Source organism: Lygodium microphyllum, chromosome 25 (genome assembly GCF_053477565.2).
Source record: "Lygodium microphyllum isolate KBCC chromosome 25, Lygodium_microphyllum_v1.1.10, whole genome shotgun sequence".
Lineage (NCBI taxonomy): Eukaryota > Viridiplantae > Streptophyta > Polypodiopsida > Schizaeales > Lygodiaceae > Lygodium > Lygodium microphyllum.
This window is the reverse complement of record NC_141159.1, coordinates 81,321,376-81,393,464: the sequence shown is the minus strand read 5'-3', so window position 1 is coordinate 81,393,464 and position 72,089 is coordinate 81,321,376. Positions and strand designations below refer to the sequence as shown.

The window sequence follows — 72,089 nt, the reverse complement described above, 5'->3', positions numbered from 1 at the left end:
GATCTAATGGAGTAAATGTTATCATATTACCAAGTGGCAAGATAGATCTTTTACTTGGGATATTAAGGTCTACTGCTACCATTGTCATAGGTGTTATGGCCCCTCAAAACACCATAACAACCCAAGACACACTAATCAACCTGAATTGACCCGAATACTTCGAGAAAATTGCTGAATAGAATTATTGCCATCATAAGCATATAATATTCACGAAAAGCACTCAGATATAAGACACATATCATATTCAACAACAAAAAACTACTATCCATAGAAATATCACAAAGTGTATTATCATCGTAACCATTCCTGATTGAATAACTTGAAAGAAAATAGAATTATTACTCAGGAAACAAACCTAGACTAATATGATCAAACATTAGCCAGCCTATGAGGATGTTGTCCCTGAATCATCTATTATCCTTGATCACACAACATCTGTTTAAATACATATGCCAAATGTTTTGAATCTACACCTAACTTTCAGGTGAAACATCATATGACATATAAAGTTACTTTACACATGTTGATTCAAAAAGCCTACATACATAAAAGTACTAAGATATGAAAGAGTACTAAATAGACGATGGAATTCGAGCCCTAACACTTGGCACAACTTGGAGAATGATTGGGATAGTCAGGACCCAAAATCACAAGCATGGAGCTAATGATCAAAAAGCATGGATACTAAGTATGATGAAGAAAACACATTTATGCCTTGCCAGAGGCCTTGCACCCCTTAAGAAGCCACACTGAGCAGTAGTGAGTAGAACCCATCTAGGATACTCAAAGCACTCTAGTACAGTTGCATAATTGGCTCTAAGAGTTAGTGGATAAGTAACAACAAAAAGTACAACAAAGCTAACATTTAAAAGGAGTTATGATCATAAAGGATGATATCTCTACGAGAAGATAGCTGGCACACAGAACCCTTAGCAACATGATCTTCAATAGATTCATGATCCATAACACTAAAGTCCTCATGAACCTTATGAAGAACCTCTTGAAGCAGAATATCCCTGTCATCAAACCAAAAATACCTTTGCTGAAGTAAAGAAGCCACAAATTCATCACTTTGTCTTTTTGCCTCCAAAGCCTACTCCAACTTGACATTCAAATCCATTCACTTAGTCTCCCTGTCACTTTTAAATTTAAGGCATCTCTCTCATGCACCACATCATCATATCTTGTTGAAACAAAAACATCCCAAAGCATATGATATGACGTGGAAACCATACCATCAAGCTTCTTTGCAACCATCTGCCATGAATTTTTCACATCATCCACTAAAGCATTCCTAATATCTTCAAACTCAAATTTAAAGACATAGAACCATCAATCGCAACTTCCACATTCTGCAAGATCTTCTTTTCAACCTCCTAAAGTGGTTGAAATCTTTCTAACAAAAATTGATAATTAACTTGAAATCCAACATACTTTCCCATAAAAGCTTGCATTTCATCCAAACATTTGGTCCTAAGCTCATTAGTTCACTTCTCAAATAAGGTAGTAGAAATTTTATTCCTATCCAACAATTGTTGCAACTTTGCAATTTTTGCCCCAAGCTGAGATTCCATGGTTTCATACTCAACCTGTTTTTCTTGCAATTTTTGAGTCAAAATCTCAGATGTCTTTTGCTTAGCAGTCAACTAAACGTGCAACCCACCAATCCGAATTGCATTCTGAATAGTTTGCTTGTCATACTCTTGAAAATAAGCCATTAGTTTTTTGCATAACCCCCATTGCACCAGAAAGATTGCCAATACTAACATCATGCATCCGAGAATGAAGCAAAACAGATGGTGCATGTGTTGCAAATTCAACCACATGCTAATCACGAAGTGTATCAGTAGGATGATTTTGAGAATCATGAGAAACAATGTGATGCTTTTCCTCAGACATAGGCATACTCATAAGCCATATTTTCCCAATCTTTGACTTTTTCTTTGCATGAATATTACATGCCAATTCAAAAGCATCAACATTACCGTGTTTACCCACATTGAGTGTATCCTCAATACCTGCATCCTTACTATCCCCTTTGACAAATTCCAAAGCAATATGTTTGGCATATCCTTCATGAATATCTATGACATCTTTAAAATGAGATGTATCAAACAAACCATGAATATCTGTGACATCTTTAACATCATGAGATGTATCAGCTTTGACCTCTATTTCGATGGCATTCTCTGACAAAGAATTGATATCCAACTTAAGCAAATATTTAGCAGTTAGTTCGGGATACAAAACCCGAGCATATTCATACAAACTGGCCAAAAACAGCCCATCCTAGATTTTTGAAAAACCTTCCTAGATTTTTGAAAACCTTCTTAGATTTTTAGATCTTAATCTCATCCCCATTAACCTATCATCGTACATGAGGCCAACCCAATTTGACATACCCAAATGCTCGGCATAATAAATAATTCCATAACTCTCCCTAGCAATGCTATCAATCTTGATTAAAAATCATAAATTGCTCCATAAACCATTGTAGCTACAATATCCAGACCCCATCAATTCGCTTCAGCACATATATATTCCTTGGTTGAGTAGGGTCTCCAAAAGCATGCTGCATTTGATCTTTAGTGCACTTATATGGTGCCGGGTTATTATTCACGGGAAGAAAAAATCTGGCTCACAATTGCAGTGGTCAACTCAACCTGACAAGAAATCTTACCATTTGATTGCCTTAACACATCAATTTGTACAGAAGCATGGACATTTGAAGTGCATCGATCCCATGGTAATTGGGAAGCCTTATAAACCCTATTTTTTCCAACCATAAGTGATGTACTTATGCATCAACAGTAAGATACAAGTTTTAATCCACAAAAGGTGTACCGATAGCACTTGGACTTGAGAGGTAGGCAACATTCATCAGTATAGTCTCATCCTCCCCTTGATGCATTGAACTTGTCATCATTTGATACCTCATACATCTCATCCTCATCTTCTTTTGACTGCAACAAGGAGAGTTTGCAGGTAGGTCGAGGAGAAGTAGAGAATGGAGAAAGGGGTGAAGTTTAAAAAAAATGAATGTCCTTCTCCATGCACACAACCATAGTCGCCCTAGCGTGAAGAGAAAATAAAAGCCCAAAGGAGATGCAACAAAAGCCCAATGAACGGGTGGCAAAGAGTGAGAGAATAGTGAAAGACCTAGCAAGTCACCTAGCCCTTACAGAAGGAGATAGAGTGTTTGCGAAGAGTAGGGCAGCAGAGGCCGCGCAGACAATGCTAGAAGCCCAACAATGTGCCTTCCTCAACACTATAATGGATGTCACACAGTCAAAGGAGGAGGAGGTTTTTGAATCACTAAAGAAAAATCTAGATATCACCCGCAAAGCTATAAGGCATGGGATGTGTGGTCAATCGCAAGAAGAAGAGACCACCAGCCTAAGCCGACAAGATCAAAGAGATTATTTGCTAAGGGCAAGCTAACAATCAAAGAGGTGGACCTACTAAGCTTCAAGGAAGTAGAACCACAAGAGCCCAAGAGGGAAGCTGAAAGGTAGAGGCTACTTCCAGAAGTCAGTTTGAAATGGGACAACCAAAAGAGGTTGAACTAGTACTGCAACCTCCCTCTCCACAACCACACATGCAACAAGAGGTGGACACCACTACCAAGAGGAAAGTAGAACTCAAGAGAAAAATGGTGAGGATGTTGGAGCATGCAAGGAGAATATTAAAAGCCCAACAAACAATAGCCCCTAAAGCACCCATTCCACCATAAATGGATTGCTTTCCAGTGGATTGGAATGCGGAGCTCATAGTGTAAGAGCAAAAAGAAAATGGCCGAACTTCACCTTCGAATTCCTTTCCTCCTTATGCAGAGTGCTATCGACCAAAGTGGTGGAGGTAATAAGCATGGGAGGAAGGCTCAATAGTAGGTGGAACCAGGAAAGGGAGAAGAACCCAACAAGCTGGGGAACGAAAATACCCAAATATTGGGAAGACAACGTCATGGAGGTGCCCTAGATAGTTCAAGGCTGTAATCCCAACTGAAGTGAAGAAGGAGAATCTAGGAGTAGCAACATGGATGCCTAGATGTCGTTTTGCAACACACTACCCTTCAAGAGAAATGATCCCACACATATGCCATATCCAAGAAGGGTAGGAGTGGACTTTAACCCTGACATCCATGGCAGATATGATTTTCCAAAGATATATAATGTAAATGCCACCAAGCCAGAGGATGCCCTAAGGTTCTCCGAAGCCGATCTAAGGGACTTAATTACCCATTTTCTCAATGAGTTCACTTTTTTCCCAAATCCTTCCTTTATTACTACTTGTAATTATCTAAGATTACTTAGGGTACTACTTAGACAGGAGCCTACGCCACAAGAGTACCACCTCCTGCCACTCTTTTTTTATCTCAATGCTGGCATAGATAGCTATGCAATGGCTAGAGGCTAATGATGTGTGCTACCCTCCTACCATCTTTTTGCATTACCCTCTTAGAGGATATGAGCAACAACTGTTTCACTAGTTGCAACCATCCCTTCATATCCACCACTCTTGTTAACACTCGAATAGGCCTAAAAGGATACATCCAAAGTAGACAATATCTCAGCAAATCCATTAAGCCTCCAACCTCTCCCTCTCATGACTCTGATGACAAATACTAGATTTTTGTCTTCTTCTTTTTTTTTAAGAGAAGAAGAAGAAGAGAAAACAAAGAAGAAAAAAGACAGAAAAAATAAGGAAAGAGAAAGAATAAAGGATCACTCGAAGAAAATCGCAAGGGAAGCAATCGAATGATCTCATTACATATAGGCCACAGTCACTGTACCTAGAGGTCCTCAAGTTAGGTGCGTCCAGTGGCTTCAGTTGGCTGGCTCCGTCTCTAACCCCCTAGCCCATTTGGCTTCCCCACATCATGCTTAGGGCACATCAAGGGGAGGACATACCTAGGGAGGTCACATTTTCCTATAGTTAGACATGTCTCCCTGAGCCACACTCACCGCACCCTCTTGGGCAAGAGCTGCGTCCTCAAGTGTGGGACAACACCCATGCTTACATGTGGTTGACCCAACTCCCAATTCCACTAGCACGAGCGCAATGCACCCAGGCCCAATTCCACTAACACAAGCACAATGCACCACATGGTAAGGTAGACACACCCCCAGACAATGCACCTTTTCTTTACAGATAACTCTAAACAATGCAAGCCATCAACTTCTGAGGCCCCAACATCATCAACTCACATGTGTCAAATCACCGAATCTTCATCAGCTCAAACCCGCAAGTGCCATGGAACTGACACTCGTCTAGGAGGGGAGTAATGTTACAAGACATGTCACGGACACAGACCATGCAACCAAAAAGAAGCTGAGAAAAACCAAGGAATTCCAAGTCAAAAAGTGAATAAAGAAGCTCATTCTGCCCAAGCAGGAAAAGTGGAGGAGAAGGCAAGCTCAAAAGAAATAGAGGAGAGCACTGAATATTCTAGCAAGGTACTATCAAGGATAAAGGAGGCTCCCTCAAGGATCAAGAAGGCTCTTTCGAGGATAAAGGAGGCTCTCTCAAGGATGAAGGAGAGCCTATGAGGGCTCTTGCAGGAAAAGCGTGGGGTGCAATGTAATTCATTTTATAAGAGTGCAAGACTCCCTCCTATGCAAGTTGTAGAGTCTAAACAAACATAGGTGAAGGGATAAGGTAACTAGAAGGGAATAGGGAAAGAGAACCTTGGCAAGATGCCCAGTCATGTAAAAAAAAGGGGATGGGTGCCCAAAGGGTTTAGGGATTATATATAAGCCAGAAAAGTGAATGAGGAGCTCATTCTTTGGTGTGTGGCAAAAGTGGTCTCTTCTTCTTCTTTTCTTCTCTCCTTCTTGCTTGCTTGTGTGCTCTTGAGAGAGGGAGTGTGAGGAAGTGAGGGAGTGAGTGTGTGAGGGTGAGAGATCTTGGAGAAGAAGCTCTCCATCATCTCCTCTCTTCTTCTTCTTCTTCTTCTTCTTCTTCTTCTTCTTCTTCTTCTTCTATTGTCTCGTGCGCGGCTATGGAGAATGGAGCTCGAAGGAGGAGGCTTGAGGTTGCTTAAGCTCGCATCTTGAATCGTGGAGCTACCGACTTGCTTGAGGGAGGGGGCAACTCATTTGGGCATCAAGGCAAGCTCATTACACCCCCATAGGATTAAAGGTTCATCAGTTAGGTAAGAGATAGCCATTGGTGCTCGCTTGCAACGCTTGAAGCAATAAGCGGCCCATGGGTCTTGGCGGTTGAGCGTGAGCTCCCATCACATCACCTTGTACTGGGATAGCCCTGATTCAAACATTTGCGAGTCGGTCATAGTTGGGATTGGAATCAATTGACTCTTCATGTTTTGGCCATAATAAAGTTTGATTTTCTCTAAACAAGATTCCTCCTCCACAACATTCTGACGGATCGTAGCAGAGATAGTCAACATGATGAAAGGATTGGACAATGATGAAGACGCTGAGTTCCTAACTGCTAATTTTGACCTACAATCCTTGTGCTTAGTTGATGTCTTACATATCAATTAGTAGTATCTAAGTTTGTTATCTTAAGATTACCTTCCATCCATGCAAGAAAAAGCTAAAGATATATTGGTTCCAAAGCAGCCAATTGTTGAGGATCAAGAGCAAGGAGAAGAGTAGGGAGAGGCTATGGCCATTGTATTGGATGTGGCAAAAGTGTTGTGAGTAAGAAAGGGAATTCAATGCTTTGTTTCGAAATGTTACTAGTGTGATAGAGGACGAGCTATCCACGATCTATCTAGGAACAAATGAGACCAAACCGGTGATAATCGATGTTTACCTGGATCCTGAATTCCATGCACATCTTATTAAATTGCTAACAAAATTCAAAGATTAATTTGCATTGGATTTCTCTAACACCCTTGATTTTATGAGTATTTCATCCCTTTCAAGCCTAATACAATGCATGTTCAAATGCGAAGATGTAGAATGAATTCACATATGGTAAAGCTAGTAAGAAGGAGTTGAATAGACCACTTAAAATAGGATTAATAGCTCTAGTAGATCAAGTGGAATGGCTTTCTCTGATTGTCATAGTCCCAAAGAAGAATAAGAAACTTGGGATTTGCATGGACTGCCAGAAGTTGAATGAGCCAACAATCCCAAATCATTTTCCTTTGTCATACTTGGATAGTATCTTGAATGAAGTGGCTAGTCATGAAATATACTAATTTCTAGATGGATTCAATGGGTACAACTAGGTCTGGTTAGCTCCAAAGGATCAAGTAAAGACAGCATTCATCTTTACTTGGGTAGTTTTTGTATGTATTGTCATGTGGTTTGGCTTAAAGAATGCTTTGGACTCCTTTCAACATGACATGCAAGAAATATTTGTTGGTCCATACATAACAGAACTCATGTGCATCTCTTTGGATGACTTCAACATCTTGGGCACTATGTTCATGCATCTCTGTCACTTGTAGCTCTGTTTATCAAGGTGTAATGAAGTTAATTTGAGCTTAAATCCAATGAAGAGTGTGTTCGTTGTCAAGGGCTGTATACTGCTGGGCCATGTGATTTCACAATATGGAATCACAATAGATCTGTGGAAGGTGATGTTGTGCATGCAGAAATTCCTACCTCGCCTTTGGCTGTTTTTAGATTCCTCTTTCAGATTTGTTGGCATGGTTGGCATCTTCAACTTTTGGCCCATGTGGCCATTCCACTAAGCAAATTAGCTCATGTTTAGAAATGTGCTTTCAAGTGGGATGAAGCGGCACACTTAGCATTCTATTGTCTCCGGTTGATGCTATCCAAGGCTCCCATACTCATTCCTCCAAACTAGCAAGAGCTTCATATCTTTATTGATGCCTATGATGGTGTGATTGGCAGTGTTCTAATGCAAGAGGATGCAAAGGGATGGTTCTAGGCTAGTTATTATAGCAGCCCTCATTTTGTCTATAGTGGAGAAGAATTACTCAATGATGACCGAAAGGGAATGCCTTAGCGTGATTTACTCTGTGAAGTTTGGGCATTACTTGTTGAGTTATGCTTTCATTTTTCATTTGGATCATTCAGCTTTAGTATATCTAGTGAAGTAGCATAGTGAAGTAGCAAAATGTCACATGCCATCTTGCTTAATGGATCCTTTTGCGGTAGAGTTCAAGTTTTAGGTTGTACATCGGCCCGTGGTTCAGCATGGAATATTTTCTTTCTCGACTAGATTTCAAAGAACTTCCAGACAGTATGGATGATGATTTTCCCAAATGCTCAACTATTTGCAACATCAATTGCTAGAGATTATGATATCATCCCACAAAACACTCCTGAGATGTGGTATGAGGAAATGCTAACCTTCCTTGCTACCGAAGCAATGTTCCAAATCATCTCTCTATGGACCAATAGAAGCATTTGGTACTCCAAAGAACATTGTCTGGAGTTCTTCAAAGAGTGGTGCTTCCTATGGAATAGGAAGCAATAATGGATGAGGACCATCAGGGTGTCTCAGGTGGTCATTTCTCAATTGACATCACCATATGGAAGATTCATGAAGCCAAGTTATGGTGGCCTACTATGCATGGTGATGTGCAAAAGTGGATCTACAAGTGTGATCCTTGGTTGGGTAGCCTCTAGCTCGAGATAGGCTACCACTTCATTTGATTCTTCCATTGGAACCATTCCAAAAATGGGGCACGAACTTTGTTGGGTCAATCAAGCAGGGGTGTCCTACACTCAAAATATGTATATCCTGACAACTACAAATTATTGCACTAAATGGGTGAAAACATGGGCATTGAAGGACAATTTACAAAATCTCTAGCCTCTTGGTTGTTCAAAGACATTCTAACCTAATATGACTATCCCAATAGAGCTAGTAAGTGGCCAAGTTAGTCACTTTGTCAATAAGGTAATCAAGTGCCTAATAGCCTTCTTTCAATCATCCACAAGAAATCTTCTCCTTATTACACTTAGGCTAATGGTTTGGCTGAGTCCACCAATAAAACTCTGTGTAAAATTCTCATTAGTAGTGGAACACCATCGCAAAGTTTGGGATACTAAGCTTCTGGCTACTTTATGGGCTTACCGAACTTCTTTCAAAGTGGCCACTAGCCTCTCTCCCTACAAGTTGGCTTTTGGGCTAAAAATTGTGACTCCACTAGAATTCTTAGTTTGCAATATGTGGATAGCGGTCTTGAATCATCTCCTTCTGGAGGATTCCTTATCCTTTTGGTTGAAAGTGCTAGCCCCAACTAGATCAAGATCAGATTTGGAGTACCTACCTTTTGTCCAAACTCCATTTGCATAGCAAAAGTACCAAATGAATCAACTTTCCAAGAAGCTCCTATTTAAGCAAGGCCAAGCAATTCTAGTGTTCAATACCCAAATGGGAAAGTTTTCGAGTAAGCCAAAATTTCGATGGAGTGGTCCGTTCCAGGTGTTCTGCAATTTCAGATCTAATACATTTTACATATTGAATCTTTAGGGCAATCTTCTCCCACCACAATCAATGGTTTCTGGTTACTGCATTATCATGTGGACAGGCTAATATGACCATTTTCCATATCATACAAGTCAAAGGAGCCCTCCTAAGATCCTCCTCATTATTTTTCCTAAAGTGCAGCCACATGTCTAGTCTCTACTTGCATTTAAAAGTAAAGATGACTATATATTTAGTAAGTAAGAGAGAAAAAAAGTATGTCACACCCAACAAACTTTACTTATTTGACATTTAAAAGGTCTGACAGGTCTATGGATGACTTGACTCTGAGTCGAGACTTCTAACTCCCAACTTCCTATGGTCATTACTATTCACATCTAGGTGGCTGAGAATTTAGCAAGTTTGGCTTACATGGCACCTCTTAAATGCACTCATTCATTATTCTATGCGGGTGACCACTTTGGTAGGCCCAATAGGGGCACGATGTTTCAAGATGAGGGTGAAAAATTAAAATTATGAACCATCATGGTTTTCCCAATTGATGGGGCGACCAAACATTGGTGGAATTTTTCCATGCCTTGGTCGTTACAACTGTGCCATACAACAGCAACTTTCTTTCTTTATAATGCTCATTTTCACTCAACTTTGCTGTTATCATCTCTCTTTATCATCTCCTCACCCACATCGTCGTCCTGCTACCATCGATTCCTTCTTTCTCTGCAACAATGGCGACGAACCAGGTGTTGTTTGAACGAGCGGAGCCTGTTCTCCTTGAACGGTTGGAAGCTATGAAAGACAAGGTGAAGGCTTTGGCATTGGAGCCTTACATTTTGTTGCCATGGGCAACAAGTCCTGTTCACACCGAGGCCAAGGCCATCGCCACCCAACTGCACCAGGGGTCTATGGTGCAACTCGGTCACATGCCGTGCGAGTTCACAGCTCATTGAAGAACGCCTACTACCTGCTATCGGCGAGCGTGAGGCCACGTCCCACCTGTCCATTAATCAGATGTGGACCATCTTCGAGCCTAAGGCGAAATGTGAGTATCGCCTCATTAATATACAGGGAGAGCACAAAGCAAAGCATGATGTGCTCAAGATTTTCATGGCGGCCCTGTACCTAGAAGCCAAGTCTTTCAACATGCCTAATCGGGTCGCCTCCATGTTTTTCCTTGTCTAACGTCATCTTCAGAGCTACAGGACGCTCCAACGTCATCTAGTAGATGATTTAGGGGATTGGGTGTTGTGCAGCAGGAGTGGGGGCTCCAACGTCATCTCTGAAGCTATAGGAGGCTCCAACATCGTCTAGGGTCGATGGTTCAGGGGATGCAGCAAATCCCGCTACTGCTCCAAAGCAGCCACAGCCCCAAGTAACTTCTACTACGATTATTGTTGATGCTGAGGAGACAACCCCAATCCCTGGTACTGCTGACAAGGTTGAGGAGGAGCAGAATACTAGGAAGCATCACAGGATTTGGATCAGCCCCGCCCCACAACTGCTCCCGCTGGGTCTGTCTTGAAGACCAGAAAATTGGATTTCAACACCGCAAGGGCATCAAATGCTCCAGGGAGGAGTCCACCTTCCAGACGTGCTGTCGGCACTGCATCCAGAACGATCGCTACTGTGGCTCAACGCTAGTTTGCCCAACTCCCTCCACATGTCCGTATGTCACTCTCCCGGAGTAAATTAACCCCGAGTATGCCCAATGTTGTCTAGCACTCCAGGTCTGGAGCGGTCGACGAAGTGCAGCAGGAGCTGGATACCTTGCGTCGGGAAGTACGGGCTATGCACCAAGACAACACTGCTCTGCACGAGCGAGTTTGCCGACAAATTGCAGAACTCCAGCCAAAGACTGAGGCTTTTAGCGTGGTAGGCGGCGCAGTTGGATTTTGGTGACTCTACTCGTAATCGGCTGCATTGTCCTACGACAGACGCCATTGCGTTGCGTTCCCAACTGGCTGCCGTTGAACATAAGGAGAATGCTACGTCTGTTTCTCTGGTTACTTTGGAGTTGCTTGAGTGTACGGCGTTTTCTGGATTGCAGGATGCCCAATTGCCTCTCATTCCCGCACATCCTGCCAAAGACTCGAAACAAGCTTGCGACCCATATGCAGAATGCTCTTATCCCTCTTCCTTCTTCCGATTCTTCTACATTGGTCTCAACTTCCTAAGTTCGTAAGGGTCTGGCTTTATGCTGTGGCAAGTCATCAAGTAAAGGCTCCGGGCAAGCTCAAACGGATCAATTGGGCAGTCAATGGTAGACTACAGATGGGGCAGCCAAACTAGAGAAAAGAAGAACAAGGAGATGATGATGGACACGGGAAAGACAATGGGGAGTTAGAAAACTAAGGAGAGAATCACGTTTGTGGCTTACAACGTTATGTACTAATAGTGCTCCAACGCTCTTGTTATAAAAGGAAAGCACAAAAAGGTGAATAAATGGGAAAGACAATGGGGAGTTAGAAAACTAAGGAGAGAATCACGTTTGTGGCTTACAACGTTATGTACTAATAGTGCTCCAACGCTCTTGTTATAAAAGGAAAGCACAAAAAGGTGAATACATCGTTAAATGAATAATAAAAACCTATAACATGTCAACAAGTTATGGTTTGTGCCTTGTAGGGGTGCCCTTGATTTCAGAAGGCAATCATTCATTCAACAAGAGGGGCAAGACAACTAGAATTGTGAGAGCTTTGAGGGGTAGACTAGAGATGGGGCAGCCAAACTAGAGAAAAGGAAAACAAGGAGATGATGATAGACATGGGAAAGACAATGGGGAGGTAGAAAGCGAAGAAGATAATTAATTTTATAGCTTAGAACTTTATATACTAAAGCCATAGTGCTCCAAATTGCCTGTTGCAAGGAAAGCACAACTCAATGAATACATAGTTAAATGAATACTAAAAACCAATCTCATGTCAACAAGTTATGGTGTGTGCCTTGCTAGGTGCTAGTGAACTCTAAAGATTGCTCGCATGCAATATTGCGAGTGTAAAATCAAGGTTAGAGTTTGCTTAAATGCTATATCACAAGCGCAAAATCAATGGCAATCCTTCACACTATTCTACTTGCAATTTTCAGATGTATAAAGCAAGAATCAACTGAATTACCTCATAATTTCATATACCAACTAAGACTAGGCATCTTGGGCATGGCTTGGTTGTAGATAGCCAAGACATGTAATATTTTAACTTCTATGCCACTAGCATTGACCATCAACAAGGAATGAGTAGTGAAAGATGCAATTCAATTTCTAGCAAGATTAAGCAAATGCTTTCTTTTCTAAGTGTGCAATAATAAAATCACTTTCTAAATTCTTTTATCCAAAGGTATGTGATAGGACCCTAATACAATGAGTTAAAAGAGACTTGGCCTCAATACCAAAGAGCGGCTTGAATCCCTCCTTAATCTTGAGCATGGCTTGGTTGATGACCCTAATGCAATGAGTTAAGAGCGACTTGGCCTCAATACCAAAGAGCAGTTTGAATCCCTCCTTAATCATAGTAGCCTTGTGGTACTAAGCATTCAGGACTCTTTCCATGAATCCCTATCGATGGCTCTCATTAGTATGAAGCATAGTGCTAATGTTATAGATCCTTCTTCCACTATATATTTAGAAATATGTCATAAAGGATGTCTTACCAATAGAACAATCCAGCTAGTAACTCCCCCCCAACAGAATGTAGGTAATAAGGGAAATCGAATTGGCATGGCGAATAACTTTGGGATATAAATTTATGATGGCATTTGATGAAAGTTATGCCATACCTAATAGTTGTGTTTTTTGCTTTGTTACATGAACTCCTCTCCAAGGTTTAAGGCAATTATTCTGCAGCATATAATACCAGTAAACAGCTTTCCTTTCATGTAGTTCTTAGCATAATATTTTTCATGGCATGGAATTGTTCTTTGCATCTTTATAACAAAAAATGAAACCTCAAAATCTTCAGCCAAGCAATCACGGCAATCAATATTTATACGAGTAAATGGAATCTTAAGTACACAAGGAACATGTGATGATGATATTTCAAAGAGATGTCTACAAATGTTGTAAGAATCGTGACTCCTATTTGATATTGAATTGCTCCAACCCCCCAAAAACAAGAAAAAAAAAAGAAAGAGGACTTGAACCTTTCCTCTTTAACTCAACAAATTTGTACAGGCTGTGAAGGATGCACAATTAATCCATACACAAGTGGGATTCCCTCTGCAGGATCTCTTGCAGATGAATTACTAGTACTATCATCCTGCTATCTATGGACATCGTAAAACTAGGCACCAAATACGTCATTCTGAAAAATAATCTTTAGCCTTCAGCTCCCCAGCAAGTCGAATCAGATGGTGAATATCAACAGGTGGATAGTGCTGAAGAAGCTTCAAATTTGCGGTGAAATCACCAGCCAATAAGCGACTCCTTACACTCATAAGCATTGCACAACATACTCTTAAGAGTATCTCCTGTCAGTCAGAGACACCAGTCCGTGTGAATTAAGAATCATAGCATTTTAGAATAGTATACATACAGATGCATGCAAAGTAACAACCAATGTGAGTATCCAAATATACCCAAATACAAAAGACATAGCATTTTAGAACAGCATACATACAGATGCATGCAAAGCAACAACCAATGTGTGTCCAAATATTACCCAAATACCAAAAGTAGTCAGAAAAAACCACATTTCAGCTAACTAAATTCCCACATACATGTGCATACAAAGTGATGACCAACGTACAGATCAAAATATAAGCAAATTATAATTTTGAAAGAGATCCTAAGTCCTCATAGCTCACTTACAAGAGGCCCATCTGGGTTCGCCAGAAGAGAATCCCACAACCTTAAAGAGTCTGGGAAGCTGAACTCTTGTGTGAGCAGAAGAGTTATCCACCTAAATGAGTAAAATTGAGGATTCACCTGAAACAAGCCAGCTGCTAAGAAAGAGCACATTCAGAAAACAGGAAGGCAAACTTTACACTGATTGGAGATGTTATTACTTTAGACATGAACTCCAAATGGCGCCATAACTCCTCATCGTGCCTTTTCAACAACCCATTCAACCGTGCAATTGTAGAACGGATACCCACGGCACTGTTGTCTAGTTGTTGCACAAAATGATCACGAAAATCACCAAGTAATGCCACAAAGCAGAAAAAAGAGTCTGCCTCTGCATTGACCTGGCCACCAACAAGTACATTAATTCAGGTGCTTCAAACTTTATGACAGTCTCTTCTGAAGTAGTCACAATAATATATCCTTCAATGTCGTAAAACCACAGCAGTAGGGAATAAGTGAAAGAGATTGATTTACATATACTCACAGCGTTCAGTTCATCTGCATCCGTCCTGAAAACATAGTACAATGGAGCCAACACTTCATTCATCCCTTGTACATATCGAATGCCGGGGTTTAACTTCGAAAATATAAATAAAACTCTCTTCATTGCCTCCTGCAACATGCCAGGTTTACTGTCCATATGCGATCACATATATCAACAATTGCTGTCAAGAGGTTCTGTAAATTGGTAGTTCTGAACCCTGATTTACTGTACCTGATTTTCTAAGGATGCTGCAGAATCCCCACAGAAGAAATGCATGTCTGGATGTGTTCTCTTGACATCCCGATCTATCTGTTCACAAACCTCAGCATCCTGCTTGGAATGACACCATTACAAACATGCTTTAGAAAAACACAGGCAGAAGCTCATCCCCCCCAAAAACATGCAAATCAGCAGAGACATCCTGACAGACCAGGAAATATTGATGCCAAATGCTAGTTTTTCCGAGGCTTAGAGGGTGATCATCATGAGTAATATCTTGTCTTGGCAATGGACCCGGAGACTCCTCACTATATATATCCAACCCTTCAAGCTCTTTCCTCCTGGTAATCTCAGACTAAACCAATCTCATCATCAAAACCATATTCCTATGTGAGTTAAGAGAACAAAATATATTTCTTCAATGGACTGTGTACCGGTGTCACAAGCAGCTCCTCCTTGAAGGAAGAGTACTCGGCCCACTTTTTCTGGAGTTCTGCACTCCACAGATGTCGGGTCTTTGGCAAATATCCAAGGAGTAACTTTCATTTTTCCAGAATGAATCCTTGTCAGAAAACACAAATCTAACCTCACATAAACACAAGTTGTCATGCTCATATTCAACATTCCAAACCTTCCAAGCTGTTGCACGTATACTGCCACGGTCAGGAATTCCTTGAGAGGCAAGCCGCTGCAAGTCTCTGATAGATATAACATCTTTGGAAAGCTGGAAAATCATCAAGGTTCATCGTTGTCAGCAAAGTAAACACGTGTAACAGTTTTGCCAAATACATTAGGGTGTAGCCAATTGGGTTTAACTGAGACTCTTGAGAATATATTCAGACCACCATGTCACCACATAGATAACTAATGAGTGAGACCATTTGATCCAGCAACAGCAGGAAACATATAACTTTGGGTTAAGTCAATTTAAGAGAAAAAAATCCAATGATTCTACATTCTGAGAAATGTTCGTGTTCTTTGACCAAAGGATATTATGTTTTTAAGTCGAAAGCTTTAAAAGTATGTGTATGCAAGTGTTGAGAATAGCTTGTGAAATGATAATTTCTTAACTCTATGCATGCGTTAGGGTTTATTCTGTATGGACTGGCATTCATTGTGATCGAAACTGAGGTGTAAAGGGGGAGTGAACAGTGTGAAGAGGAGAATGAAGAATGTGAAAAGTATGACCCAAACCAAGGCTATAAACATCAACCTATGATGCTTCTGAAGATTATGCTGGAAAGTTACTTGAAGACCAACATGAGGAAGATTATGCATATCCTGGTTAGCATGAGGAAGACCATGACCATGAGTTTCTATTAGATTCAGTTTCTTGTGGTTTTGTGGATTTAAAAGTACATGCATATGATTCCATGGATGAGATCGTATCTATGGCTAGGTGGCCAAGAATTCAATACATAGACGGGATGACACTTTTCCTTTTGATCCCAGATGATAGACGATTACATTTGGAAAGGAAACCTCTGTTTAGATCAGTGCTTGCCTTGGAATTGTTCCCACATCTTCAAGGGATCATTTGAAGAATGATGTCAGTTTATAAATTCTATTTCACTGCAGTACACAAATCTAAAAATCAATTACATGGCCATCCTGCATTAAAACAGCCCCAATTCTTGTTCCACATGCATCACACTACACAACAAATGACATCCTAAGATCAAGTAACACAAGCACAAGATCCAAAGTCATTTTATCCTTTAATGCATTAGATGCTGAAATTTCCACTGCTGTCCATCTGAATGGCACATTCTTCTTCTACAAAGAATGCAATGGAGAAGCAATTTCAGCAAAGTTTCATACATACTTCTTGTAGCATGAACAAAGACCCATAAAACTGTGGATCTCATGAACATTCCGAAGGTGTGGCTATGAACGAATCACCTCAACCTTAGCAAGATCCATACGAATGCCATCAGCCGATATGCAAAAATAATTCACTTTTCTTGTCACTAATCAACAGCTGATGCTTACGCATCTCATTGAATACTTTGCCAAATGGTTGTGATGCTTCGCCTCATTCTATGAAAACACAATCATGTCATCAAAGACAGTGCCCACACATTCCCTATGCTGCCGAAATATATGATCCATCATTCTATTGAGCGTGACGGGAGCATTTGTAAGCCCAAATGGCATGATAAGAAACTCATACAAACCAAAAGATGTTTGACCTATGCCAATAGGATAAGGCATTGTACACGGAAATCAGCATCTGCAATTTGTTATATTGATAGGGATTTCAAATGCCAGGCCATTCATTGTGAATTGGAGCAACATTTGGCCAATTGGTGGTTCCATTTGTACAAGCCCTAGGTGAAAATCAAGGGGCAATTGAACCAAATTGCTTGCTAATTGTTTGTATAGCAAGGGGTTTTTGGATTAGCCACGGAGATTGTGGAATATCGGCTTGTGATATAGCCTTTTTTTTTTTGCAAGTAAAATGTGGCTGGTTATATTACTCAAAAAAATTAATTACTACGGAGTGCTCATGCTCAACAAACTAGCTGGAGCTGATGCAAAGTCATAAATACATCATATATACAAGCCTCTCAAGGTGGTCTGGGGGGGATGGGGGCAAGAAGCCATGAAGGGGAGGTGTATCGCCATCTAGGGCTGCCTGCCTGCATCACGAAAAACAAGTCCTGGCCGCCCCAAGTGTGCATGAAATGGCAATGGAGCTCCTGATGAGCCCTAGACTCGCCCTACACCTGATCCCATCAGCCACGGAGAGAGTGGATGATGGAGGTCCAGAGCTCTGCTAAGGTCGCCTATACTGAAAGTCTCTCTCCGCCGAAAGCCTCCTAACACCACGCCTTCCAGATATGCCATCCAATAAGACTCCCTATGATCTCCCATACCTCCGAGAGTGGTCTGCTGTGAGCTCCAGTACCTGGCGGATGGGTAGAGCCTCCAAACCGACCACTGTGCACTACCCTACCTCGATAATGAATATCGTGTCTTGCATCCCGGCCTCATACAGAAGGTGACGGTCCTAGCTAACTGCCTACCAGCAGAAAGCTCCCTATGAGATACATCCAAGGCTGGGTGCTATACGCCGAAGGATGCGGCATGCTCCTCTCCACACGAGTTGCGCCTCTTCACATGACCAAAGACACTGCTTTGGGGTTTCCAGAGACTGCTATGTGCAACGCTTACAACCTCCCTCCTTCTGTATCTGGGCAAGCCAACTTCCCACCGCTAGGCCTCCATGCGCCACCAGCCATAAGAAATACGACACCCTCCTCGGCCGCCAGCTATCCCATAGGCGGTGCCAGAAGATCCGTCGGAAAAGTTCCGTGATGCTGTGCTCCACCCAGTGCCTGCTACATGACAGCGCCCAATCCATATCCTCCTGCATCGGTACGTGTCTGCCAATCCTAGCAGTGTACTCCAAGAACCTGGGTGGTTTCTTGACGACTGCAGTGGCCGGCCATAGCCACTCTCCTGGATCCCACTCCAGCTCATTAAGTGGTCTGTCCTCCCAGATCCAAAGGCGTAGCTCCCTGATCTCCTTCCAGAAAACATAGGGGTTCAGTCACCATGTCTTCCCCTCAAGGCCTACCACCCGAATCCTTCTCCACGAAAGGGTGGCTATCCCCTCATCCTACTGCCCTCTGTCAAGGGCCAAACGCCCCCCCTCCTTAACGGCAAAGAAAGTTCCTTGTGGCGCGACGCCCACTCTACCTACCACTTATAGGGGAATGCCTGCTGGTAAAAACCTAGCTGCCCATACCTCCCCGGGCTCTATCAACTCTCATATCGGGAAGCAAGCCACTCCAGAGGTATTGTTGCATCTATCTCCCTTCTCAACTCCACCCCTCTCTGGCAGCTTGATACTCGCAACAGCGCCTCCTCGTTTGCCATCCTGTACACCTCCTGCCATGTCCTGATGGTACGAGCCGGGCCAACCTCCCAACCGGCCCACTGGATATGGGGGCACTCGCTGATCTGTGCTCCTTCCCGATCTTTGACCTAGGGGTTCCAGATCACCGACTAACGGTCTATCTCCTCCTGTCAGCATGGGGGACTCTAGATTAGGGCCTTACGATGGCCCTGCCACACGGGAAGTAAGCTGCATAGGAAAGGTGATCTGGGGGGAGTAATCTGGGCTGACGTGAAGATCCATCTCAGGGACAGCCTCCACTCACCGCCAAGCCTCGGTCTACAATCCTGAAGACCCTTCTGCAATAAGACCTTCCAGGTCTGCCTGCCTGGTGTGAGGCCACGGACAACTAGCTTGCCCAAGAGGGCCATACTTTGATACTCTAGGTCTATGATCCCAAGCCCTCCCTTTAACCGATGCCGTATGATGGTCGCCCACGCCACCTTGGCCTTGGAATCCCTGAAGCCATCTGACCCTGACCAAAGGAAGTTCTGCACTAGGCAGCAAAGCTGCACTACGCAGAATGAGAAGCACCAACACGAGACGATGTACCAGGCCATCGCTAGGAGGACCTGGTAAACCACCAGGGCTCAGCCGGCTAGTGAGAGGCGAGCCGTGCTCTAGTAGGTCAGTTTTCTTCGAATAGAATCAAGGACAAGAAGAAACTGCTGGGCAAGAGTGATGTCGAGTCCCACCTAGAACCCTAGGTATCTCGCAGTCTGCCCTCTGCTCATCACCCATCTAAATCCCAAGTGGATGCCCCACTCCGTGCTAGAGTCCGGGTCTGTGAGGAAACCAACTGACTTTCGCCAGTTGATTTTCGCTCCCGCTGCAGAACAAAACACGTCAAGAGTCAACCTCACTCTCTCCAGCATCAACTCATCGTCCTCTATGTAGAGTGTTGTATCATCTGCATACTCTAAGTCTAACAACTCAGCCTTCTCTCTCATGGAATTCTGAGGCCACGTAATCCACTTACACGAGACTGAGGAAGTGAGACATCGCCTCTGCAAAGAGTAGAAATAGGTATGGGGCCAAGGGGCAGCCCTGTCAAACAAATCTCTCCAGCTGAAACTCCTCCCCTTGCCTTCCACCTATGAGAACCCTGTTGGTGGCCGATCTGTAAAGGGCAGAGACCCCGCGAATCCAAACCTAGGGGAAACCCAACCTCACCATGGTGCCCTCTAGGATATCCCAGTCCACCCTGTCATAAGCTTTCTCGAAATCCAAGAGTAGTACGGCCAGTCTCTGCCCACTGTTCTGAGCCCACTCTGTCGCCTCAAAGAAGATAAATAAATTGTCTAAGATGCTCCTATCCTGGATAAAGCCTATCTGTGTGTCATGGATGATGTCTGGAAGCACGGGGCGTAGTCCCCTACCAATCATCTTTGCCAGTGCCTTATAGGCCACTGACAATAAGGTAATCGGTCTCCATTGGGAAAGCTCCAACCGGTCTCCACCTTTGGGAAGAAGACTGATAAGGCCTGCCGAAAGACTCCCTGGCATCTGTCCTGAAGTGAAAATCTCCTGGAAGGCCATCAGTAGGGGGTCCTTCACCACTTCCCAGTAGGTAGTGAAGAAGTCTTTAGAGAGGCCATCCTCTCCCGAGCATTTTTGCCCATCTTATGTATAGAAAGCCTCCTCCAATTCTTTCTCTGTGAAGGGGGCTAGGAGAGAGTGTCCCATCTCCTCTGTGACGAGGGACGGGATGTGATCCCAGACCTACTGTCTACATCTCTGTCCTCTAGCTGAGGTTGTCTCCTGCTAGAAAAGGCGCGTGTAATAGTCGGTGGCAATCTCCATCACCTGATCTAGGCTAAAACGAGTCCTCCCATACTCATCCCGAAGGCTGCGTATCTGCTCTCCTGCAGTGCAAGGCCGGTGCACCTAGAAGAACTCCCTGCACATCATGTCCCCCTTCTGTGCCCAGAAGGCTACTAAGGTGCGGAAAGATAACTCCGAGCGCTTGTCCTCTAAGCCAACAATGGCTGCTCGTGCGCACCTTCTATGTGTGGAGGGTGGGATCCCCTGGTGCCTCCTGTAATAATCTTTGCGTGGTTGCAAGGTCCCACGGGAGTGCTCTCTTTTCCTTCCATCTCTGCTGCCTGGCCTATATGGCTATCTCTTGGCAGATTCTACTCGACTCGGCTAGGACCTCTGCAACCTCCTTTGCTATCCGGTCCCTCCTGCTCCACTCTCTGGTCCAAATCTGCTCTATCTGTCTCGTCACCTGCTCCCTCCTATAGATCGAGTCAGGGATTCAATAGGATCGTGTGTCCAGGGCGGATACTGAGGGATCAACTGTCAAGAGAATCGGGCAATGATCGGACAACGTGGTGCTTGCCAACTGCTCAATCTGGCCTCCACGAGAGCCTCCCCACTCTCCCATATAAAACCTGTCCAACCGCTCTAGCAAGACTCCACCTAGCCACCTGTATGCCCAAGAGAAGTTCAAAGACCTCTCCCTCCTATGGAAAGCCATGTCTCTCCAGCCATCGCGTGCTCCTACTACCAGCAGAAAAACCTCCCATGCCTCCTACTCCTCCCCAACCATGCCTTGGTAGTTTCTGTCTTTGCCCTGCTAGTCCTCCAAAGCCTCCAGCATAGTTTCCATGCGTTTCGAAAACGAGAGTTTCAAAAACTGGAGGAAACGGAGTTTCGGAGTTTCGGCCATTTAAAATTTTGGTGAAAACGGCGTTTCGGAGAAACCAATAAATTATGATTAAATATACATATATATATATATACTAAGTATACTAGAGACTAAAGTCACTAGTAACTGAACAATCTTAACTTTTAGCACAAAAATCCAACTTCCAAGACCCATGATTTAAATTTCACAAATCACATTCCGCAGCAATTTCACATAGTTATCAATTTCGCAAGCTGCAAATCACAAGATTGAAGAAATCTTAAATCACCCAAAATAACTTACAATATTTTGAAACAAAAGTGTAACATACTAACATCATAACATCTGTCATCAAAGAATCATGATCGGAATTTAAAAGTTAAAAGTCAAGTTCATCATTCATGAGACTCATCACTCGTCACTCATGATAATACGAGTAGTCATCGATGACAGATCATAGTACTAAGTAGATACATTATACATCAAGATTCATCATTCATCATTCAAATTTCAAAAGAAGGCAATCTAGATTCTAGAATCTAGAGACATCTAACATCAACAAAAGCCAATTTAAAGACTCAAGAGTCAAGACTACAAGCTATAGCAATGATCATATGATGTATCATGTGAGTTGTGACATGTCTCAAGAGTCAAATATCAAAGTAAGATAATAGATCTATGAGATCTCAAAGAATTGATAACTTCAAAGTTCAAACGACGGCCATTGGCCAGCCATGGAAAAAAACATAAGCAACTGACAACTGTCAACAATGATTAACATCAACGATAAAATCAAGGCTCAAGGCTGAAGCATCTGTAGCAACATCATCTAAGCCAATAGAGGTGTTGTCATCCTGATCCTCCTCTGTCTCATCACTATCCACATCAGCTGATGAGCCAAAACTATCAGAAGCCCCTGAATCTGCTAGAGAATCTGCTAGAACGGCTGAAGTGCTAACTCCATCTATGGCTCTCTGACGTTGTGAAGCAATCCTGCTGCGCGTGGTACGGCTCGGAGCTATCATCTCCTGGTAGAGCATGGTATATATGTCCCGCTCCTCTGGAGTGATGTCAGAAATAAACCTCACCTTCTCTATGTCGATCTTATCAATATTTACCTGTGCTTATTTGACATAGAGATTTAAAAAAGTTATCATCTTTAGATTCTAGAATTGGTATTCAAGAGTCAAACTTCAAAGACTATAAGCTATTAGCAAAATATAAATATAATCACCTGCGCAGGCTCAGGATGAATATCATTTTTCTCAAGCAGTTGGAGGTTGCAATGGCAAAAGACCAACCTCTCTAACTGAGCAATAGTAAGTTTATTCATTTTCTTTGTATGAAAAATGACCCCAAGTACTCCAATTTCTCTCATAAGGACTTGAGCTATAATCTTGTGAGAGAACCCGTATAGCAATGCGTTTCTATAAATCATCATTCAAATAGAAACACAAACAGAGCCATAAGAATCTAAGATTCAACTTTCATGAATCAAACTATGCAGTGAATGCCAGTGATAATAAATTACAAATATGTGATTATGTATAATTATTAAAAGAAATCTTGGGGTTACAAATTACCAATGTGGACGCACAATTTTCATACTTTTCCCACCATGAAACAGGCTAAAGTTGAGTCTCTCTCAACTTCGCAGTCTCTCTACCAAAATGCAAGCTCTCATTGCGGAATGTCAAAAGATCATCCTCAATCCTTTGAAGCATTGACACATCACCTCCTATCACCTTTGTCATATACTCCATGAATCCCTTCTCTAGCTCCTTACACTCACTCTGCTCATCATCTCACCAAAGAGGATGCAAGAAATGAGCCACTGCATAAATTGGTCTATGAAACCAATTCCATATCCTCTCCCACACAGCTAGGATTTGAGCAGTCCTTAAGATATCAACATTGAAGAAATGTCAATTCAAGTCTCAAGAATAGTTATTCAAATTTCAAAATTCACACATATAATATCAATTTGTAAAATAAAGACTCAAGAGTTACTTACATATCCGAGCGCAAAAAGTTATTTTTTTTTAGAGCCTCTCCTATCTAATCCATATACTCATAAAGAAGACTCATAGTGCTACCGTCCATATCGGTAATGCATAGCGCTGTGTAGAAAGGATTGAGAGTTCTCACCATAGCCTCCACATCTTTCCACTAAGTATCATTCATGACATTGCACCGAAATGCCATGGTCTTTGTGTCAAAGTGCAGCGATGCGCAAGCGTGGGACCAAGACTGAGAGAGAGAGAACGCAGAGAGAAGAGAGAGAAAGAGACAGTGGAAGATGAAGATCTGCTGTATAAAGCGTGCTGTATACAAAGATATGCAGATATGTACACGGGTGCAGTGCGCGGGACTGCGTGTCTCCACCTCGACGATGCAACCTGCTGTTCACCTCAAAGTCCGCTGCAGTCTGCACGATCTCCAACCTGAAATCTGCAAACAGAGACATAATCTGCACGAATCTCCAGCCTGGAACCTGCGATCAGAAGTGGGAGAAGCAGTGCTGGACATCGCCTATAAATAACCAGAAAATAGGCGCCAGAAATAGGCAGGTCGGCTGCATTAAATGCAGCCGACTGGTGCAGTATAGTCGGACTGCCACGTGGCAGTCCGACTGGTCAGTCCCCCGACGGTGGCTAGACCAGAATCTGACATCGCTAACACCCCCCTCTCAGAGCCTGGGCGGGGCAGAAGCCTGAGGGATCTGGCATGTCTCCGAAGTAGAGCGTGGGGAAGTGCCTTCGTAAACAAATCTGCAAGATTGTCCTCCCGTCTTGTAGCACTCCACAGCTATGGTCTCATCCAGAAGCTTCTCTCTGATGAAGTGGTATTGGATCTCTATGTGCTTCGTCCCAGCATGGAAAATAGGATTCCGTGCCAAGGCAATGCAACTCTCATTGTCGCATTGCAGCAAAGTAGGAGGAGTCTGGGGGCAGCCAAGCTCCTCCAACGATCTCCGAAGCCACACAGCCTCACATGTGGTGGAAGACGCGGCCCAATACTCCGCCTCAGTAGACGAAAGGGCTACTGTGGGCTGCTTTTTGCTACTCCATGAGATAACACCGGCACCCAAGGTAAAACAGTAACCTGTTGTAGACCGCCCGTGGTCCACATCACCAGCCCAATCCGAGTCGCTCCAACCTGCAAGTACAAGATCTGAACCACCTGTGCCTGCTGGATAATGAATCCCTAAGTCAGATGTCCCCCTCAAATACGGAAGTATCCGCTGGGCAGCCTGCCAATGCACCGTCTGAGATTCACTCATGAACCCCGCCAAGAGACCAACAGCAAAACAAAGATCAACACGAGTGTTGAGGAGCCAAATCAATGAACCAATCAACTGACGATAGCGGGAAGCATCCGCCATGGGAGAAGCTGAATGTGAAGTGGCCTTCCAGTTCGGATCCATAGGAGTAGAAATGGTCCGACAATCCTCCATCGCAAAAGAAACCAAGAGCTCCTATACATATCTCTGCTGAGAGATGAAAATCCCCCTTTGAGACTGATAAATCTCATGGCCCAAGAAGAAATGGAGTAGACCCAAATCCGTCATCTCGAACGTCTGATGTAAAGCTGCCTTCGTCTCTTTGACCTTCTGTGTACATAAAGCTGTGGATCGGCCTTGGAACGCCAATATCCCAACTGTGACTGAAGGAACGAATCAATCTTCTCGTTCCATGCACGCGGAGCCTGCTTGAGGCCATACAAGGCCTTCTTCAACCTGTAGACTTTCCCATCTGAAGATCCAAAGCCAAGAGGCTGCTCGACATAGATCTCCTCCTTCAAATCACCATTGAGGAAGGCCGACTTCACATCTAGCTGGTAGACAGGCCATCTCCTATTTCCAGCCAAGGCAAGAACAGCTCGAATAGTCGCCATGCGAGCAGTGGGGGCAAAAGTATCATGACAATCAATCCCTGGGCGCTGTGCAAAACCTTTAGCAACAAGACGAGCCTTGTGCTTGTCCAAAGAACCATCGATAAGGTACTTGGTCTTGAAGACCCATTTGACGCCAATCACCTTCTTATTCAGGGGGCGAGGCACAAGATACCAAGTGTCATTCCTCTCAATAGCCTCCAACTCGGCTTCCATAGCTTTCTTCCATGGTGCAGACTGTAAAGCCTCCGTCACAGAGGTGGGCTCTCGATCCTACATAACACAGGTCATCAAACAATAGTTAGAGCAAACAAGCTCCGTAGGATGTGCCTGGTGCCTCCGTGACCGCCGCGGACCATCCTACGGTCCCCACTCCTCAGGGACCCCCTCGATCCCTGAATCACGGAGTGTGTCACGGGCCCAGCGAGGAGGAGACCGGACCTCTCCTCGTCTCTCTCCGTCAGCTGAAGACTCAGGGGTGACCGGTAAAACAGTAGACTCTATATCGGAAACAGAATCGGAATCAAAAGGCGCTGGCTCCAAAGGAACTGTCTCGGAAGCCCAACTCTCCCCTGGATCTCCAAGAACGGGATGCTCCTCACCAGCTGCTATGGCCGGAAACTCCACGAACCGCACATCTCGACTGGTGTATACATCCCGCTTGACGGGATCATACAAATGATAGCCTTGGGACTGAGAGCTGTAGCCAACAAACACCCGTCTTCGGGAAGCTGCTTCAAATTTATCACGATGAGCCTTGGGAATGTGAACATAGGCATCACACCCAAAAACCCTAAAATAAGAAACATCGGGCTTAGTCCCAAAGTAAGCCTCAAAAGGTGTCATCCCATCAACGGCCGAAGTGGGGGATTGGTTAAGGATGTGAACTGCAGTAGCCACAGCCTCGACCCACAGAAACTGAGGTGTCTGTCGGTGCTCCATCATGGTGCGCGCCATCTCGATCACACTTCGGTTCTTTTGTTCAAGAATGCCATTTTCTTAAGGAGTGTTGGTATTAGCAAACTCCTAGTGAATACCTTTATCTGCACAGAAATGAGCAAACTCATTAGAAACAAATTCACCACCCTTGTCGGATCGCAAGGTCTTCAATCGCCGGCCTGATCGGTTCTCCTCAAAGAGAAGCCAATCCTTGAAGTGGGAGAAAGCTTCTGACTTCAACGCCAAGAAATAGGCCCAAGTCATCCTGCTGTAGTCATCTACGATCAGCATAAAGTACGAGCTTCCTCTCAAGGACTCGTTCCTTATAGGGCCACAGAGATCCGTAGATACAAGCTCCAGCGGGGAAGTAGACCGCCGCGAAGCTTTGTTGGGAATCGCATCCCTATGCTGTTTCCCACGAATGCAGGAGACGCATGGTTGCTAGCTCACCACTATGTTCGGCAACCCTCGAACAAGCTGTCCACGTGACGCCCTCCGAAGATAATCATAGTTGAGGTGACCAAACCGAGCATGCCATAGCTCTGACTGTGTCTAAGAGATAAGAAGAAGAGTAGGGAGGGCGGTAGAAGACGTCAATTTGTAGATGTCGTTCTCCTCATATCCTGATGAGAGAACCTTCCTTCACCCACGATTAAGGACTCGCACCGAATCACTGTCAAACTCCACCAAAAGTCCAAGTGAACAAATCTTATGAACCGAAAGTAGATAATACCCTAAACCTGGCACATGCAAGACCTCTGAGGTATGGGTACCACCACGTCCATTTGGAATAAACTGCATCTCACCCTGTCTTGCAATAGACACCGAAGAGCTATCTCCGATGAGAATCTGCCCACGCGAAGGTCGCAACTGAGCAACACCAACTGATGGAGTCATGTGCCGAGAGACACCACTGTCAACGATCCACTCTCGAGCCTGGGGAGCTATCATCGCAGCATCAGAAGCATTCGGTGTAGAGTCCTCAATGACAGCTAGATGAAGAAACGCAGCTGATGAGGGTACAGCCACCGCTCCAGAATCCTTCGTGTCCTTCTTGTTGGTGTCCTTCTTGTCTTTGTCAGGGCAATCCTTCTTCCAATGGCCGGTCTTTCCACAAATATGGCATGTGGATTCTTTGTCCTTGTCCTTCTTTGACTTGTTGTCCTCCTTCTTCTTCTTTTGGTCCTTCCCCTTCTTTTGAGAGGCTTGACCTGTCAAGGCTTCCGACTTGGAAGCATGCTATCCCTTCAGTTGTTCCTCTTGGTCCAAGACCATAGGAACCAGCTCTTCCCAACGAAGAGTAGACTCTCGCCCTGAAGCAATAAGGGCGGAGTAGAAAGCACCGAATCGTGGCGGCAACTGGGACAAGAGTGTGATCACCATGTCTTCGGAGGAAATCCGCTTCCCCGCATTCTGAACCTGCATCTAAAGCTATCTAACCTTGTTGATGTGCTCCCGCCAACGAAGAAGACTTGTTCACGAACAAGGTCTGCATCTGCATCTCCAAAGAAACCCGCTTCATAAGGGTCATCCAGTTATACATCTAATCAAGCTCCAGCCATATCTCCCGAGCCACCGTCAAGTGCTCGATGTGGGCTATTACGGCTGTAGTACAAGACAGAAAAAGAAAAGAACGAATCCGAGCATTCAGTTTGTCCCAGTGAGACTGTGCCTTGGCCAACTCCGCACGAGCATCGGAAGAGAGTTTGGACTCATCTCTCACCGAGGGCCGGTCGATCTCCTCCTGTACAAGCTCCGCCAAATCGTAAGACTCAAGGATGGCCAACATCATCACGCGCCAAATGCGGTAATTGTTGCCATCGAGCTTTTGATCTGCGGGAAGAGCCGGTAAGACAAGCACCTTCCGGTCCATGATCGTCTGGAACTCCAAGTCAATCTCTGTAGACATCTTCACCTGTAATGCCTTCACAAACGCAAAAGCAGCCCCCTCTGACTGTGAAAACGCAGCCTGCTAGGGCTCTTTCTTCCGCGTCCCGAACCTTCTTCACCCGCCGGAGGCGATGAAAAAGCAAAACCTGCACTTGAAGACTGAAAACTCAGCCTTCCTTCTCTTCAAACAGCAATAAATAGCAGCAAATCCACCAACTAGACTCCTTTCCCGCGCGCCCACGCTCGCTTCAGCCTTGTTCCGATGCACAACCCTCCTGCGGAGACACAATTGCTTCCATTATCGGTCACAACCTGCACAACATATTCAGGCCCGATTTTCAAGATGACATCCCGCAAATGCTGCCATATAAATGCACCTGTCACTACAAGGCCTGGCAGAGAGACATCAATGGCCTTCACAAACATAGTGCCCTTACAGCATGAGACCATGGCATTACACACATTTCTCCTACGGGCGTCAAACATTCATCACACAAAACAATGCACCCATGCTTCTTCCATGCATCTTTCAATGGCTCTAATTGAACCTCAATGCATGCCTTTTCCTTCTTGAGCTCTTCTATGCATAGTGCCTCTGGCGATGGGCTCTCCCATTCACATCCAATGCGGCTAATGGCTTTTATGGTTCACCTCCATTGCTTTGTTTTAGCCACATGGAAGAAAATAGCACATCTAACGAACAATCTCATCAACTCTCGAGTTGTCTCAACTATGGCTTGCTTTTGCATAGCAGCATATATGCTAGCCCTCTGTAATGAACCTCTAGGAGCACCTGAAACATCAATCTGAGGCAAAGGAGTCCTCGTCGCATGTGAATCAGAGACCGAGGTTGAAGCGGATGCACTTGCAACAGGATTTGATGCAGCCCTACTTCTCTTTGACGGTCCAACCACACTTGTGCTACCCTCTTGTTGCTGAGCTGTGGCTAAGTCTTGGTCATCTCTTGGCACATTTGCACATGGAGTTGTGTCTCGTCTTGGCACATGAGCAAGATGGTCTTTGACCCTAGTGACACTCCCTGTTTTCACCATGCCACAATAAATACATTTCCACTTTTTAGATCCACCTGACCCCTCATATGAGGTTATGAGAGTAACATGGCGCCAATTAGGATCAGGAGCCATGGTATTTTCTTGGCTGCAAGCTATCCAAACATCAAGAAAATAACACATAAGGCTGAAATAATGTGCACATGGCTGGCAAGACAAAAATTTTATTATACCTTGGCTGAAAATTGCAAAAATTCAGTTCTGAAATCTACATGTGCCATGAAAACAGGCTGAATGTTCACAAACAAATGACACATAAGGCTGAAATGTGTGCACACAACTGGCAGGACAAAAAATTTCATATATCTTGGCTGAAAATTGATTATTGCAAACAATCAGGTCTGAAATCTGCATGAAACAGGCTGAATGTTCTCAAACAAATGACACGAGGCTGAAATAGTGTACACACAACTGGCAGGACAAAAAAGTTCATATATCTTGGCAAAATTTTGATTATTGCAGACATTCAGGTCTGAAATATGCATGAAACAGGCTGGACGTTCACAAACAAATGATACACAAGGCTGAAATAGTGCACACACAACTAGCAGGACAAAAAATTTCATATATCTTGGCTGAAAATTGCAAACATTCAGGTCTGAAATATACAGGAAAACAAGCTGAATGTTCACAGCTGAAGGTTACCTTTCGAGAAGAGAGCTTTCAGCGTTACTGAGTGACCACGGGCTGATGTGCAGCAGTTCAAGCATGATTGCTTCAGTTCGAGCAGGTCCAGCAATAGGAGTCCAAAACGAGCAGGGGGAGAGACGAAATATGCAGACGACTAAGAAACGCAGCCTGTTTTGGGGGTTTTACCCTGCCTGTCCCCTATCTGGTAGAAACGTTGTTTCCCAAAAACGGCCGTCCCGTTTCTGGGCACCAAAAATGCCGTTTTTGGAAACTATGCCCTCCAGGTTATTGAAGTCTCCTCCAACGATCCAGGAGCCCACCTTTGGGAGTCCATCCGTGATCTCCACCCAGAACCTGTTGCGTGCCCTAACCTCTGTAGGGGCATAGACATTGAGGACTCCAAGGCACGAGTCCCCAATATCCAATCTGATCCATAGAACCCTCCCTGCCACTATCGTCCCGTGGTCTCGTACACAGGCGGTGAGACTTGGGCCAATACAGGTGCATACACCTCCACTCCTGCCGTGGGCACCTATAGCGTGCTCCCACTAAGTGTGCGAGCTGCCCGGGAGTACCTTCCCTACCCGCTGGGCCTGGGTGGGGGTAAGCTTGTGCTCCTATAGAAGTAAGATGTCGATCCATCCGACAAGGGCAGGCTGCAGCTCCTACCGAATAATCAACTTCCTGGAACCACGTACCCCACTGTAGTGAAGACTATTCACATTCCAAGATGCAAGGTGTAAGCTCATGGGGAAACATGTGACTGACCGAACAGGGATATGTTCGGTGTGGAGGCTACTGATGAGGAGGAAAAACTATGAGGCATGCAAGTATGCTTTGCTGCCGGTCTGGATGGAGAACTCCAATCCCCCATGGTGGCCCTCGGCCATAGGGGTGATATATGCTCCAGGTGGTACTATCAATGCATCTATCAGCCATGCCGAGAGTCATGACTCTATACACTAGTAGAAACGGGCCGCCTATGCCAGGGGCCACTCAATCACATCCCTCAGAGCTGTCCACTATGGAGGGGCTTGAAAGATAATGCTCAAGTGTGGGACCTCGGCACCAGCCCACCAGTTAATGTCCATCATGCAACCAGGCCAGTGCTTTGCAAACAGTGCTAGTCCTTCTCCCATCCACTGGGAGATGTGGTCCGCCACCTAACTCTTCAACTCCTCTATCTGTGTAGTCGTCCAATCCCCTAAGTGAGAGGACTGAAGAAAAAAGGCATAGTTTGGTCCATCCGGTGGTGCTAGTAGATGGACCTTGCCCCTCCTTGACTTACGACCCACGAAGATCCCCACCTCTAGAGGTAGTAGGAACTCTCCGCACTCCGCAACTCTCAAGTAGGACCATACCTCTAGAGGTAGTGGAAACTCTCCATACTCTACAACTCTCAAGTAGAACCATGGGCCACTGCAGAAGAACTCCTGTGGCAACAGTTGTGCTTATCTCGAGAAAGTGTGACGGGCGGCAGGGGCAAATGAGCTAGTGGCTATGTGAGAGGGGGAAGACTACTGGTGCGAGGAGGATGTAGGCATGTGTGGCTCATCACCTCCTATGGGAGGAGGGGGGGTGGGTCTGGGGGGGATTACCTGAATCGGGTGCAAATCAAGGGGGGTGCTTGGTAGGGGGGCTGGTGGGGGAAAAGAGGATCGAGGGATGGTGGGATGGACGGAGGTGCGTGACGGGTATTGGGGGGGGAGGGAGGGGGGGCTATTGGCCTTGGAAAGAGCGGGCTGTGGGGCCAATGTCAGTTTGGGGGGGAGAGGGATGTGGGGTCTGTGGGATCTCAGGTGAGGTAGTCTGTGGCACGAGTGGTGGATGTGGGGGGTTGCAGTCCTGCCGGGTGGGGCGGGCAAGAGGGGGGGTTGTGGAGTGCTCTGCCGAGGGGACGTCACTCGCCCACCTGCTCCCTACTGCCGAGACTGGGTATGAGGAGCTAGTTGCGCCCCCTTGCCGTCTCTCTCTCTGTCGTCTCTAAACTCGTGTAAAGCCGTCAGCGTCCACCTGCAGGCCTGTCGGCGGAGCCGCCTTGGCTCTGAAGCATGTACAAATTGTTACCTGATGCCTAAAGTCGTGGCAACGCAAGCACTACCCTGGTTGCCCAGTCACAATGACCTGCTGCCTAAAGAAGTGACCTCTTGCCTCAATCTCCAGGAACTTTGGTATACTCTTTGTGTCTTTCACAGCCACTCCTACATTTGGGACTCTTACAGCTGTCACTGCATCTGCGAAGGAGACAGAAAAAAGTATGCTGAAAAGCCGTCCAAAGTCCTCCACTACTTGGCAATACTCTATTGCCAGCCCGGGGAAAAGTAAGGTGATTCGATGTCTGAGAAATCTGTTATGGAGCGCAAATGTCTCCACTGTGAAGCCGCTATACTAGGGAATCATGTGAATGACCCCCTTCGTGGAGACATAGGGTGCGCCCTCCACTAGCTCATGAGCTGCATCCGCAAAGGTGAGTCGAACCATGAAGATCCCTTGTCCCATGAGGACTACCTCCGCAATCTGTGCTGTGCCAATGCGCAGCATAAAGTGGAGCCAGTCCCCCAGTTGGGCCCTCGATGGGAAGTGTCCAAGGACCTGACAAAAGATCGCAGTTTCTTTCAACTCCATCTCTATGGCACGGATGGCTAAGAGCTGTTCCTCAATGAGGATGATGTGCAAGGTGTTTGACTGGGGAACACTCGCAAAATGCACCGGCGTCTAACCAGAGGTTTTCATTGTGCATCCTTGCTAAGAACCTACCTATCATGCTGCAATGCTACCAGAGGGGGGCAGTTGCTACTGGGGGAGGGAGCAACTGAGGAGGGGAGGGGGAAGAAGGGATTGCTTTTTTTCTTTTAACGGAGGTGACAGGCAAGGGGCGAGGGTACGCACCGACGAGGAATGATGGCTAGGGGGCAGGAGCACAAGCAGATGCGGATCGGAGGATAGGGGGACAGGTGGGATGATAGCCAGGGGGCGGGGCGAGGCGACTGGCGAGGCGGGGCAAGCAACAAGCAAGGCAAGGTGACGAGCAACAGGCAGAGGCCCAAGCGAGGGCCACAGGCAGGGAAGGGGGAGGGGAGGGGGCGCACCAGCGAAGGCAATGAGCAGGGCGAGCATGGGCATGAGGGAGTAGTCGGGAGGCGGGGGTAGCAGGCGACGCGACGACAAGGAGTCGAGAGTCCTTTTCCCTACAGTAGTTTTGTGATATAGCCATTGGCCATTGAAGTTAAAGAAATACCGAAAGGGGCGGCAGTTTTGAGGCCAACTGGATGTCTACTATCCAAGATTATTAAGGTTATTTACCACCCTATCCGAGGAGAAAGTCTAGTTTCATGGTTCCATTGTCGAGATACCATCAATTGCCTTGAATTGGTAGGTCTGAAGCACCTGATTGACGGTCAGAAGCTTTGCTCTAGTACAAAAACTGAATTCAGCTAAGCATTACAACAAAAACATCTTCAAATAGTGAGATGGGTTCAGGCAAAGATAATGCCTCTCGATTTGAAAATTCACAAAGTTCTAGGGAAAATGCAATGCTTGATCTTGGACAAGACACGCAACATGGACAGCAAGCTGAGAATGAGGGAATTGAACAAGAGGGGGGTCCTTCTAGATCTCCTAAAGCTAATGACCAACAAGAGAGAGAGAAATTTGATGTCCAATTTAAGGATCAGCTAAGAACAATAGCTGAAATGTTTATACAATTGGCAAATAATCCTCAATTCATGCACTTTTTGAACCCCTTAAAGAAGGATAGCAAAGGCAAGAAGAGGAAATCGTCTTCAAGAGTTTCGGGACAGCAAGATGCACCGAAGGAAGAGCCAATATAACAAGATGATGTTCCAAATGTGGTGTGGTTAATGAGCATAAGCAAATGATGCTAATGAGGCAATTGATGCATATGCAAGGCCAACTTGGAACCAATCTAATGGGTTTTGGACGACTGGGCATGCATACAATGATGGGGCAGCCATGGTACTTTGGTGGTGGTGGCATTAGTTTCCATGCTATGGTGGACCAAGGACCGCATACGGGGATCTATGGCACAACTCCTTATGGTGTAGCAACCAATGTGTGGTGTGCAAGGACCAATGTATCCGAGTATGGCCGGTCATATGCATAACCCCATGTATAGCAATGTTGGCATAATGTTGGGGCACAAAGTGGCAAGTTTGGCAACGCATATATGCAGCCCACTGTGTTTGGGATTCATGGTATTAATGTTGGTCATGCAAATGCTCTACATAGTGTTGGTCATGAGGAAAAATGAAGCTAGTAATGCATGCAATGTATAGGGAAAATATAACTTGGTATGGCTGGTAGTATGCAAATTCCCATGCACAACCACATTGCAATGGTCCAAAGTATCATGCAAACAAGAATGTTTCCTAATGCATCTAGTGCTCCTAGCATGTTAGATTCACATGAGGGACTAGTCAACTAGACGCAATGTTGCATATTAGTTAAGTTAGAATTGCACCAATATGAAAGTGTAAAGCATCACAATGCTTAAGGAAAATTAACATATAGGTAAAGTTTCCGATAGATATCTGGTGAAGTTTTAGAATTATTTACCAATGGATGCATAATGAATGGAAGAGGATGACTTGACAAACCATCCTCACTTGTTGTGGCTTTACCTAGATACCTTTAGTTAGAGCTGACTTCAGTTCTCGAGCTCAGTCAGATTCAACAGAGCAATGGTCTGGAGCATTGCCTAATGTTCAAGGGGGAGGTAGCACTTCCGCTCCTCCAATTGTGGACAGCTCTCATATGTAGTGGATCTCGGATGTATTTAGTATGCATCCAAGGTACTATGCTAACAGTGTGTCTGTCATGGGATCACTACTCAGTATACTAGTCACTGTGATATCCATGCAGACAAGTATGGTTGTTACCATGGCTTTGAGACCATACTTTTGTATCAATTTGGGCCGGCACGCGCTTTTCCCTCAGTTTTGCGATCAAATTCTATTCAATTTTAGCTCACTTTTTGATCAGTTTGAGAACCATTTATAGTCACTTTGGGATCAGTTTTTGCATCAATTGCTGATCAGTTTTTGCAATCAATTTGTGACCAGTTTGGGAGTCACATTTACAATAGTTTGTGATCGGTTTCCAGATCAGCAAATGATCAGTTTGTGATCAGATTATACTCAGTTTTCAATAGTTTACAATTCGTTCCATGGATAGCAACATGTTAGTAAATGCCATTGACAGTTCCAGCCATGGTTTATGCGCTAAGGGCTCAGCTTAACTCTCTACATGGACCAGTATTACTTTGGGAATGATGTCCTTTCCTTTAAGAATTTCGAGACAATATCATGCTAACTAGTGAGCTTTGTCTCACTACAGAACATATCTCTATTTTGGGCCAGATTTAATGTTGAATTAATATCGGAGATGGTGAGCCATATGGGCTGAAAATACTTAAAGAAAGCTTCATCTGCTATAGCATGTCTGATTCGGATCTACCAATCCAAAGTTATTATAGATTTAGTATAGCAAGGTCTGCAATGGACAGTACAAAGTCTCCATTTGGGAAGAGATCTTAATGACATCATTTTGATCCAAAATTTTATTTTTATATTTCCAAATAGTTGTCAATACTTTGTACTTGATTCTCAGTCCTCTAGTTGTACTTATTTCGTGAATCCTTGAAAATTAGGCGAATTTATTTTCAGTCCATGCAGAGCACTCTGCCTCTTTCCACCACTTGGCAATTTGTAACAAGTCTCATTCTTATTTTTTAGGACAAAAGCATCCAAGTGAGGATGGAATGTAAAGAGATGAATTAGGGGCATATCAAAAGGCAAAGAACATCTATCCAAGATATCATATTCTTACAAAATAATACAACTTTGTCATTCTTCTCTCTAGCTCTTCCTGTCCTTTCATGGTTTCCAGCCATCTCTCTCCTTTCTTTCTTTTTTTCGTAAAAGGTAATTGTATTAATTACGAAAAAAATACAAGATTACTTGATTACAAGATACATGATGACACTAAGCCATCATGTGAAGAGGTTCTCTCACTCTTTCTCTCTCTCTTTTTCTGATTACAAGAGACACGAGGGCCCTAGGCCAACGTGTGGGGAATCCCCGTAGTAATGCACTAAAAAGGTTACACCAATCATGGCAACGACCCAGAGGCAATTGCCATATGCCAAGGATGCAAATCCTCCCGAGGGAGCAAGTCGGAGTGTCGGATGAGATCTAGCTGCCAATGCAAGAGCCCTTTAAGCCTGGCAATATGTCGCGGTACATTAGAGGCCGAATCAAAGAGGAAAGCATTGCGCGTGGTCCAAATGTGCCAACATCCCCAGTATCTGAAAAAGTGAAATAAGATCTTCACATGCAACTGTGGCGGTGTGGGATACTTCGGGCGCACAAAAACCCAGTCGAAAGGAGTTAGTGAGGACCCCACCACCGCGCGCCAAATGTGCGACAAGAGTGACCAAATATTCTTGGCGAGAGGGCAAGAAAGAAAACGATGTCGGGCCGATTCCGCCGGTGTGGTACAGAAGAAACAATTGCCATTCGAGATGCGACGCTTGGCAAGGGCCGAGGCAAGAGGAAGACCACCAATCATCACCCGCCAAAGAAAGTCCTTGCATTTGAAAGGTGTCTTATTCAGCCAGCCCTCCATCAGCGTTGTCTGCCACCATGACAGCGATTTCCGCAGTCCCCAAACAGTATTAGCTTTCTCACCCAGCCATTGGTGATCTTGAATGAGAAGATGATACACCTGATTAGTAGAGGCCTTTTCCAGACTCAACCGGCCTGCAAGGTCCCAGTCCTGCCAAGGGCGATCCACAGCCAGGGCAGGAAAGGATTGCCTACCCTGAAGCTCCGACGAAAGCTTTTCCCATAAATCACGGTATCCGCGCGGGATCTTGAAGAGTCGCCTAGCAGTCATCTCTCTCCTTTCTCTCTCTCTCATCTAGACTTTCTCTCTTCTCTGCACTCTTATTCTCTCTTTCCTATAATCTTCTCTCCTCTCAAGCCCCTTCATAACATCTGCTCTTCCAAAGGCACATCTCATGGAGACAATACTAATGGAGTGGGGAATGCATTAGCTTCATTTAAACAGCCCCAAAACATGCTTAATTAATGAAGTCACCTTGTTTATTTAAAAGAAATGCGTTTCTAGAGAGTGTCTGTGTCCCATAAACACAAACCCACTTCGGAGGGCCCAAACTATCTATAAATAGATATACTTCATTTCATTCAGAAATAATCTTGTTTGTGCAAGTTTCAGGTGTTTTCAGCTTGCTGCCCACACCCCTTTTGCGGAGGACATTGCAATCTCAGCTGTCCCTTTCTGTCATCGCCTGTTTCCAACCTTCCACCCGCAATTTGCAGCTGTTTACAGCAGAGCGACTATTGCTGATCACTCTCCCGCTACCGCTTGCTCAGTTTTCTCTCTCCTCCCTGCTGTGGCTGCTGTTTTTCTCTCTCAGCCTGTTGCAGCAGATTTTCTCTCTCCTCAGCTTGTCGCAGCAGATTTTCTCTCTCCACTGCCTGCGTTTGCAGATTTTCTCTCCTTTGGCTACGTTCAGCTGATTTCTCTCCCACAACCTGCATTTGCTGTTTTTCTCTCACTACAGCCCGCATTTACTGCACACTCTCTCTCTAAACTGCCGTTTGCTTCAGGTCCAAACATACACAAGCTGCGTCTACTGTTGTTCAACATCCAAAGGCTGCCTTGCTACGATTCGGGATCCATTCGGAGTACGACACACTCTCCAGCCCATTATCCCTACCTGATCCTTGAGATACAGGAGTTCGAGGTTCAGTATTCATTCACTGCATAGTGTGTTTGCTGCATGAGCATTGTATATTCAGCAATCATATCACTTCATTTATTTTCTATGTTCATTGTCTCTGAGTTTACCTAACCCTAATTGTGTTCTTTTATCAGTCTGTGCTTTGCCGTACGGTTTTTGTTTGTGTTTCCATGTTAGGGTATTTCTTTACATGGTATCAGAGTAAGGTTCTCTAAGAGAAACCTAGGCCCTGATCTGAAAGCTCTCCGCAGAAGCAAGAACAATAATAGATTCGAACACAACAACACCAGTTTAGTCTCCAAAAACATCTACGTCGAGAAGTGAGCGAGAGTGGGTAGATCAGCTTGCTCCACAACGTTCCGACATGGTGGAAGACACTTCTGACCACAAGGAAGAAACAAAGTTATGTAAGCTATCCAATGAAGAATATCACATGATCATAGCTTATAGACAAAAGAAGCTTGAGGAGCTCGACCAAAGGATTTCCCTTCAAGAAAAGCTACTCAATGAAGGTACATATGATTTTCTCTCTTCAAATTTTGCACGTAAGTCTGATGATGTTGCAAAGCCGTTGAGACCTCCATCAGGGATGGGCCCCCATGTTGGAGAAAGAGTTCTTGAGTATATTCCATTCTTTCATCCTCTTCTGACTACTCCAGTGCGAGGTACTTTAGATTCGTATTTTGTTCCTTTGTCTTTTACCTCTTTTGTTTTGCAATATACTGGTAGAAAACATAAAGAAAAAAGAGTACAATCTGTTGACTATGGAAAAGGTTCTCTTGATGACCAATTCTTGTATGTTAAGGGGATAATAAGAAAAAAGGTAGGTACTTCTTCTTCTATCCTTCCTTCTTTTCAGTTTACTTCTCAAAATCAGAATGAATTTGGTGTCCCTATTCCTTTATTACATGGTGCATTTTCATCATCATCTTTTCATTTTCAATCATTAAATGGGAAAAATGAACAAAATGCATCTTCACCTTTCACTCCACAAATTCAAAACCCACCCATCCCACCATGTTCTTCCGCTGCTTCTCCACTTCCATTCTCATCCCCATTTCAGACAGCTCATGTTGCACCGCACATCGCACCGAGGGGTTATGGAAACATAGGCACACCTTTTAAGATCTCATCCTTGCCTCAACCGGGTGGTATTCCACGTTCTTCTCACACACTTTTGGGATCATTGCAGCCTAGGTATTCCTCCAAGCCTCTCCCGAATGTAGATCAATTGTACCACAGTTTGCCTCCATGGCCTTACGTAATGGACCTTCTGGTCATCCTATTGTGCCCCAACCGAACTTTGGACAGCTTCTTTGTCCCAATGCCTCCACCTACACTGGCACCTTATGGAAACATTCATGTTTCAGTGCCTCTCCCTCAATCGGCATTCATTGGACATTCACAACCCATTTCTACCTACCCACCTCTTCCCCCTCCTTATTAGACCCCTCCACCACCACCACCACCACCATCTTATTCCACCCATCTATCTTATCCCACTTTCCCGACACCTCATGGTTCTATCTCATCTTCAGCAAAGCATGCATTCAATGACAAGACTCGTTTCAACAAGTCAAACTTTACCACTAGGTTGAACTTGATGAGACATGTCCTTGACTCACAGAACCTATGGCATCTTGTGCAAGGGTTGGAATCCCAACACGATCCCGCACTTGTTTCATACGAGGTCGTCTGCTCATGAAAGGCCAGAAATACCTCCACTATTCTCAAGCTAATACAGGGCTTATTGCCTGAATTTCATTCTTAGCTTCAATATTTTGACTTAGCATCAAAGCGATGGACACACTCGACTGACCGCTACGCATCTTGAGATAGGACCCATCGTATCAATCTTAACCATGAGCTTCAAAATTTCAAAATCTTTGACCAGGACGACTTGAAAGTCAAGTTGGCTCAATATTGGCGTCTTCTTGCCGAATTCTCCACTAGGGGGACTCCCACGTCCTCTAACGATCAGGTCACACTGTTTCTAAACAACTCCCCAAGAAATACTTCAATTTTGTGGAAGGTATAGTTTCAAAGTCTACCATGCCCACTTGCTATGAATTTGAGTGTCAATTGTTGCATTATGCACGGTTGTTCGATCAATTTCATATAAATAATCCCTTAGAGGGGGCTCTTGTTACTCATTCTCAGAAGGGGCACCAAAGAAAGGGCAAACAAAATCAAACTTCCAATCAAAATCAATCCGAGGAATCACAAGGAAACTCCCAATCACAACTCAAACTATGGTGGCAGAATGTACCTAAAAAGAATAGGTATTGTCAACATTATCAAAAGATTCGCCATTTTGACGAAGAGTGTCGATCAAAGGCAAGAGGTACAACACCAAAACCTAAGTCTCAGACCCCAACTCCTTAGTCGGGCAACCCCCAATAGGGGAGGCAAGGTGATGGCAAGGGGCAGTTTAAAGCTCAAATTCACATTGCCACCGATCAACCATCTCAATCAACAATATTCTCAACTCCATAGGGCTTGTCTAACTCGTCTGTAGCAGCCCACATCGTCTCCATAGAGACATCAAATGCGAGTCTCATCCATATCTGTGAGTTGCCCCCTGACGAGGTTTCTGCAAAGACCCACTCCTCACAGCGGAGCACTTCAACTCCTTTTTGAATTGTGGACAGTGGAGCTACACATCACATGACTCCTATAGAGGACATCTTCTGTATCCAAGCCCTTGCAGCCGAGCGGGTTCGCGTAGAAAACAACTCTTCAGTCAAGATTCAAGCTCAAGGTTGCATCAGTTTTGCCGCTAACAAGGGTCCGAATCTGGCTTCATTAGACAATGTATATTATGTTCCTCAACTTGGGGTAAACTTGTTATATGTTCAACAGCTTTGTTGGTTGGGGTAAGTAGTTTTCTTTACAATGACCACCGTCAAGGTCCTTGACTCTCAAGCTAGTTTAGCGATTGCTCACGATGAGGCACAGCCTAATGGCCTATACCACATGACACTTTCTAACCGAGCCGACAACCGAGGGCTTCGTGTTTCATAGCTTCCACGCAGTTGCCACATCTCGGGAGCCTACAAACAATGAGCGTCTTTGGCATTTTCGCTTAAGGCATCTTGGTTATCCCTCTCTTTATGAGTTCTCATGCCGTAAGCTGGTTGAAGGCCTTCCATGCCTAAATCTAGCTCACGATGTCTGTAAAGCCTATCAACTCGAGAAGCAGCACCCTACTCCTTTCCCTCAGCAGTCCCCGCATCATGTTGAGGCACCTCTTAGATTGATTCATGTTGATCTTTGTGAGCCGACATCCACTGCCACCTTGAACGGCGCATTGTACTTCTTTTTTACAGTAGATTATCATTCTAGATACATGTGGACATACTTCCTCAAGCATAAGTCAAATAATTTCGCATATTTTTCTGCTTGGGTGCTGTTGGTTCATAACCAGACTGGAGTCGTGTTGGTTACATGAGGAGTAATAGCGGTGGTAAGTTTATCTCCCATGAGTTTTCCGAGTTTCTATAACAGCATGGCATCTCTCGCCAGCTCACCTCTATCAACTCCCCCTCTCAAAATGAAGTCGTAGAGTATAGGAACCGGACAATCATGGAAATGGCATGCTCTATGCTGTTCACAACAGAGCTCCCTGAGCACCTTTGGGTCGAGATTATTAACATTGTGGTGTGCATCCTCAACCGGTGCCCAACTATGGCTCTTCCTTGGAAGATCCCATATGAGGCATTCTTTGGCTCTCGGCCTGTTATTTCTCACTTCAGAGTCTTTGGGAGTCGTGTTTATACATAAATGCCTCATGATTAGACAGGAAAGCTCACTCCCCGAACTGATCTCCTTATTTTTGTTGGATATTCATATCGTGCAGTCCTTTGTATTGGATTCCGATCCAATTCCTCCTTCCACATCATCGGAGATCGTGCCTACTGAGCCTGGTCTACTTCCCGCTCCTGACATTCTTGCAAATTCTTCAACTCCTAGGCCCCCTCCGCAAGACCCATTACCTCGCTAGTACCAGCAAACCATGCAAGATTCAGGAATCTTACCACTAGCCTCCACTCCGGAGGGACCTAGAAGACCTGCCCGGCTTGCTCCTTAGGCATCATTTGCGCCATTGTTTACAGCTGATTACATAGCACATTCTGAGTCGGATACATGGCAGGATGCTTTTCAACACCCTCAATGGCGAGAGGCCATGGAAAAGGAGCTAGAGAGTATCAACCGAAATGAGACTTGGACATTGGTGGATTGTCCGAGCCACAAGAAAGTCATCGGGACAAAGTGGATTTTTAGGACCAAGCTAAAAGCTGATGGGACTTTAGACAAGTAGAAGGCTTGCCTTGTAGTAGAAAGGTTTCAACAGAAGCATGGCATTGATTATGAAGAGACCTTTGCTCCTAATGCGCGGTTGACATCTTTCCGGTTGCTTCTTACCCTAGCCGCTCACCACAGTTGGCCGATACATCAAATGGATGTCAAGAGTCCCTTCCTGAATGGTTATCTTGAGGAGGAAGTCTATGTGGAGCAGCCACCGGGCTTTCCTTCCGGAAACCCGCGGGATAAGGTATTCCGCTTGCAAAAAGCTCTTTATGGGTTAAAGCAAGCATCGCGGTCTTGGTTCCATAGGATGGATAAGTTCGTACAAACTCACAGATACCATTCTACCCCTTATGACCCAAACTTATATCTTTGATCTATTGCAGAGGGAATCATCTATACATAGGTTCAGATTTTACTGCCATCGCAGAAATTAAGGCAGAGCTTAGTGCTATCTTTGAGATAATAGACCTTGATTTGTTATCTTATTTCTTGGGGATGGAGGTAGTTTGATCTAGGGGTTGTATTTTTATGTCACGGCAGAAATACACACTTCAGCTTCTTGTGGAACAATACACCACGGATTAGACACGGCTAGTGGCCACACCTCTTGATCCTACTGTCCACTTGTCGAAGCATACCCTAGGTCACCCCTTCGATACACACACCTATCATTCTGTTGTAGGGAAACTTCTTTGGTTGATTCATACTAGGCTAGATTTAGCTTACTCAGTTAGTATACTCAATCAGTATTTCACAGCACCTGGAAATTCACATTGGATTGCATGTCTTTGTGTATTGTGTTATTTACGATCTACTTATTCTTATGGCCTAACATATGGTTCTGGTTTATGTTTGCAAGGATACACTGATTCTGATTAGGCAGGAGATCCTAACACTCGTCGTTCCCATGGCAACTACCTCTTTACCTTGGGCACGGTTCCCATTTCTTGGTCTAGCTGTAAACATGAGACGGTGGCGGCTTCCACGGCCAAGGCTGAGTATAGGGCTCTCTTTGATGGCACCACTGAGGCCATCTACCTGAGGAGTTTACTGGCGGTGCTTCATTTTCCTCGTGACTCTCCTATCGTTGTCTATTGTGACAACCAAAGTGTCATTGCCCTTGCGGGAAATCCAATCATCACACTATGGACACAGCATGTGGAAGTCTACTTTCACTTTTCCAGAGAGCAGGTTGAGTTAGGCACCATTCGCCTAGACTTTGTGCCTTCATAAGATAATTTTGCAGACATCTTGACCAAAGCAATCAACCGACAGATTCTTCAGTACTTGTAACCCAAGATCGGCTTGGGTACACCCTCCCCTACTTCTTCAAATTAACGAGAGGGTGCTTCCCTCTTGGTTTCCTTTCCAGATTGAGAGGGGACGGCTTCTTCTCTTGATAGTAACAGTGATGATGCTTACAACTTTTAGGCATTTATTTATTTTTTTGTATTGTATTATGGACATTTGTAACTTTATCCGCACTGTCAAGATAATATGATTGTAAAAGTATACTTGGTCAAGTGAGCAATTCCCTTGCGAGGGCACTGTCCAAGTAGCACCGTTGCATAGCATTTTGTGTAAGCATGACATTTTGCATCTCCCTTTGCATTACCTCATGCATTGGCATTCTATTCATGTAAACATGCATCTGTGTGTTAGACAGTCATTTCCTGGATAGACGGATGTCAACAGCCACGTCAACAACCACGTCCGCAGCCACGTCACCAATCTGCACAGGTGCCACGTGGCAGCCTGCAGTCGGACAGTTTTTATATTATTTTCCTGCAGTAGGCTGCAGCCGACCTAGTGCTGGGCATTCTTTTCTTTTTGGCTATTTATAGCCAGTTGGTGGCACACTCCAGTCCTTATCATTTTTCAGTGATTTCAGATTCTGATATTGAGATCTGTTGGCTGAGACAGACTGTGCTCGGGCTGACGGAGATCGAGGTCATCAAGTCAAAGACATACGTAGATATTTCCTCTGCCCCCTTGTGTATTTCTGCACTCTTCTACAACATACTACACCGCAGATTTTCTGTGTTTACACTATCTCCTTTTCTCTCTCTCCTCTCTTTGTGTTCACTCTCTCTCGGTCTTTGTCCTACGCTTCAGCATCGCTGCACTTTGAAATGGTATCAGAGCGGTGAAGATGGACTGACTGAGGGCTGAACCTATCTGAAGAGGAGATTTCAGCACGACACAAGGCTGCGTTTCCAGGATTCGAGGACGACTGGGAGGGCTGCGCATCAGATCAAGGCTGAAGCGAGCGTGGGTGTGCGGGAAAGGAGTCTAATCGGTGAATTTGCTGCAAGTTATTGCTGTTCGAAGGGGAGGAAGGCCTTCTATTGCAGATTTTACCTTTTCATCGCCTCCGGCGGGCGAAGAAGGTTAGGGCAACGGAGGAATCAGTCCTAGAAGGCTGCGTTTTCATAGTCAGAGGGGGCTGCTTTTGCGTTTTGCAGGTATTGCAGGTTAACATGTCTACAGAGACTGATTTGGAATTCTAGGCGATCATGGACAGGAAGGTGCCTGTCCTACCGGCTCTTCCAACGGATCAAAAGCTTGATGGTGACAATCACCGCATTTAGCGAGTGATGATGTTGGCCATTTTAGAGTCTTATGATTTGGCAGAACTGGTGATGGAGGAGATTAACAGGCCCTCGATGAGGGATGAGTCCAAACTATCTTCCAATGCTCGTGCGGAGTTGACAAGGCCCAGTCTCATTGGGACAAACTGAATGCCAGGATTCGATCTTTTCTGTTTCTGTCTTGCACTACAGCCGTGATAGCTCACATCGAGCACTTGACGGTGGCTCGTGAGATATGGCTGGAGCTCGACCAAATGTCCAACCGGATGACCTTGATGAAGAGGGTTTCTTTGGAGGTACAGATGCGGACTTTGTCCGTGAATAAGTCTTCTTCGCTTCCGGAACACATCAACAAGCTTCGGCAGCTTCAGATGTAGGTTCAAAATGCGGGGAAGCCTATTTCCTCTAAAGACAGGGCGATCGCTTTACTATCCTAGTTGCTGCCACGATTCGGTACTTTTTATTCCGCTTTTATTGCTTCAAGGCAGGAGTCGACTCTTCGGTGGGAAGAGTTGGTTCCTATGGTCTTGGACCAGGAGGAACAATTGAAGTGACAGAATGCTTCCAAATCGGAGGCATTGGTTGGTCAAGCCTCTCAGAAAAAGGGGAAGGACCAAAAGAAGAAGAAAGAGAACAACAAATCCAAGAAGGACAAGAAGGAATCAACTTGCCATATTTGTGAAAAGACCGGTCACTGGAAGAAGGATTGCTCCGACAAAGACAAGAAGGATACCAAGAAGAAGGACACAAAGGACTCTGGAGCGGTGGCTGCACCCTCATCAGCTACTTTTCTACACTTCGCAGTCATTGAGGACTCTACACCAACAACTTCTGATGCTGCGATGACAGCTCCCTAGGCTCGAGAGTGGATTATGGACAATGGTGCCTCACGGCACATGACTCCTTCCGTTGGTGTTGCCCATTTGCGACCTTCGCGTGGGCAAATTCTCATTGGAGACAACTCTTCTGTGTCTATTGCTGTGCGGGGTGAGATGCAACTTATTCCAGATCGACATGGTGGTACCCACACCTCTGAGGTGTTGCATGTGCCAAGATTGGGGTATCATTTACTTTCGGTTCATAAGATTTGTGCTCTTGGCCTCTTGGTGGAGTTTGACAATGATATTGTTTTGAGTCCTTGATCGTGGATCGAGGAAGGTTCTCTCTGCAGGGTATGAGGAGAATGGAATCTACAAATTGAAGTCTTCTTCAGCTCTTACTTCTCAGACATAGTCCGAGCTATGGCATGCTCGGTTTGGCCACCTAAACTACGAGTACCTTCAGAAGGCATCGCAAGGGTCGTTTGTCCGAGGATTGCTGAACATAGTGATGAGCCATCAGCCATGTGTCTCCTGCATTCGTGGTAAACTGCATTGGGCTGAAATTCCCAACAAAGCTTCTAGGAGGTCTACTTCACCCATGAAGCTTATATCTACGGATCTTTGTGGCCCAATGAGGACCGAGTCCCTGAAGGGGAGCTTGTACTTCATGTTGATCGTAAATGACTACAGTAGGATGACTTGGGCCTATTTCTTGACTTTGAAGTCGGAGACTTTCTTTCACTTCAAGGATTGGCTTCTCTTTGAGGAGAACCATTCTGGCCAGCGAGACTGAAGACCTTGCGTTCAGACAAGGGAGGTGAATTTATATCTAATGAGTTTGCTCGTTTTTGTGCAAATAGGGGCATTCACCAGGAGTTTGCTCACACCAACACTCCCCAAGAGAATGCCATTTTGGAGCGGAAGAACTGAAGTGTGATTGAGATGGCACGCACCATGATGGAGCACCGACAAACACCTCAGTTTCTATGGGCCAAGGCAGTGGCTACCGCAGTTCACACCCTTAATTGATCTCCCACTTCGATCGTTGACAGGATGACACCTTTTAAGGCTTACTTCGGAACTAAACCTGATGTCTCTTATTTCAGGATCTTTGGATGTGACGCTTATGTACACATTTCGAAGACGCGGCGTGATAAGTTCGAGGCAGCTTCCCAACGACAGGTTTTTGTTGGCTATAGCCCCCAATCCCAAGGTTATCGTTTGTTTGATCCTGTTAAGCGGGATGTCTACACGAGCCGAGATGTGCAATTTGAGGAAGTACCGGCCATAGAGGGGGGTGAGGAGCACCCCGTCCTTGGAGATCCAGGGGAGAATTGGGCTCCCGAGACAGTTCCTTTGGAGCCAGAACCTCTTGAAGGAGATTCTTCTTCTGATTTAGAGTCTTCTCTTCCACCAGTAACCCCAGAGGAGCTTCCGCCAGTGGATGTTCTTGAGTCTTCTCAACAGATGGAGAGCGACGGGAAGAGGTTCGGGAAGAGGTTCGTCCTCCTCCTCGTTGGGCCCGTGACACCCTCTAAGATTCAGGGATCGAGGGGGTCCCTGAGGAGTAGGAACCACAGGATGGACCGCGGAGGTCACGGAGGAACCAAGCACATTCTTCGGAGCTTGTTCGCTCCAACTATTGTTTGCTAACCCATGTTATGCAGGATCAAGAGTCCACTTCAGTGAAGAAGGCTTTGCAGTCTGATCATTGGCGGAAGGCCATGGAAGCCGAGTTGAAGGCTATTGAGAGGAATGGCACTTGGTCTCTTGTGCCTTATCCCTCTCACAAGAAGGTGATTGGTGTCAAGTGGGTCTTCAAGACCCAGTACCTTAGCGATGGTTCTTTGGACAAGCACAAGGCTCGCCTTGTTGCTAAAGGTTTTGCTCAACACCCAGGTATTGATTTCCATGATACTTTTGCCCCCACTGCTCATATGGCGACTATTCGAGCTATTCTTGCCTTGTCTGGCCATAGGAGATGGCCTGTTTATCAGTTGGATGTGGAGTTGGCCTTTCTGAATGGTGACTTGCAGGAGGAGATCTATGTTGAGCAGCCTCCTGGCTTTGGATCCTCGGATGGGAAAGTTTACAGGTTGAAGAAGGCCTTGTATGGCCTCAAGCAGGCTCCGCGTGCATGGAACGAGAAGATTGACTCGTTTCTTCAGTTGAAGTTGGGATATCGGCGCTCCAAGGCCGATCCGCAGCTTTATGTACACACTTCCGAGGTTGGTCGTGTTTTGTTTGTGTTGTATGTTGATGATTTGATTTTGACAGGGGATCATGCACAGAAGATCCAAGAGACCAAGACAGCTTTACATCAGGCATTCGAGATGACGGATTTGGGACTTCTTCATTTCTTCTTGGGTCACGAGATTTATCAGTCTCAGAGGGAGATTTTCATCTCTCAGCAAAGGTACATTCAAGAGCTCTTGGTGACTTTTGAGATGGAGACTTGTCGGCCCATTACTACTCCTATGGATCTGAATTGGAAGGCCACTTCACACTCAGATTCTCCCATGATGGATGCTTCACACTACCATCAGTTGATTGGATCCTTGATTTGGCTTCTCAACACTCGTGTTGATCTTTGTTTTCCTGTGGGTCTTTTGGCAGGGTTCACGGCGGAACCCAAACAGGTGCATTGGCAGGCTGCCCTGAGGATTCTTCGGTATTTGAGGGGACCTCTGACTTAGGGATTTCTTATCCCGCAGGTACAGATGCTTCCGATCTGGTTCTTGCACGTTGGAGTGGCTCGGATTGGGCTGCCGATGTGGACCACCGACGGTCTACTACAGGCTACTGTTTTATCTTGGATACAGTGTTATCTCTTGGAGTAGCAAGAAGCAGCCCACGGTAGCCCTTTCTTCTACCGAGGTGCAATATCAAGCTGCGTCGTCCACCACATGTGAGGTTGTGTGACTTCGGAGATTGTTGGAGGAGCTTGGCTGCCCCCAAACTCATCCTACTCTTTTGCGATGTGACAATGAGAGTTGCATTGCCTTGGTACGGAATCCTGTACTCCATGCCCGGACGAAGCACATTGAGATCCAGTATCACTTCATTTGGGAGAAGCTTCTGGATGAACCATTGATGTGGAGTATTGCAAGACGAAGGATAATCTTGCAGATTTGTTCACAAAGGCGCTTCCCCAAGCTCTTCTTCGGCAGCATTCCAAATCCCTCAGTCTTGTGACCCGTCCAGGATCTGAGAGGGGGTGTTAGACAGTCATTTCCTGGACAGACGGATGTCAACAGCCACGTCACCAATCTGCGCAAGTGCCACGTGGCAGCTTGCATTTAATGCAGCCGACCTGGTGCTGGGTATTCTTTTCTTTTTGGCTATTTATAGCCAATTGGTGGCACACTCCAGTCATTATCATTTTTCAGTGATTTCAGATTCTGATATTGAGATCTGTTGGCTAAAACAGACTGTGCTCGGACTGACGGAGATCGAGGTCATCAAGTCGGAGACATACACAGATATTTCCTCTGCCCCCTTGTGTATTTCTCCACACCGCAGATTTTCTGGGTTTACACTATCTCCTTTTCTCTCTCTCTCTGTGTTCACTCTCTCTAAGTCTTTGTCCTACGCTTCCACATCGCTACACTCTGACACTATGCACATTTATCCCTTTTCGGTCTTTTGCAGTGGTCGACTCTAGATCCACCATATTCGTGGCATTGCACATGGCAATCGAGAAAGCTTGGCATTACAAAGTTACCTGTTCTCCATTGTGATAGTCAGAGAGCTATCATACTAGCATGGAATCCTGTCTTTCATGCAAAGACGAAGCACATACAGGTGAAGTACCACTTCATTAGAGATGTACTTGACAGCAAGAGCATTGAGCTTGTCAAAGTGCATACAAATATTATCCTGCAGACCTTCTCACAAAGGGTCTTCCAGCAAAGCAATTTGCTCATTGCCGACACATGATGGGAGTTGGATAGATATATGTATTTCAGCTTTGTGCATACCTAGACTTAGCTAATTCTTTTATCCTCTTAAGGCACATCGCCTTTAGGGGAAGGTTGTCAAGAATAAAGCGCCCTCATGCCTTTTATATGTGCTCAGGTGTGAACACACCTTTAGCACAGTTGTACTTTCATATATATATATATATATATATATATATATATATATATATATATATATATATATATATATATATATATATAAACCTAAAGAGGTACACTCGCTATTGTACCCACAAGTCGAGCTCACTCTCTCTCTACTCTGCACTCTCTCTCTCTATCTCATTGTTGTAATCAAGCACTCCATGTCTCGATCCTCACGCCACCTCTGAGCGTAACAACTTTGTGCTAGTGCTGATTTTCTCTCTTAGTTGAGAAATTACAGCAATATGTCTTCATATAGTGAGATGGACTCGAGCAGTGATGATGCCTCTCAATATGAAAGTTCACATGGAAATGAAGAAAATGCAATGCTTGACGTTGGACAAGGCTCGACCATTGTCAGCAAGCTGAAAATGTTGCTGTTGGGCAAAATGCACAATCTTTAGGGCATAAGGAGGCTGATGACCAGCAAAATGAAGAGGAATTTAATGACCAGTTCGAGAATCGGATGAGGACAGCAGCAAATCTCTTTGCTGAATTGGCAAAGGATCCTCAATTTACCCAATTTTTGAATGCTCCAAAGAAGGACATCAAAGGCAAGAAGAAGAAGACGTCTTCTACACCTTCGAGACAGCAAGATGCACCGAAGGTAATGCCAAACCCTTCATTTGAAGCTCCCAAAGATGCTAATGAAATAAAACAGTTGGTACCTACGAGGCAAGGAATGCAAAAGCAAGGCAAATACTCCATTTGGTGTTAGTTTTGATGTAAATTCAGCAAATGCACCCTTTTTGCAGCAGCTAGTGTATGACAACTTGACACCCAAAGGGGCAACAAAAGACTATGATGAGGGTGAAAAAGGAGTGAAGTTTGAGTCCTCCAGCGGTGTACAAGATAGGCCGAAAGCTTTGACTTTCATTCAGCAGTTTGATGGGGCCTATTCAAGGGGGAACTTCATGGAGTCCTCAAAGATTCGAAAGGCAACCACTTTCTTCAAAGGGAATGCATTACAATGGTGGTTCAATCTTTTGATGCAAGGTAGAGCACCGTCAATGTGGGTACAATTCAAGCAAATGTTTACATCGAATTGGTTGACAAGTACTTTTGAGGTGGACATCATGACAGCTTGAAATAAGCTGGATGCTAAGGAATGTAAGAATTTGGATCCATATAATAAGAAGTTTTGGGATGCATTGCTGCCTATTATTTCTTATCGCCCCGTAACCCTTCATGAGCAAGTGGAAAAATATGTTTGTGGGCTGCCCAAAGGAATCAGGGATTTCTACATTAAATCCACCATGTCTAGCATGTCTCAGCTTATAGTGACTGCTGATATAGCCGATGCTTTGCTGGTGGGAAAGATCCGGGCTTCCTAGAGAGTGGGGAAAAGTCGAATAAAAAGGTGTTTAAGGCTGAGAAAAGGGACAGATCTGAAAATCAGCCTGAAAAGAGGCCAAAACAACAAAGAAAGGGCCCCAAAACATTAGCACAACGTAGGGAATTGATGGCTGCAAATAAATGTTTTATTCGTGAACACGAGGGTTACATTGCAAGGGACTGTCCCAATAGGCAGCAAGCTAGAAAATTAGAAAATCAAGGAGATTCTAAAGGAAAGAAGCCCAAAACATCAATGGAATTGGTACCCAATATTATAAGTGATCAGCCCAATGATGATGCTACTGAGTTGTGCAGAGCATGGGGCAAAATTAGGGATCAGCATGCATTGATTTTCTTTGATAATGGTGCCAACTTCATCTCTATTCACATGGCAACCCATCTAGGCATCAAAGATGATGAGATGGAACCCATGGGGAAAGTTGGAATGGCATGTAAAGGCCATGCAGAGCCTGCCACACCGCTCATTGGAAAGCTTCGGTTGCACATACAAGGATATGTGGACAGCGAAGAGTTCTTCATTGCTCCACTTGAGGGTTGTGACGTATTGCTTGGTATGCCACGGTGTCACCGTATGCATGCAGTGATTGATTCTCGTGCAAAAAGGATCACTATTCAGCATAAGGGAAATGTACTCACACTTGATGTAAAGTTGAAAGGTGAATCTGTCCATGTTGTATCTGCAGTTGCCATTTCTAAAGTAATGAACAATCATCTTTCAGCGTGCTTGGTTTTTACTAAGGATAAAGATGATAATGAGAATGTTGGGAACATGTCTAAGTTAGAGAAGGATTGCATGTCATTTCTGAAAATGTATGCTGATTGCTTCTCTCAGTCACTTCCAGGGCAGCTACCGCCTGAAATGCTAGAAGATCATGGCATAGATCTTATCCCTGGAAATAGCCCACCTAATAAGCCACCCTAGGAGGAGATTATGAGTCAAGTAAATGAGCTGTTGAAAAAAGGGTTGATTCTGTTAGCCTGCTCTATTTTCATTCTCAGTCTGTCATCTCCTGGTTGTGAGCTCCTGTCAGAGTCTGTCAGAGTCTGGTAGGAGACAAAGGAGCTCTATCAGCTTGGTATCTGCTGTTTTTGTCTGCATTCCTTTTCCGGGAGTCACACAGCCCAAACTGGGCCTTTTGGTGTGCAGTCAGCCCAGATTTTTGGGCAGGTCGGCCAGATCTGGCCAAGTCCGCCAGATTTGGCAGGTCGGCCAGATCTGGCCAAGTCGGCCAGATTTGGCAGGTCGGCCAGTTTTCTGGCCTGGGGCTATATATAGCAGCCCCCCAGTCATTCTCAGTATTCTTTTCTGCAGGTTCAGCACACTCTCCGTCCTCTCCCACTCTAGCATTGGTGCTGCCATTGCTTTCAGTCTGTTCTGGTGCCCTCACTGACCCTCCAGGCTGCATGCAGGGACTGATCAGTCCATTTCAGTGTATTCAGCATTCATTTCAGTCAGTGCAGATTTTCTTCCTTCATTCCCTGTTTTCTCTCTCCCCTCCTCTGTGTTCGTGTTCTTCTTCCGTTGCGCACTCTCACATGGTATCATCGCCTGACTGAGAGCACGGAGGACCTAACCTTGTGGAGAGATACCTCACCCATCTTCTGCTGCTGTCACCCCATCTTCAACTGCCCAGGCGGCCCCTCTAGGTGGCCCTTCTTCCTGCGTTTGCTGCAGACGACTTCTCCCGAGGCTGCCACGTCATCCAGCGACCCCTCCTGCTTGCGTTTTCCATCAGGCAGTCCCTCCTTCAGCAGGGCAACACATCATCAGGCTGCGTTTTGCAGATCTGATGGTCGTTTCCACTCCTGGCGGTGCATCTCCTGCTGGCGACCCACTTTCAGGCTGCGTCTTGGTGCCGGCGGCTTCTTTTCTGGTGATCTTCATCAGTTATCTTTGCGTTTTGCAGATCCAGGTGTTTGTAGGCTTAGGGCTATCACAGTCTGCGTCTTGGTGATTGGTGACCATACTGCTGGTCATACTTCGGCTTCGGCACAGTTTTCTTTGGTATTTTGCAGATTGGAAGATGTCTTACCAGTTTTCAGGCTTTGACGACTCAGAGGATGAGCTCCTTTCTCATCATTCCTCTGAGCGGAGGCGGGATTATCAGGAGTTTCGACGTCGGGAGGAGCCTCCTCGCACTCGTCCCTCTTCAGTCCATGCATCTCAGAGGGTTCCATCCACCGTGAAGGTGTCTTCCATGAAGACTGCTTCAGATGTGTGGATGCCTTCCTTGATTCCCTCTATTCAGGTGCCGATTCTCCCTTCCTTTCCGAAGGAAGATAAGTTGGATGGTTCCAACTACTCCCTTTGGTCGTGCAAGGTGGAATGCATCCTCAATACATTCGACCTTTGGGAGCTTGTTTCTTCGCCCATCGACCGTCCCCCCGTGGATTCGTCCGATGGCACCTCTATGGACCGTGCAGCCTTGTGGGATAGGCTCAACTCTCGAGCCCGTTCTTTTCTTTTTATGAGTCTACATGATTCCGTTCTTGTACATGTTCACAGGTTACAGACCGCGGCGGAAGTGTGGAAGAAGCTTGCGTCTTTGTATCAGCACAAGACGTTTGCCCACAAGATTTCCTTGGAGAAGAAGTTGCGGATGCTCAGTCTTGATGATTCTTCTTCCATGAAGGAGCACATCATGAAGATGGAGGACATACGAGGCGAGTTAGCCTCTCTTGGTCGTATGATATCGTCTGAGGATATGGCGATGATTCTGTTGACTCAGCTGCCATCACCCCGTTATGATGTTGTCTACACCAGCCTCATCACCTCGAGGACCCGTGAGAAAATCCTATGGGAGGAACTTTCCCCGCTTGTCTTGGAGCATGACGAGCGACTCAAAGAGGTGGGTGCCAGTGGCTCCACCAAGGCTTTTACGGCAGATACAGGTGGCGGCAAGAAGAAGAAACAACAGAAGGAGAAGGCCAAGGACAAGAAGGATGCGAAGGAGAAGAAGCCTAAATGTCCCCACTGTGGGAAGGGTACTCATCCCGAGGAGAAGTGTTGGCAGAAGTACCCCCATTTGAAGCCCAAGGAGAAGGACTCGAAGGCGGCCCCAGCCACGATAGAGTCTGCGTTTGTGCATGTCTTTGTTGAGGAGGATACAGCCCTAGCTTCTACCACTCTGGAGAAGCCTTGGCTCGTGGACAGTGGAGCATCTTCACATATGACCTTCCGACAGGATTGGCTTCAGGATCTTCGTTCCCAAGGGGGCACTGTCACCATTGTTGACAATTCTACAGTTCCTGTTCGAGGCGTGGGGACTCTACCTATGTTTTCTGACAGGCGGTCTTCCTCCGCCAAAGTTCTCTATGTACCTGATTTGGGTTTTAACCTATTGTCTGTGCATGGCCTTACTCAGCTAGGTACCCGAGTCATTTTTACACAGGATGCAGTCACAGTGGAGGATGCTTCTACAGGTGATGCCCTTTGGACGGGTACACAAGAGGGTGGGCTTTATATGCTCACAGCCTTGGCTGCGAGGACTTCCCATGAGCTTGGGCTGCTTTGGCATGCTCGGTATGGTCATTTGAACCTCGATTCTATTCGGCGGGCTTCTCGGAGGAAGCTGGTGGAGGGACTTCCAAATTTCCCTCCTCTTCACACTTTGTGCCCTAGCTGCTTGTGGGGCAGCCTCACCCTCAGGTTGCCTCTAGGAGGGCTACTTCTCCGCTTGAGTTGGTTCACACCGATCTTTGCGGACCTATGGGCACGGCCTCCCTTGGGAAGGCCAGGTATTTGATGCTGATTGTGGACGACTTTAGTCGTTATGTGTGGCCTTATTTCTTGGAGTACAAGAGCAAGGCGTACTCCCGTTTCTGCGAGTGGCAGGTGTTTGTGGATACCCAAACAACTTCCAAAGTTCGTGGCGTTCGAGCTGATCACGGTGGCGAGTTCACTCCTACCTTTTCTCTCAGTTTTGCAAGGATCATGGTATTCGGGTGGAGTATTCCCATCCGAACACACCATCCGAGAATGGTGTGGTGGAGCGTGCGTATCGGGCCCTATGTTTGACCGCTATGGAGGCAGTTTGGCTCCGTTGCTTACTGGTGGAGATTGGCTTTTCCCAAACCGGACCTACGGAGCTGCGCATGGACAACCAGAGTGCTCTTGCTCTGGCGAAGAACCCGGTGTTTCATGCTCGCACGAAGCACATTGAGGTTCAGTATCACTATGTTCAAGAGCGGATCGTGGATTCGGAGCTGGTGGTGGTCTATTGTCCTACGGCGGCCAATTGCGGCTGATCTCTTCACGAAGCCTTTGCCTCAGGCTTCTTTGCTTCATCACATGCGGTTCTTAGGTCTTCAGACCCTCCCAGGATCTGAGAGGGGGTGTTAGCCTGCTCTATTTTCATTCTCAGTCTGTCATCTCCTGGTTGTGAGCTCCTGTCAGAGTCTGGCAGGAGACAGAGGAGCTCTGTCAGCTTGGTATCTGCTATTTTTGTCTGCATTCCTTTTCCGGGAGTCACACAGCCCAAACTGGGCCTTTTGGTGTGCAGTCGGCCCAGATTTTTGGGCAGGTCGGCCAGATCTAGCCAAGTCCGCCAGATTTGGAAGGTCGGCCAGATCTGGCCAAGTCGGCCAGATTTGGCAGGTCGGCCAGTTTTCTGGCCTGGGGCTATATATAGCAGCCCCCCAATCATTCTCATTATTCTCTTCTGCAGGTTCAGCACACTCTCCGTCCTCTCCCACTCCGGCATTGGTGCTGCCATTGCTTTCAGTCTATTCTGGTGCCCTCACTGACGCACCGGGCTGCGTGCAGGGACTGATCAGTCCATTTCAGTGTATTCAGCATTCATTTCAGTCAGTGCAGATTTTCTTCCTTCATTCCCTGCTTTCTCTCTCCCCTCCTCTGTGTTCGTGTTCTTCTTCCGTTGCGCACTCTCACAAATTCAACCCAGCTCATCTCCTTTTTGTTCTTCATCTCCTTTTTGTTCTTTAGTGCTTGTGGTGCATAAAAATGATGGTTCATGTCGTATGTGCATTGATTATCGTGCTCTGAACAAGATCACAATAAAGAACCGCTTTCCAATTCCTCGGATCGATGATGTTATGGATAGATTGCAAGGGACAGCCATATTTAGACGTATAGATTTGAAAAGTGGATATCATCAGATAAGCATTATTAGACCAGAAGATGTACCTAAGGCAACTTTCAGGGCATCTTTTGGATTGTATGAGTTTCTTGTTATGCCTTTTGGACTTACAAATGCTCCTGCCACTTTTAATCCGATGATGGATCGTATCTTCAAGCCACATAGAGGATTTGTGGGCACTTTCTTTCATGACATGATTGTCTATTCAAAGAACGAGGCAGAGCATAGAAAACACTTGGACATTGTGTTCAATGAACTGTGTGAGCATAGACTGGTTATCAATGACAAGAAAAGTGAATTCTTCTTGCATGAAATCCACTTTTTGGGGCATATTGTATCAGCTGATGGTATTCGCATGGACCTTGCAAAGGTTGAGGCAATACGATCATGGACACCTTTGAGAAATCTACATGAGATTCGCAACTTCTTGGATTTATGTTCTTACTATAGGAAGTATGTACGCGGGTTTGCTGAAATTGCATCTCCATTGCATGCCTTGCATAAGGAGGATGTGCCATTTAGATGGACAGCAATGGAAATTTCAGCATTTGAAAAGTTGAAGGAAAAGATGACTTCAGATCCTGTGCTTGTGTTGCCCAATCTAAGGAAGCCATTCATAGTTCAACGTGATGCATGTGGTAACAGCATTGGGGCTGTTCTTATGCAGGACGGCCGAGTTGTGGCTTATAAGAGCCGAATTCTCCACCGTGCAAAAAATAATTTGCAAGTCTATGAGAAAGAGCTCTTGGCTGTAATTCATCCACTATCTACATGGAAACATTATTTGTTGGGGGCTGATTTTACAATGCAGACAGACCATCAAAACTTTGAGGTACTTTCTGACGCAGACAAAGTTGTCAGAGAAGCATATGAGATGGACAAATTTTCTTTCTGTTTCCTTTTCAGATTGTACATATTGGTGGTAAAAAAGAATGTTGTGATTGATACACTGTCACGTAAGCCACAAATTTCAACCGTCAGCATGGTTTATCACACTAAGTTGGATGCCATGAAAGAGCAATATGTTGCTGATTCGGACTTTGCTAATGTTTATGATTAGCTTTGCAATGGCCAAAGGCATGAACACTTTGAGGTAAGAGATGGATTTCTGATGATGCATGGACGACTATGTGTCACAAAACAGTTAAGGCCTAGAGTTATCTCTGAAAGTCATGTTCCTCCCTATGCAGGACATAGAGGTATTGATGCCACGGTCAAGGTAGTGGAGCATTTCTTTTATTGGCCAGCTTTGAGGCATGATGTAGAACAGTTTGTTAAGACATGCATCATATGCCACAAGGTAAAGCATAATAAGCAAAAGATGCCGAGTTTCTTGCAACCCTTGCCGATTCCAAATAGGCCTTGGCAGAGCATTGCAATGGACTTTATTTTTAAGCTTCCTAAGACACCTACAAGGAATGATGGGATATGGACTATCATTTGCAGGTTTAGCAAACAAGCCCATTTCATTCCGGTGAGGAAGAAAATAAAGACTGATCCTATGGCACGATTGTTTTTGCAGCACATCTTTAAGTATCACGGTATGCCAGAGTCGATCATTAGTGATCGAGACCCCCGAATGACCAATTTATTTTGGAAGGGCTTGTTTGAGAATATGGGTACCATGCTAAAATTCTCATCATCCTTCCATCCACCAACAGATGGTCAGTCTGAGGAAGCAAATTCCACACTGTTAAATCTTTTGAGGTGCTATGTTTCAGACCACAAGACACAGTGGGAGCAATATTTTCCCTTGGTTGAGTTTGCTTACAACAACACAGTGCATAGTTCTACAGGCAAAGCTCCATTTGAAGTGGTTGAGGGTGGCAAGAAGATACCACTTATTCTGCAAACTAACGATAAGATTTTTGAGGTTGATCGTTATGTGGAAAACTTGGATGTAGCCTATGCAAAGATAAAAGATGTACTTCAGAGATCGCAAGAAAAGCAAAAGAGGGCAGCTAATGGCCACAGACGTGCTTTGCAGTTTGCAGAGAGTGATTATGTATTGCTGCGTTTTGAAAAGGTAACGCTGAAAAAGATGAAAAGAAGAGAAAGATTATATCCGAAGTTGAGTATGAGATACTATGGGCCCTTCCAAGTGTTGGAGAAGATCAATGATGTGGCATATCCGCTAAAATTACGTCCACATTGGCGGATACACAATGCCTTTCATATCAGTTTGTTGATGCCTTTTCATGGAGATATGCCAGAGGATATGTCTGCTGAAATTCAGCCTGAGGTTGAGGAGCTAGATGAGATTTTAGTATCTAAGCAGATTTTGGCACATAAGGAAAGAAAGGTCAAAGGTAAAGTTTCCAGGAGATACTTGGTGAAATTTCAGAATTATTCACCAATGAATACCAAATGGATGGAAGAGGAAGACTTGGCAGACCATCCTCAGCTGTTGCAACTTCACCTAGATGCCTTTCAGTTAGAGCCGACCTTGGTTCGGGGTTCGTCAGATTCAGCAGAGCAAGGGTCCGGAGTATTGCCTGATGCTCAACGGGGAGGTAGCACTTCCACTCCTCCAGTTATGTACAGCTCTCGTATGTAGTGGATCTTGGATGTATTCAACATGCATCCAAGGTACTGCGCTGACAGTATGTTTGCCATGAGATCACTACTTAGTGTACTAGTCACTGTGAGATATATGCAGATGAGTATGAGTTTCACCTGGGCACTAAAACTATACTTTTGCATCAACATATGACCAATTTAGCATGAATTTTGCCTCAATTTTGAGACGAAAATTCTCATCAGTTTCAGCTCAATTTTTTATCAGCTTGAGAACCGTTTATGGTCACTTTTTGGATCAATTATGCATTAGCTTTTGCATTGATTGCTATCAATTTTTACAATGAGTTTGTGATTAGTTTGGGAGTCACATTTGCAACAGTTTGTGATCAGTTCTCAGATCAGCAGGTGATCAATTTATGATAAAATTATGCTCAATTTTCAATGGTTTACATCTAATTCCATGGACAACAACATATGTTATGATGCCATTGATGTTTTAGCCATGGTTTATGCTTGGTTATGCTATGCTATGGGTTGGTTTTGCCAAATGAGTTGAGCTCATGAGAAATGGACATGTCACATGATAATCTCGTAATGTTTTTGAGATTTGTTGTGAGACTTATGCTACGTTATGTTGACTGGTAATTTTCAGCATATGTTGGGTATAGGAATGGTTGAACAGCAATACGCAATGTTGTGCTGACTATGATGTCCTATGGAAATTCCAGTGTAGTACTTTGCTTTTGATGCATTTGGTAGTGCAATCAAGGACGATTGCAAGGATTTCAAGGGAAAGGGTTGTCATGAGGACGTGTATTTTTGAAACCTCACTTAACATATGGATTAATTTTTAATCACATGATTAAGTAAATGTTGCACATGTGAAGTGCAACTAGGGTTAAAGTAAATTTACGAGCCCATGACCAAAAGAAATCACGAGATGTCAAAGGCAAAAAGTTGCTATAAGTTACGCCGCACAGATACTTGGTGATATCTTGTGCTAGTTGTTGGCCTAGGTTATTCATTTGGCCATAAGTGTCAATTGGTGACAATAGAGAAGTGGCGTTTAATGGTATCTAATGTCAATCTGATGGTCAAAGATGGCACAGAGACACTCGGGAATGAAAGTTGCCTAACCAATTTAATTGTTGGCCTGTCAGATTATTTTTCAGGACATCGAAATAATTATTAGATTAATTTTCAATATTTAAAGGCTGAAAATTAGTATTTAATTATGAAAAATGCTGAAAAAACCATTTGGGAAGGTTGCCACTTGTTAAAAATGCCCATACAAGACTAAAAAACGTCTTTAGAGGCTGGAGAGCGGCATTTTTATAAATTCAACCTACAGGAGGGAGGGAGGGGAGGCTGCTGGTCTAATTTGCAGCCATTGGAGAACCGTCTGAGGCTGTCAAGGGCACGAGAAGACCAATCAACACCAGGAGACAGCATCTATAGGCTGTTGGGACAGGGTAGCAACAATAAATGACTGATTTTCTTCAATTCTTTGCATCTACGAGCTGTTGTGGCAGGGCAACAGTTGCATTTGACTGATTTTCAGTCATTTCTCGTGACAAAACTCCGAATTTTCTCTCTCTACAGCTTTCCATCTCATCTCCCAGTCAATTCACAGCCTTGCTTTGAAGATCTCAGCATTTGGACCCCTGGAGGCTGAGAAATTTCAGATTTCTCTGATGTAAACCCTAATCTGCAGCAGAAACCAGGGTTTAGCAGCAACCTCGAGAAGCGTGCCAGAAATTAGAAGCTCCAAGACTTAGATTCAACAGGGCTGAAGCTGTTTTCTCTCTCTCCACAGCTTTCCATCTCATCTCCCAGCCATTTCACAGCCTTGCTCTAAATATCTCAGCATTTGGACCCTTGGAGGTTGAGAAATTTCAAATTTCTCTGTTGTAAACCCTAATCTGCAGTAGAAATTAGGGTTTAGCAACAGCCTCGAGAGCGTGCCAAAAATTAGAAGCTCCAAGACTTGGATTCAATAGGGCTAAAGCTGTTTTTAGCCTATTCAAGTTGAGGAACCAGCAAATTATTGAATTTGGGGCATTTTCCATCTCCATCAAAGCGGGTGAAGGCCAATTGATTACCCAAATCAAGGGGCAAATCAAATTAAAGACTTATTGGTGATTCATCACAGCAAGGGGAGTTGGAATACCGTAAGGGGTTGGGAGAATCCCACTGTAAATCAACTTCTTCTTCAATAAAGCCTTGCATTAATTGTTTGCTGATGTAATTAAGTTATAATCAAGGGTTTACCACCCATCCACGGAAGAAAGGCTGGTTACAGAGGCAATTTAGCTCCACCAAATGTTGGCAAAGATTGGCTTTCTGCACACAAGTCCCACTCAACTGCACGTCGATAGCCCGAGTGCCTTGGCACTAGCCAAAGGCTCTAGCCAAGAACCCCATGTTTTATGCTCATACAAGGCACAGAGGTTCAATATCGTTATATACAAGAGCAAATCATAAATTATGAGTTAGAAATGGTCTACTGTCCTACAACAGATAATGCAGCAAATCTCTTCACCAAGCCTTTACCCAAGGCTTCTATGCTTCATCGCATGAGATTGTTGGGTCTTCAAACTCTCCCAAGATCTAAGAGGGGATGTTAGCTTAATCTTATTTTGTCAATCCATCATCTCCTAGTTGTGAGCCCTAGTCAAAGTTTGACATGGACATTTGGTGCTCTAACTGTGTCTTTCTTCCTAATTTTGGTGTGTTTGTCAGTTATGTGCCTGATGGGTTCCACCTTCCCAGAGTGGCTGCAATTTTTTCCCAACTACCTAGATGCCATGTCAGCATTTTTTTGTGTTTTTGTAAGCTACCGACTGCATTCAGGCCGGCCAGATTTGTTGATTTCCAGTTATATAGAACTGGTTTTTTTCTTGGGCCAAACATTCAGTTTTTTGTCTCACATATGCTCCTCAAGTGGCTGCAATCTTCTTCTCCATCATGGACAGCGAGAAGTAAACTCTCCATCCCCATCATTGTCACCATCTCCATCACCGTCAAAGGTGCTAGCATCATTATTCAATCTGATCCAATGCCTTCACTGGCCCCTTGGGCTATGTGTAGGGACTGATAAGTTCTCATTGTATTTAGCCTTCTTCTTTGCTCAATGTAGATCATTTTCCTCTTCCTATTTTCTCTCATTTTCTCTCTGTGTTCGTGATTCTCTTCCATTGCGCACTCTCACAATTACTCATCTAGTGCGTGTGAGAATTTGCCAATTAGTCAACCTATTCTCTCACACACACCAAGCTCTGAAACAAACTTTGCACTAGGCAATTAGAACAACTAATCTATTGTCCTTATACATGCTTAGAGATATGCATGAGAAAGCCATGGCACGACAAGTAATTAGTAGCATCTACTTGTTCTAAGTTCATGAACAAAATATTTGAAGTCGTCTCATTTCTGTCAACTTCAAATTTTCAAGTGAATGTGGATGAATTTAAGTTGACAAGGGCCACTAAAAAGCATACACAAAAAGAGAGACAAGGAGTAGGACGCCATCTTTAGAGAACTCAACATGAAGTTCAAGGAGATTGGCTGTCAAGTATCACATACTCATAGGAGACAATAACCAAGATTCCCTTCTCAAGGTGTTACAATTGGTGGTAGCACAAACGACGGTCAAAACCTATGTGAGGTGTGGTTCTAAAAACTCTTATACTCCAATTGCTCGTATTGTTGAAAATACCCCTCTTTGAGAGCCAAACTATAACAAGCAAGGCAACCTACTTTCCAAGCACTTCAAACTCATCTAGTGATGACCATGAGTCTCATGTGAGTGATGGGTTTGAGGACTCATCTGACTACTATGAGCTCTTGTGTCTTAGCCATTAGGTTCTTTTTGTATCTACATTAGCTTGCTTTTTATATTTGTCCCTTGGTACTAATGACTTGCCATACCATGATCCATCATTGCAACTAGCTCCCTTTTTTAGTCCATTATGCATATCTTCAATCCTATAAATGAAATTGTATCTTGGAAAGTGCTTGTGACTAGAGTCTTGGATTTATATTTTGTCTCAACCTCTCGTCGTATTCATAAATCATTGTCAAAACTCAAAGCAAAGACATTTGTGGTTTGTAAATTGTAATAGTACTAAATGGATAATGCCTTGTGACACTGAATCTCATGGGTAGCCACTCTCATGTTAAAACAAGTAATATTTACTAGTCTAACCCTTAATCTATGTATCTTTTAATGATTGTATGAAACACTAGATTTTATCCGGCATTGTTTTATGTACGTTCTGTATACTAGTCCCATGGATTGGCGGATCGGATGGATAGTACCTAACTACCCTACTCAAAAAAAATGCTTTACATGTGCAGGAAGCCCAATGTACATGCTGCCACTACAAATGCCATAAGTTCTCTTGTGAACAATTGCTATTGCAGCCATCCTTTGGTGGACTTTTCCCAACAAGAAAGCCCAAACATTCAGCTGCTAAGATTATTGGAAGGTCACCCCCAGTTTTGGACAGAAAAAGCACCTAAATTTCTACTGATAATTCTCAGCATTTTCATTTGTGCACCGAGGTGGGACATTTTTGCGTTAGGTCTGTTATACTTTAGTCATTGTCGATACGATTGCCAAGATGCAGTTACGGTGAATTTTACAGTTGCATTTGTCTGCTGCTCACATTGCATTTCAACCCGGTTATCAAAACCTCTGTCCTCTTCCTACGCGCAGAACATACATAAAGGAGATAAATCAAGGGGTGTGACTTTTTGGGCAGTAAAAGAGTATCGGTGCAATCAAAAATACACAAACTTCTTTATACGATAACATCAGGTAGGTTTGCATCATGTAGCATAAGCAGTAGACTTTCGGTCACTATAAGACGAAGGTTAAAAGGGATCGGTAATCTCATCAATACCCCTCATCAAGCGTGGAGTTTCCAAACAAAAGGTCACGCAGCAAGATAAAATGAGATGTACAATATCTGAAGTACAGAATGAAAGCATTGTACCTCCAAATTGAACTGATCAACTCTGGAATCAAATGAGGAGCTCCGTGTCACTGAAACCGCGGGCATTGCAGAGGTCTCCGACGGAGACAGTGATCCATGTCCTGGGAGCGGGAGTGGGGAGAAGGGCAAAGGTCCATTGGAATCAAACAAATCCGACTCTTCGCCCTCTTCGTCTGTACTGTTGAGATGCTTGACGGGCGAGCTGGTCTTAGTGTGTTCCTCCGAGAAAGGCCGTTGGGCTTCATCAACACTGTCGGCGCTTCGGTTGACGGTTGTGCACGGGCTACTCTCCTCGAGGAGACCATTTTTGCAGTGTTCTGGCTTGAAATCATGTGATTGGATTGGAGGTGTGCTAGCGGATGGCTGTTGCAGAGGAGGAGGGGCCTCTTTCTCTTCTGAAGGGACCGGATGTATCCTCGTCGCAGGAGAGGGAGAGGGAGAGGGAGATGGAGAGGACCTCGTGGACGACCACAGGGAGCTGTTGAGCCACTCGGGAACGCTCTTTCGGCTCGTGTCTGCGGAACCCATCGCCCAATCCGGCGATCAAGAACAGGGAAGCACCATTAGAGCAGCAGCTGTTGAACAAAAAACAAAAGACAGGATGAAAGCCCAGATTGGGACGTGAACGTGTGTTGCGATCCGAGAAGTGTTGTTTACTCGAGCACGAAGGTCATATTGTGACACCCCTTTTCATGATATTTTTTTCATCTTGTTACTTAGGCTGGATTCACATTCATTCTGATAAAGGAGGTGTATGATAACATCACGTCGATGTGACGAGCTCTCGTACTCCAAAATAAAAATGTCCGGATGTAAAATCTTAACCTGCATTACCATGCCACACAAAACATGCCCAACAGCACTTGCGCTGAGAATTGAGCCAATGAGTTTGTGGTTTTCACACCATACTACTACCAACTAGCCAACAATAGAGTAACACTTGTAAATGTTCGTTTTACATTCAAGATTGTCTCCTAATATGTGTGAAACCTAGACGACCAATTTATTTCCGCATGTTTTTTATGGATGTGATTAGCTAAAGGAAAAGTGAATTGTCCCTACAAACTGCCTGCAAATGGGCAGCCTAGGCAGCCTCCTCCCTCTTAGAAGAGAAACATTTATGCCCAAAAGGTGAATGTAGTAGGCCTAAGGGCCTTGAGTACACCACATAGCCAGTAAAGTCTTTCCACATTTGCACTAAGCATATGAGACTTCCATTTGCCTATGCATTGCCATCACCTTGTGTGAACAAGACAGGGCAACTCTAAAGAAAAGTATTTTCTTCCATGGTACCATCTGAACCCATCCTTACATGAATTTTTTACCAATCAAAACAATCGTGCAAGCACCAAACAATTGTTTCTCACCAGAGCGATTGATAAGACAAGGATGTCCACTCACTCCATTGCTTTTCACGATGGTGATGAACCCACTAATCAAAAACACTAACTAGCTTGTGTCTCAAAAAGTGATTAGAGGCCTACAACTCCATAGCGAAATATAGTTTACATGGCAATTGTTTGTTAACAACAATACAAACATTATGCTTAAAGAGGAGGAGGATATTCACCAACTCTAGAAGATATATGTTGTCTTTTATGAAGTTTCAAGCTCAATATTAGCTTTTGAAAAATGGAGGTCCTTTAATTGCATCTTGATAAGGACACAAACATCTTAAATATGTTTCAATTGAAGAACATAAGGCCCAAGAGGGTAATCAAATGGGTAATCAGACACGTTGCCTAATGGGACTCTCTATTTCTTTGAAACAAAGATTTAACTAGCTACTACACAAAATAAAGGTGAAGATGGAAACATGGAAGCATGTGCAATTATCATTGCTTGGGAGATTGGTAGTGGTGAAGCATGCATTGTCATCTATGAAACTCTTTACGGTACTGTTGTTCTTATTTAGCAATGATTCATGGCAAGGGAAAAGGGAAACACTTTGATTGGCTCACACAATCAAGATTGTTGTGAGGTGTTGTTACATCCCTAAGCCTATGCAAAGTGCATAACTGGACTACATTGCTATATGAGGAATTATAGCAAACTACTCTACTACTTCAGGAAATCAGCACTTAAATCAAAGATAACACCATACAATTGTGAAGAAATATTATATAATGATTATGACAACAATAGGAAACGAATAGACAAAGAAAATTATGGAAATGAAATGTAGAGACAAGAAGAAACAGGGTGTAATGTATCAAGACTATATTCCACCATCAAATATGATCATTTGCTACAACGTGATCATCAAGATAGAAGAATCATAATACCCCTTCATGCCACACCAAATCTAATTGCATGCAACCACTAATCACATGAATCTCAAAGTCCATTCACATCAAAGACTACATACACTAAGATAAAGACTAAGGGCAATACAAAGTACTATCTCATAACTAGATATGATATATAAAGCCCTGGCTAACACTTGGCACATCTCTGTGGTTGACTAGCCATAGCCAAGACTTGAACCCTTAACCATATTTGAATGCCTTATCCAAAAATATGGACAAATTTAGAGAGACATGATTATACCTCACCCAAAGCCCTACCCTTCAAAGTGGCGTACATAGAGAAATCATGAAAATGGCCTCTCTTGTAGGATGTTCATAACCCACAATAATGTGGTTGCATAATCCACTCTTAAGATAGCCATCAAAGGCATATGCATACATATATGATGATGAGCTATCAAACAAAAAGACAATCATAGTCCACTCATGAGCTAGAGTGCTCGTGCACAAGATGAGAATCTAAACCTAAATAGGTTTGAGGTTGCTCCTCAATTTGCGTTTCACTAGTAGACGTAGGCACTAACTCCCTATCATGTATCTTTTTAGGAGTTAAATCCCTTATTTTGACTTCTCGATGATATCTCACAATATCTTCTCTATGTCAGACCATGCAATAGCTGCAACTTCTCACTATTCCCAACTCCTTTGGCATTCTCCATTGTAGAAAGCATCTTAACCAATTTGTCATACTCTTTTTGCAATACATCCATCTTCTCTTGCAAATTGTCCTTCTCATGAACAAGAGACTCTAAATTTTCTTATATACATCCTTGCTGAATAATAGCATAAGGATGATTGATAACATGAGACATTCTATTAGCCATTGTATTCCATTGGTCCTACATGAGTTTAAACAAAGTACTCATCATAATAGTAATATATGCTTGTATGAAAATTGAGCCATCAAGGTCAATATCCATATCTTGCAACATCTAAATTTCTACTTGCAACCATGACTCAAACCTAGCATCCAACAACACTCTTTCTGTTCTAGGTTGGGCACTATAATGAGCCACTAATTGAATTTCATTTTGAAATTTATCATGCATACTATTTATCCATTCTTTAAACAAACTTAAGGATACCTTGCATTTTTGTAGCATAGATCCGTACTCATCAATTTGCCCTTTGAGAGCATCAATTTCACTCTCATGAAGTTCCTTCAAATTTTGTATTTCTAAAACCAATACATCTTTCTTATCTTTTTCCTCTTTGAGTTACTATTGCAAAATATGTACAACCTCGGCCCATGTGCATGTTGCATCTAAATTGCCTAGCATATGAGAAGGAATAGATGCCTTATTGTCTTCATGCACATCTTCCATATCATGCATAGGTTCATCTTTCTTAAGCATGGTAGAGTCCAACTTTGCCTTTGAGAATCTAACTATCTTTTACATGCCAAAAAAAACCATGTATTGCTTCTCTTCATGTTTGGATTCCATATCCAACCACTTTGCAAAATCCAAATGCATAGAAGTATCCAAGTCCATTTGATGAGCATTATGAGTACCGAGATTCATATCATAACAAGCTAGCTACTTATAAGCATCATCACCCACACAATCCAAAGGTGCACCCTCTTGTTGCTAACACCCTTCATGACCATGTGCATTAAGAATTAAACCATTAACTTGCATGCATTTCTTAGAAGCATTGTGCATCATATTCTTTGAGCTATCCCACAATGCAATCTTTACATTTGGAAATTCATGCAATAAGTGAGTATAGAGAGCTACCAAAATTGGACCAATCCTACTATTTTGTTGCATTCTGCAAATAATAAATACAAATATCTCCTACATGCAAATTCTCTACCCAATTTTGAACCTAACATGCAAATTCTCTACCCAATTTTGAACGGCATTATTCTCAACACATCACAATATTCCATAAGTGTCACGGGTGATAGAATTCATCTTTATGAAAAACAAAAATCATTCCATGAAACCATTTGATGTATTGTCGTCTTCACAACAAGTCTACCTATCTAAACATGTCGTTATTGCGTGTACCTGTAGGGTTCCCAAATTCAGCTTGCATGGCTTCCTCAGTGCACCTCTAGTGTTGCTTGATGTTATCATTATATACAATAGAAAATACATCAAAAAGAAGGGAAGGTGTAAGTTTGCCCCCTATTTTCCCACCTTCCTTATGATCTCAAGTTGCATCGTAGCATGAGAATTGTTTGCCCATACAATGTAAGGAAAGTCAACAAAATTGAGCATCCCAATTTGCAAGAGCCATGCTCTTGTGTCAGGATGTGAGGTATCCAAATACAAAAGAGAGTCCATAAATTGTGTGGACTACTCACTTGCCTTCTGTGAATATTTAGGAGTCAATTTTGGTGTTGATTCATCCCTCTTGGATGGCATGGAATTGGGTGGACTATCATTGGTAGACAACTCCATGTCATCATCATCATCACCGTAACAAACCGCCTTGACAACACAAAATGTACAAAAAATTAAAAAAAAAAGAAATCTCCCATGGTAATTTTCTTCATCGTATACAAAAGAAAAATTGTTGATCCTTGCATGAACATCCCCCCCTTTCTCCCACTAGCCAAAGGAATTAAGCCTTAAAAGTACCAAATTGGTGGGGATAAGTTATCCATGTGAACTCCTCCTTAGGCATATGTGCACACATATACACGTGAACACATGCATGCACATTTCATAAATAAAAATATAATTTATACTTGTGAACTCACTCTTGATATACGGTTGTGCATTTACTTAAAATCACGCGAACACGTGTAAAAAGAATAGTTTTTGAAAACACGGGCTAATTATTTTCAACAGTGTATGTGTGTTATTCCTTATCATGAAAACTCCACCTTAGTCGTTGACAAAACATGAAAATGAAAAATGGGAAGAAATTATGCATGCATGAAAATGAAAAATGGGAAGAAAAGAAAAATCATCAAATTAGTCTAATTCTAACTAAAAGCCAAAGAGTAGTTAACTAAAAGAGAGAAAGAGTTCAATTATAAGTAGGACTTTACAAGAGAATAACACATGGTGAGAGAGAGATAAGCAATGATTAGAAAGAGTGTACTTTTTCTCCCATCTCTTGCCACATAAGAACTCATTCCTCTATTTTTTTAACTATCATATTAAAAAATTTAGAAAAATCCTAGTACTTTTTAACCTCCACATGACACCTCATTTCTCATATCCTAAATTTTCATGAAAATTTCAAAACGAGATTCTTTTTTATTGATTGAAAATTTCTAAGTTGCCACATCAGTACTTCTCCGTCAATTTTTCACAAAAATATTTTGAGATATTTTTAGCCACTTTCAACCTCATTAGGACACCTCATACCCTCTTTCTAAATTTCTCTTAAAATAAAAAAACGAGTTTTTTTTAAAAAATCTCAAGGTGCCACCTCACTAGAGATATCTTACATATGGCATTTTCATATTAAAAAGAATTTAGAAAATTTTAACAAGCTGCTGACACTTACTTAATCAACCCATCGCCCATCATTTTCATGGTGCCACCGTGTGACACCTCAAATGCCGCTTATGCAAGCACCATCCCACACCCCCCATCCTATAAATAAGACCTCTCCATTGTAAAAGCATCCCACACCCCTCCATTGTAAAAGCATGAGTGTGGAGCTAAACAAACTCTATTGTGAAGAAAGGCAATCAAAGAAGCGACGACGACACCCTTATGCTACCAAAATCTTCTCTTAATTTTCTTCTTTCTCTAAAATCCAAAAATATCATCATCATGCCGCCAAAAGAAGACGAGGTGTGGCATCACCCCCAAATGTGGCTATGCCACCAAAATTGTCACTTAATACGGGGTCGGCTACGAATAATCCTAGCCAAAACTAGGTTCTAAAATAAATTAAGAAAATGCTATTTTATTTTAGAAAACTCAATAAATTAATTATCTAAAATGATTTTTAATGTTAGAATTTGGTGATCTTTTTCTTTATCGAATGGCAATTCTTTTTTAGAAAGAAGGAATCAATGACAATTATAGTTAAAGTTAGATTAGGTTCTAGTTTATTGGAAATAATTAGAAAATTTGTTGTATATATACATGGGATAATAAATTCAATTAAAAAAAAATGATTGCTATGGTCTAGAAAAATCCTAACATAGAATGTTATACTAAAGAATAGACAAGTATGCTTGAAAATTTTCTAACTTTGAATGTTATGCTAACTATTATGCTCTAGAAAATTTTACATAAAATGTTAAGTCAAAAATCTCGTTTAGCATCATATCTAGTTTAAGGCTTATCTAAGGTAATCTATTAGAAAACTAATATTATCAGAATATCAGAATTAGTATTAAAAAAACATATATAGAATATTAGAATTCTTTTCATGATTGAGCTAACCATAAATTTTAGTATCACACCTATAAGAATGACATTAGTGGAATCCTTAGAAATATTAAATATTAACTAAGGATAAATTAGTTAAGCCCATTTTTAAAAGTTGGTTATAGTAATAATTATTTAGATAAATTATTTAAATTTGAGTTATTATCTTGACTAAAAATTAACAATTTCTTTGAACATGTAAACATATAGGACTTATTTCTATGATAATGATAATTGTTAATAGAATTGAATTGATGCCATGAGGCATATTCCACGGTGGATTCCGTGAGGTTTTACGGTGGATTCCGTAAACTTTGATGACCAGTTCTCATACACAAAGTGGATTCTTTGTGCGAGAAGTTGATGGGGACGCCTATCCTTTTCGGGCGTTTCATTAATTTAGTGTGTACATGGGTGATTCCATAGCGGGTGATTCCGCAAAATGCATATTAAATTAATAAACGTTTATGAGTTTAGAGTGCGCACTCGTAATAAATTAAGGTTAGGATTTATTTCTAACCAGTTGATTTATTTATGTAGCTGAAGACTGCTAGGTATTCACTTTTGTCGGTTTAATTGTATTATTTTACTAACGATTGTGAATGCTTCAGTTGATGTGTAGAGATAGTAGCAGTGGCGGAGGAAAGCATTGGAGTCTAGCGAGTATTCGACCTATGGATTATATTTTGATAGGCGTCACGCCTATATTTTGTTATGTCTATTGAGGCATCGATTATTTATTATTATTTTGTATGTGCCTATGCGCACGGATATGTTATTTCTATTTGGGACATTATGTTGGGCGTGCTAGACTCTATGGGCACCGTCCATTAGCTTTATTTCCTATTTTTGTAAAAGGCAAACTCAAAAGCTAAAAGCTTGTCATATTTTTGTAAATTGGGCTATTATTGAGCATGAAGATGGAAATATACATAAAATATATGCTTTGTGAAGCGCTCACACAAGGCATGGGGGGAGATTGAACCCAATTGGTCTCTTGCTCTTGTCGTTCATGCTTTTTACATTGTTTTTTGTGCAAAAAGGTAGAGTTCATTGTTCTTGGGGACCTTCCGGGATTCACTACGTGAGCATACAGCGACCGATCTGCGCACCAGTGGTATCAGAGCGGAGCTACGATCAAGAGCTTCCAATCGCTACCCATCTCGTGCGAAGGCGGAGCTCCTGGAATGATCGGGCTCTACGGTCAATCTCGTCACGAACCGTCAATACAGGCAGACTTCTGGCGATCAAGAATCCCTGTTTCTGCTATCAGATCGCGAAGGACCAGGCAATACAGGCGGAGGACCACGCATTCATCTCCTTCATCAAGTCGTCAAAAACCAGAGCTAAGTTTCATCACTACAAGCCTAAAAGCTTAAAAAATCAAAAGTTATAAAGCTTAGTATTAAGCTTTAATAAGCTTCAACTCATAAATTTCATCTCGGGCGGCGTCAGTATCTTCTCGCCGTGTTCAAACGCGACGTTAACATGCCGCGATACCAGAAAATCACATTGGGCTTAGTAAGCCATAAGTCCCATAACTAAGCTAAGTCAGACAAGACAAATCTCCAACAAGTTAGCAACTCCAGGTCCTGCACTCCAGAAATCAAGTTCTACAAGTCAATTGTGATCAAGTTCTGCAAGTTCACTAAGTCGGCTAAGTTCTGCAAGTCTGCAACTCTACAAGTCACCTAAGTTTGCAACTCTGCAAGTCAGACTAGTCAACTGGAGTCAGAACTGACTTGTGCTCAAAACTCCTAGAAGGGTTGTTCCTGCGCAGAAACTTCGAACTGCAAAGTTGTTCGTTGGAAGGTGTTCTACCCATACGCAGGTTTGCTGAAGTATTTTCAGTACACGAAGAAGGAAAAATCGCAGATTTTCTGAAGATTGAGAAAGAAATACCCAAAAACACATAGCCTTGTAGCCCCGAATTTGAGCTACGCTCATCCTGC

At 43.9% G+C, this 72,089-nt stretch overlaps 1 protein-coding gene across 1 annotated transcript; it reads right to left on the bottom strand.

Annotated features, from left to right (window-relative positions):
• Positions 1-13,364: 13,364 nt before the first annotated feature.
• On the bottom strand, positions 13,365-64,159 carry LOC148014429 (uncharacterized). Its single transcript, XM_087667010.1, has 9 exons — positions 63,480-64,159; positions 15,547-15,639; positions 15,350-15,454; positions 15,127-15,270; positions 14,928-15,026; positions 14,697-14,825; positions 14,374-14,553; positions 14,177-14,293; positions 13,365-13,836 (listed from the first exon to the last, which is right to left on the bottom strand). The coding sequence occupies exons 1-9, from the start codon at positions 64,005-64,007 to the stop codon at positions 13,666-13,668; spliced, it is 1,566 nt and encodes a 521-aa protein (XP_087523136.1). The 5' UTR covers positions 64,008-64,159; the 3' UTR covers positions 13,365-13,665.
• Positions 64,160-72,089: the final 7,930 nt, after the last annotated feature.

Coding starts and splice junctions, on each gene's coding strand:
- LOC148014429 (XM_087667010.1), bottom strand. CDS start 64,007: ATGGGTTCCGCAGACACGAGCCGAAAGAGCGTTCCCGAGTGGCTCAAC. Junction 15,271..15,349: donor AGGAGCTGCTTGTGACACCG/GTACACAGTCCA, acceptor AGATTGGTTTAG/TCTGAGATTACCAGGAGGAA. Junction 15,027..15,126: donor TTTGGCATCAATATTTCCTG/GTCTGTCAGGAT, acceptor CATTCCAAGCAG/GATGCTGAGGTTTGTGAACA.